The sequence below is a fragment of the Canis aureus genome, chromosome 4, assembly GCF_053574225.1.
Source record: "Canis aureus isolate CA01 chromosome 4, VMU_Caureus_v.1.0, whole genome shotgun sequence".
NCBI classification, from domain to species: domain Eukaryota; kingdom Metazoa; phylum Chordata; class Mammalia; order Carnivora; family Canidae; genus Canis; species Canis aureus.
In genome coordinates, this window is record NC_135614.1 from 38,921,401 (window position 1) to 38,993,489 (window position 72,089).

The 72,089-nt window shown below is 40.8% G+C and overlaps 1 protein-coding gene across 1 annotated transcript; it reads left to right on the forward strand.

The window, feature by feature from the left end:
- The first annotated feature begins 27,768 nt into the window (after nt 1–27,768).
- On the forward strand, nt 27,769–48,082 carry THOC3 (THO complex subunit 3). The gene is made up of 6 exons (XM_077895476.1): nt 27,769–28,106; nt 28,851–29,007; nt 30,795–30,999; nt 34,229–34,390; nt 34,511–34,611; nt 47,488–48,082. The coding sequence occupies exons 1-6, from the start codon at nt 27,840–27,842 to the stop codon at nt 47,649–47,651; spliced, it is 1,056 nt and encodes a 351-aa protein (XP_077751602.1). The 5' UTR covers nt 27,769–27,839; the 3' UTR covers nt 47,652–48,082.
- Nucleotides 48,083–72,089: the final 24,007 nt, after the last annotated feature.

Below are 72,089 nucleotides of genomic sequence, written 5' to 3' on the forward strand. Positions count from 1 at the left end.
GAGCCCACTTGCATCATCCATAAAGTGCAGATGATAAATCCTCTTCTCCTTAGGTGGTTTGGAGAACCAAAGAACATAACATATTTGTAAAGGGTCTAACACAGCACCTGGTGTGCGGGAGATGCTTAGCACATCCCTTCTCCTCGGGGAGGAGCAGCTTCTAATGAGAATCCACAGAGGCTGGCCGCAGAGACATGTCAGCAGTCTGTCAGCTTTCGTGGCTCTAAATGCTGGAGCTGAGCGAGCCACATTCGTCATTCCAGAAGTAGGTGCTGTGAAGAGAGGAGACCTATCTGCCACCCTTGGATGTGATGGGAGGTTCAGAGGAGAACTACTCCCACCTGCTTTCTGTTGCAGTCTGTTTGGGTCCGTGATGGCTGTGTGTGCAAGTGGACAAGCGGAGCGTAAGTCAGAGCTGTGCACACCAGTGGGGGAAGTAAGAGGAGGAGGAGGGTAAAGCTCCTATTAGCAGAGCAGGCTGGGAGAGGATTGGATGGAGAGGAAGTGGGCTCCATGCAAGTCTTGAATACAGAGGGTGTGGCTGTGGGGGAGGGGCATGTGAGAAGGGGTGCTGCAGCTTGGAACAGAGCAGAGGTGGCATCCGTGTTCTGGGATGTGGAGGAGGTGGTCAGGTGGAATGTGAGGTGGGGTTGGAGAGAAAGGAGGGAGGTGTTGGGCTTGGTGATGTTGGTTCATACTGGTTAGTAGTGCGGCCTGCTGAGTAGGGCAGACTTGGATAGACCTGGCTTCAAATCCTTGTTCTGGAAGAATTTGGCCATCTTACCTCACCTCCACAGTTTTGCTTATCCTTAAAATGTACATAATAATACTATAGCTTATGAGAACTGAGTTGACATTTGTAAAATGCCTGGCACATTGTGGATGGTCAGTAAACAGCAGCTGTTATTATGTAGGTGTTCATATTATATCTGTGTACAATAGAGGTCTTCCTACCTTATGAGGCTTTCCCTGTGCCTGAGCTAACCACATTGTGTGCAAAAGGGACGGTTATAAGGTTATAAAGAAGACAGTGGAGGCTTTAAGAAGAAAGGGAGCGGGAATTGGACAAAGAAATAATTAACGCTTATTTTTTAGTGCCCATTTATAGAGCTAAGACCCATTGTTAGCATTTAGGGACACTAAATTTAAAACTATTTAATGATTTACAAATTTACTAGCAGTTTACATGTTTGAATGTTTGCTCAAATGGGGCCGTGAGCTGTTGAACTCAAGGCATCCATCGCCTCAGTCTTTCAGCCCTTAGAAGAAGCAGGCAGAGTATAAAAATATGCCCGTCCAGCCAGCAGTGGCCTATCAACAAAGTCACTGGGTACAATTTACCCAGCCGGAGCATCACCAAGTCCCTCTTCTGGAAATTAAATCATTCTTAAGAAGTGTTGTATCTAAAAGGAACAGTGGTCACCGGGACCACCTTGGATTTGCCAAGAGCAAGTTACTAAGCTCAGCTTGTTTTCTTTTACCTTCTTGGTAAGGCTGCTAGGATACAGGTCAGGCAATGGCGCAGGTAGGGCAAGGAATCTGTCAAAACATCTCAGCATGTCCTTGAGGCCCAAAGGAGATCTGGACTGGGCACAGGCCCATTTGTACGTGGTCATCAACTGTACCCAGAGTGAGGATTAAAGTTAATTTGGGGAAAAGTTTCTCTCCTGAAATGAGATGGCACCATGGAGTTCAGGTTGAAGATGATCAGGCCTATGCTTGTTTATTGAACATATTTGATGGTCTGTGTCCATAATGGTGGCTGAAGTGCATAGTCGAGTTTCTGCCCTCTTATCCTCTTTGTAGAAAGGAATCTTTGTGGGATTGACCAAACGTGTGAGCTTCCTGTGAGTGCTGGGCATTGTATAAGAGGGGAAGATCAGACTACTATATCTTGGACCCATTTTACAGATGAAAGCTGAGGTTCAGGGAGGTTGGGGAACTTGCCCTGGGTCACCCGGTCAGTGTGTTAGTTTAGTTCATGCCCCACGCATGAGTCCAAAATTCCAACTGTTTAGGTTCAGTCGATCTTGATGTCTCATACCAATCACACAGATATAAAGGCTTGGGATTCTTAGAAGACCGTGCACCATCAACACTGGATTTCATGTGGTACTTTGTGGCAAAGCTGTCATGCTGATGGGCAGAATCTAGGTGAAAGGTTTGGCCTGGTGAACCAAAGGGAAATAAGCTATGAGGAGCAAGGAGGCTCATTCAGCCAGCCACTCAGCACCTACCCTGTGGCAGGCCTGGGCCAGGTGCTGAAGGTACAGGTGTGAAGATCAGCCAGTCTGTGCCCCCTCGGAACCCACAGCCTGGTGTGGAGATGGTGACAATTCAGTGCGATAGTGATTTTGCAGGAGAGTAAGTCAGATCGTGTCTCTCCCTTGTTGAAAATACTGCAGTGGCTTCCCTTTGAACTTTCCCAGATCTGTTCTTCCCCCACCACGTCTTTCTCACCATTCACATCTTAATTCAGAAGGCACTCCCCTGCTTTTCTAAACAACCGTTTTATGATGTACATACTGTGATTGGTTGAATGATGGCCTCCAAAGATGTCTATGTCCTAATCCACGGAAGTTGTGCATATGTTACCTTACCTAGCAAAAACAAATTTGGGTATATGAATAAATTGGGGATCTGGAGATGGAAAGATTAACCTGGATTATCCTGGTAGGTCAAGTGTAATAACGAGGGTCCTTATAAGGAGGGGGACAAATGGGTGAGAAAGATAAAAGGGAAGTGTGACATTAGAACTTGAGATTTAAGTGACACACACAGAAGATACAGGAAGAGGCCAATGCCATGGAGTCCAGGCAGCCTCAGCAAGCTGGAAAAGAGGAAACAGATTCCTCCGTAGGTTTCCAGAAGAACACAGTCCTGCCAAGACCTTGGTTTTAGACTTTTGGCCTCCAGGCCATAAAAGAATAAGTTGGTGTTGTTTGAAGCCACAGAGTTGTCATTTGTTACAGCAGCAATAGGAAACTGATACACATGCAATACAATTCGGTGGGTTTTTGTATATTCACAGAGCTGCACGGTAATTTTAGAACATTTTACTACCCTTGTCCTCGAAAAACGCCACCCATCAGTGGTCACCCCTCTTTTCCACTTGTAGGTACCCATGGGGCATTTGGTACATTTCCTCACCCGTGTGAGCCTCTGTGTGTTTCTCATCTGTAGCTGGGATACCGCCCACTTCAAGGAGTGGTATAAGAATTAATGAGGTAACGGAAGAGCTCTCAGCACAGTGCCTGCAGTCAGCATTCCCTTGGCTGTTCGTTTTTATTAAAACCAGTGAGGAGGTTGTCGCAGAGGTGCTAGCGAGAGGCGAAGGAGAGGCTGAGCGAGGCCAGTGGTGAGGGATGGAGAGCTGGGGACCTGGTTTCTCTGACAGGCTCCAAGCCCTGTGATCCTCCCCCTTGGAGCCGGGTTTTACCTCTTTCCAGCACTGGTTCAAACCCGCGGGCGTGTCCCTGTCTGGCCACTAGGGGGCAGAGGAGGCAAGACCGCCCAGAGGGAGGTGGGCGTCCAGAAGGCTGGCGCTGGTGTGTGTGCGCGCGCAGCCTTTATTCGTGCTCTGAAGCCTAATTGTGTGTTTGCGTTGTGCTCTCCCCTCCCTCCTTGCTCTGTGTGTTTGCTGACGTTTTTGGAAAGCACTTCGCATCACAGGGCACCTCTGAGTTCCTGCTTGTCTTGTGGCTGAGGATTAACCATAGCTGAAGCGTCCTGTTTTTTGGCAGCTGTGTTTATTTCTCAAGGGCACAAGCAGAGCAGAACATGGGGGCCTGGGCCCTGCAGCTCAGGAGAGCCTAGGATGAACCACAGTTGTTCTTCTGCCAGTTCAAAACTCGGCCTGTTCCATCTTGCATTCCTCCCCCGCTCCTCAGCCCTTGCCTGTACCCTTTGATCCTGTGGGTGGAGAAAGAAAGGGAATTCCAAATCTTTAATCCATTTTGGAGGCTGGCTGGAAGCAGGGCTTTCTAGGGGCGTGGTAAACAGCACTGGTTGAATCGTTCCAGAGAAGTGTGGGTGCTCTTTCAAGGTCATAGAGTGTGGTGAAGGAAGGAAAAGAAACTGGAACTATACTGCTAGTATTTGATGGCACATCTTGTGCCAAGTCCTGTACATTGATGAGTTGCTTTATTCTGCATGAATAATAAAAGGTACCAGCGGTAGCAATCTGCTCTTGCTGATTGTGCTAAGTGATATTCACATATTTACTCTTTTCACCCTCAGAACTGCCCATGAGGTATTATTAATCCTGAAGAAACTGAGACTTAGAGAGGTTACAGTCGGATGCATTTGGCCAAAGAATGGTGCTATTAGAAATTCAGCATCCAGGTCTTTGTGTCAGCAATGTTGGTATGGTCAGTTCTACTTTTACCTCTTTCCAGGAGTGGGGTATATAGACGTTAGGAAGGAGAAGGCTGGGCTTATGACAGATCAGCCAGTAAGTATTCATGATCCCACAGCATAGTGGACCAGCTGCAAGTAAGGCTTTGGAACCAGATTACCTGGGTTCAAATCCTGGCTCTGCCACTTACCGTGTCTGTGACCTTGGGCAAACTCTTTGACACCTGAGCCTTACTTTCCTCACTTGTAAAATGGGGGATAATAGTAGTAGCTAACTCACTAGTGTGCTTTGAGGGTTAAAGGAGTTAATACATGCAGAGTGCTTAGATCAGCGCCTGGCACAAGGTAATAAATGACTCAGTAAATGTTAGCTCCTGTTATTGTCATTGTTTTTAACCATCATGCTGTGTTCACCTCTGTATTCTCAGTGCCTGGTGTATACTAGGGGTTGGTGTATGTTTATTGAATGAGATGAGCCCTTGAATTCAGGAATTATTTTCTGAGCTCTGGAAAGTGACAACTGCTAGCTCGATATATAAATGATACCATTTTATTTATTTATTTATTTATTTATTTATTTATTTAATTTATTTTTTATTGGTGTTCAATTTAGTAACATACAGAATAACCCCGAGTGCCCGTCACCCATTCACTCCCATCCCCCGCCCTCCTCCCTTTCCACCACCCCTAGTTCATTTCCCAGAGTTAGCAGTCTTTACGTTCTGTCTCCCTTTCTGATATTTCCCACACATTTCTTCTCCCTTCCCTTATATTCCCTTTCACTATTATTTATATTCCCCAAACGAATGAGAACATATAATGTTTGTCCTTCTCTGACTGACTTACTTCACTCAGCAATGATACCATTTTAGACCCTGTATTCAGGACTTCTTGGTTGGGTAGAGAGGTCAGTCATGGGTGCTCATTACTGCACAAAGTAGAAACATTCTATGGATGCTCTGGTGTGTGCAAGAGCACTTTTGGAGTAGGATAGGGCTGTGGGCCAGTTTCAGAAGAAACAGCCTTTGAATTAGGCCTTAAATGATGGGTGGAGGAGAGAGAAGAATGGGCCCGGCCAAAGAAGTCAGTCTTCTTGGGCCCAATATGCCTCCAGCTTCATGAAGGAGCATTGAGCCAAGCTGGGTTTTTATTTATTCAACAAATATTCATCAGGCATGCTTGGAATCAGCCACTGAGACACAGTGGTGGCCTTGACCCAGTCTCTGCCCTCAAGTGACCTGGGTCTAACTAGTCAACAGCCAAGGACACTAGTGATGATAGTTCAGTGTGATGAAGGGGTTTTATTGACTGACTCAGGGTCTCTTTGGTGCATGTGAGAGACACTTGACTCTAACTGGTTTAAGTAGAAAGACAGTTATTTGGCTCATGTACCTGGAATATATTCAGGTCTCAAAACAGGTCCTTAGAAAATTGTGTCTCCCCATCTCTTGATCCTGCTTTTCTCTGTGTTGGCTTCACTCTCTGGCAGGCTGTCCCTTTGTGATGTCTCAGGTGGCCCCTGGCTGCTTCTGACTTCCCTTTTACCAGCTCAGAAATCCTAGTAGAAAGAGGGTGCCTCTTTCTCAATGATGTGCTCTAATGTCCTGGGACTTAGTCTCACTGGACATCTTTGGTCACATGCATTCATTGGAACGAAGGGGATCATCTGCCCACCCTGCATGGGGTTGGGAAAGTACAGGGTATATAGTTTGGCCCAAATAACATGGATTGAGTTGGTAGCTGGTGGGGTGTGGGTGTGAATTTCCAAAGAAAATTCAGATGCTGTTCCTAGGTGTAGGTAGAATGCATGTTTAGGCAAAATCACAGATGTCCATTCCAGCTGCCACATGGGAATAGATTGATACACTAGTGAAGAGGGAATGCCAGAGTCACCATTTACAAGCCGTGTGACCGTGGCTGGCTCACTCACCTGTTAGTCTGAGTCTCAGTGTTCCCATCTATGAAATGGGAGTGATGGGTCAACACTGGAGGCCTGAGCAGTGTGGGAGCGTATTGCAGAGGGATCAGGCAGGCTCCAGCACGTGTCACGAAGTTTGATGTGGCACGAAATCTGAAGTCTCTGCATTGCTACCTGACCAATTCCAGGGCAGCTGTCCACAGACAGGCAGCCAAAGTCCTTGGGTTCAAGTTTTCAGTCTGCCACTTACTGGCCACGTTTTCCTCCTCCATGAAGTGAGGATCATTGCTCTTGCCTCCCCGGGTTGTTGGGAGAAGCGATGAGGTGATAGACAGTGCCTGGCACACAGCAGCCTGTAACTAATGATAGATGCGCTCTGAGCACAAATATGACTCCAGAGCATGTTGGGAGTCCAGGTGTGACTCTGGGAGGACAGGCCACGTGCTCTGTGAACAAACAACCATCCTTCTGGATAGAGGGCATTTGGCCATCAGCCAAGGGCCTTGGGAGGCATTGTGTAGCCTGGCCCTTCCCTCCTTCCTTTCAACTTGGGGAGGGTTCATGTTTCCCTCTGAATTACCCCTCAGGCTCTACCATCAGCCTGTCTTTCATTTCCACCACAAGGCTTTCAGCCAGACAGTTTGAACACAATCTAATCTGGAGTGTGTTAACTTTTCTCCCCCATTGTTGGCAGGGATCTGGAATCGGCTCTGCATTAGGACAAGTTGTAAATAAACATGCGTTTGCTTTAGCTTCAAATCAGGGAACACAGTGTTTTGAAAAGACCTTAGAAATCATTTAAGCCAGTCTACCCATTTTACAGAAGAGTAAATTGAAGGTGTTGAGTGAAGTCCTTCATTTTACATAGACAACTTGAGGATATAGACAGAGATGGAAATTATATCCTCTGACTCTTAGTCTAAAACTCTTTCCACAATAACGCAGTGCCTCATTCATTCATTCATTCCTTTAAAAAATGTGTACTGAGTATCTAACTACCTATGCCTTGTCCTTTTGTTGGCATTGGAAAAACAGATAAAGAAGGAATGGTCTGCCCTTGAAGTGCTTATGAACTCTTTGTCCACTGGTCCATCCATCCATCTAATACATATGTCTCTTCATTCACCCATCTATATTTCCATGTTTTTATCTACTTTTTTCCTGTCCATCCTTTTGTCTATCCATTATTCTTCACCTTTTGTACATTTGACTCTGTCCATTCATTTCTTTATTTTAATCTCACAGAATTGTCCACAGAATTATTCAACTTTATTTGTTTATTTTCCTGTCCGTTCATCATCTATTCCTATTTCCTTCCAGTCTACTCCTCTCTCTTTTTTAATGATTTATTTATTTTAGAGAGAGAGAAAGTGAGTGTGTATGAGTCATGGAGGGGCAAAAGGAGAGAGAGAAAATCCTCCAGCATACTCCCCATTGAGTGTGGAGCCTGATGTGGGGCTCAATTCTACAACCTTGAGATTATGAGACCAAGAGCCTTGAAACCAAGAGCCGGACGCTCAACTGACTAAGCCACCCAGGCATCCCCAGGCCTTCTCTTTTAATCCATCCATTGGTCTCTTTATCTATCCAGAATTTCTTGAGTGTCTGTATGCCTGCAGGTTTGTGGTGCTCAGGACTGAGATAAGTAAGAAGTGTTTGTATTCGAGTCTTTGAATGAACACATACTTTCCTGTCTTTTTATTAAATAACTTGGAGTAGAATGGCTAAATCGTATGGTAGATATTTTTTTAACTTTTTAAGAAACTGCTAGAATGTTTTCCAATGAACATATTTCTATAAGTTCTACCAGTTTCTCCACAGCCTTTCAAACTTTTTGCATGATCAATCTTTTTAATTTTATACATTCTAATAGGTCTGGTTTTAATATGTTTTCCCCCATGACAAATATTGGCAAGCATCTTCTGTGTGCTCGTTTGCTACCCATATATCCTTCTGGGAAGATGTGTGCAAATATTATATCTATTTAAGAAATTGAATTGTTTTCTTATTGTTGAGTCATAAAAGTTAAATATAAATTCTGGATTAAAGTTTTTTTTTTAATCAGATCAACACTTGGTTAGGTAAACATTCTTCCTCCACATGTGGCTTGTCTCTTCATTCTTTTAATAGTGTTTTCCAGAGAACAGTGCATGAATTTTGATGAAGTCCAACTCATCAATATGTTCTGTAATAGATCTTTCTTTATAATAAATTTGAGCTTGGAACAAAGTATAGACCCAAGCTCACTTGCATATTCAATTGCTTTAGCATCATTTGTTGGGAAGTCTGCTTTCTCTACTGAATTGCCCTTGCACCTTTGTTAAAATCAAATATTGACTCCGTTAGCAATGAATGCACACCTAATGCCCAAAATTTGGTTTTTAAATACCATATGCCAATAAAAAGGCCCAGGGCTCCTTGGAGAAGTGGATTATTTTTATCACTAGGACAGGAAGTATACAAGAGGGATCCAGAGGATTTTGTAGACCCAAAAATGTAGGAGGTGCTGAAGAAAAGAATTATATTAATGGGATTTTGTCAAAGGAACACAGAAGCCAACTGAAGGAGCTCCCAATGACCAATTTGAACAATTTGAACAAGAGATATAAATAAGGTAGTATTGGATTATAACCCAAGGTATAAAATAAATATCCATGAGTCTATATTGATATAAATTATTAAATAAATAATGAGGGAGATGAGAAAAATCTCTCTTGAAAAATAATTTCAAATAATTTATATAGATATTCTACCCATAAGGAAGTGGAGTATACTCCTCAGGTGTGGGCTGTGTGTAGTGACTTCTTTCTGAAGAGTGTGGTATAGGAAAGTGGAGAGGGGAAGAGTACTTTTATAGTGGAGAAAAGTGAAAGACCCTATTTCAGCCAGAGGGTGACGGTTAACTTCATCAGATAAATCATGTTGCTAGGATATAACATTGATATAACAAAGCACTTTATCTTTAAAGTATTCCTCCTCAAAACACATATTTCAGCCTAATGAAAACAACATCAGACAAATCCCAATTGAGGGACATTCTACAGAATACTTGTCCAGTACTCCTTAAACCTGTCAAGGTCATCAAAAAGAAGGAAAGTCTGAGAAACTGTCTTAGCTAAGAGGAACCTAGGAAGACATAACAGCAAGATGTAATTTGGGTAGAATCCTGGAACAGAAAAAGATGCTAGTTGAAACTAAGGGAATTTGACTAAATGATGGACTTTAATAATGATGTATCAATATTGGTTCATTAATTATAACAAATGTATTATATTAACGTAGAATGTTAATAATGGGGGAACTTGGTGAGAGGTATATAGGAACTTTATGTGCTATCTTCTCAATTTTTCTGTAAGCTTAAAATTGTTCTAGTAAATGAAGTCTATATTTTAAAAATCCATTATTTATGTGTATATATATATATATTCTGCTTTATTGATCTATTTGCTTTTTTTATGTCAACACCACGCTGTTTGGGTTACCAAAACTTTATTTTTATTTTTTTAAGGATTTATTTATTTATTCATGAGAGACGCAGACACAGGCAGAGGGAGAAGCAGGCTCCATGCAGGGAGCCCGACATGGGACTCAATCCCGGGACTCCAGGATCACACCCTGAGCTGAAGGCAGGCGTTAAACCACTGAGCCACCCAGGGATCCCCGGTTACCAAAACTTTATAACAAGTCTTGAAATCAAGTGATATAAGCTTTTCAATTTTGTTTTTTTTCCAAAGTTGTTTTGGCCATTCTAGGAATTTTCCATTTCACATGAACTTTAGAATCAGTTTGTCAATGTTTATACACACACAAAAAGCCTGCTGCATCTTGTTTGGTATTACATTGATCAAACTGGGAAGAATTGACATCTTTTCAATATCGGGTTTTCAATCCATGGAGTATCTCTCCATTTATTTAGATCATTTGTGATTTTTTTTCTCAGCAATATTATGTGGTTTTTATTTTTATTTTTTTAAAATTTTATTTATTCATTTATGAGAGACACAGAAAGAGAGAGAGGCAGAGACACAGGCAGAGGAAGAAGCAGGCTCCCCGCAGGGAGCCCGATGCGGGACTCGATCCGGGGTCTCCAGGATCACGCCCCGGGTGGAAGGCGGCGCCAAACCACTGAGCCACCTGGGCTGCCCAATTACGTGGTTTTTAGAGATCTTTCACAGCTTTAGTCAGATTTTTCTTTAAGTATTTCTATTTTTCGATGCTATGTAAAGAGTATTTTTATTTCAGTTTCTAGCTGTTCATTGGTAATATTTAGAAAAGCAACTGAATTTTACATACTGATCTTTATAATAGAAGGAGAGACAGATGGGTCACAGAGACACTTGGAGAGGAAGGTCATGTGAAGATGGAGGCAGAGATTGGAGTTATGCTGCCACAAGCCAAGGGACACCAGAAGCTACCAGCCACTGAAAGAGGCAAGGAAAGATTCTCTCCTGGAGGCTTTGGAGGGAATGTGGCCCTGCTGACACCTTGATTTTGTTTTGTTTTGTTTTTAATTTAAAATTTAAAAATTTAAAAATTTAAAATTTTAAAAGTTTTAAAAATTTAATTCCAGTATAGTTAACACCCAGTGTTATGTTAGTTTCAGATGTACGGTATAGCGATTCTGTTCTGTACATTACTCAATGTTCATTGTGATGAGTGTACTCTTCATCCCTTTCACCTATATCACTCCATTCTCCCACATGCCTCCCTTCTGGTAACCATCAATTTATTCTCTATAGGTAAGAGTCTGATTTTTGTTTCTTTCTTTTTTCTCTGTTTTGTTTCTTAAATTCCACAAATGACTGAAATCATATGGTATTTGCTTTCTCTGACTGATTTTATTGCTTATACTCTCTAGATCCATCCATGTTATTGCAAATGGCAAGATTTCATTCTTGTTTATGGTTGAATAATATTCCATGGTATGTATATATACCACATCATCCATATTCACTCATTTAGCAATGGACACTTGGGATGCTTCCACAAATTGGCTATTGTAAATAACACTGCAATAAACATAGGGGTGCATATATCTTTTCAAATTAGTGTTTTAATATTCTCTGGGTAAATATCCACTAGTGGAATTACTGAATCATATGGTAGCTCTATTTTTAATTTTTTGAGGAGCCGCCGTACTGTTTTCCACAGTGGTTGCACCAGTTTGCATTCCCACTAACACTGCATGAAGGTTCCTTTTTCTCTATATCCTTGCCAACACTTGTTGTTTCTTGTGTTCTTGATTTTAGCTATTTTGACAGGTGTGAGGTGATTTATGACTGTGGTTTTGATTTGTATTTCCCTGATGATGAGTGATGTTGAGCATTTTGTCATGTGTCTGTTAGCCATCTGGATGTCTTCCATAGAAAAATGTTCATATCTTCTGCCCATTTTAATATTAGATTATTTTTTTGTGTCGGATTGTGCAAATTTTTTTATGTATTTTGGATATTAACCCTTTATTGAACATGTCATTTGCAAATATCTTCACCCATTCAGTAGGTTGTCTTTTTGTTTTATTGATTATTTTCTTTGCTGGGCAGAAGCTTTTTATTTTGATGTAGTCTCAATAGTTTATTTTTGCTTCTGTTTCCCTTGCCTTAGGAGATATATCTAGAAGAAAGTTGCAGTGGCTGATGTCAGAGAAATTACTGCCTCTGTTCTTTTTCTAGAGTTTTTATGGTTTCAGGGATCACCTTTAGGTTCTTAATCCATTTTGAATTTGTTTTTGTGTATCATGTAAGAATGTGGTCCAGTTTCTTTCTTTTGCATGTAGCTGTCCTTATTTCCCAGCACCATTTATTGAAGAGATTACCTTTTTCCCATTGGATAGCTTTCCTGCTTTGTTTAATATTAATTGGCCATGTAATAATAAGTTTATTTCTGAGCTCTCAATTCTGTTCCATTGATCTGTGTGTCTATTTTTGTTCCAGTACATACTGTTTTGATTACTACAGCTTTGCAGTATATCTTGAAATCTGGGATTTTGATATATCCAGTTTTGTTCTTTTTCAAGATTGCTTTGGCTATTTGGGGTCTTTCATAATTCCATACTCATTTTAGGATTGTTCTATTTTTGTGAAAAATGCTGTTGGTATTTTAATAGAGATTGCATTTAATGTATAGATTGCTTTGGGTAGTCTCGACTTTTTAACAACATTTGTTCTTCTAATCCATGAGAATGGAATATCTTTCCATTTGTTTGCATTGTCTTCAGTTTCTTTTAACAGTGTTTTCTGGTTTTCAAAGTACGGATCTTCCACCTTCAAGGTTAAGTTTACTTCTAGGTGTTTATTATTTTAGGTGCAATTGTAAATGGGATTATTTTCTTAATTTCTCTTTCTGCTACTTCATTATTAGTGTATAGAAATGCAATGGATTTCTGTATATTGATTTTGTATCCTGCAACTTTCCTGAATTCATTTATCAGTTCTAGTAGTTTTTTGGTGGAGTCTATAAGGGATTTCTATATATAGTATGAGTGACATCTTGATTTTGAACTCTTGCCTCCAGTATGGTGAGAGAATAATTTTGTTGTTATAAGCCACAAAGTTTGTCATAATTCTTATGGCAGAACTTAGAAACTAATACAAGGATCCTAGATATTATCATGAAACACAGCTTGAGGAGACCCCAAGATCACCTTCCTCAGAGAGTAAATATGTCTGACAATATTCATGCAGACATTGACTTTGTGCTCAAAGATAAACCCTAAAAGCACTTCTTATGGGGATGGTCCCAGGACTGTCAGCTGCTGCAAAGAGGTGGGCCTGGGTCTGATTGTCTGTGTGTCTTTGTGTCTGGTGGGGTGGGTATGATGGAAATGATGAACATTCTAATTCCTCCCACTTCTGGTTCATTCTGATTTCCCATTAGTCATTTTCCTTGTTCCCCACTCACTGTGCTACTGTTTTCCTTATATTAACCACCACTGACATCTGGGTCATCCTTTTGCCCTCACATGGAATATTTTACAGAAGGTAACTACAAAACAAAGAGGTCTCATTATGAGTTGAACATTTGCTCTAAGACGTATTAACACTGCAGACATTAAAAATTCTTTTTTTTTTTAAGGTTTTACTTATTTATTCATGAGAGACACAGAGAGAGGCAGAGACAGAGGCAGAGGGAAAAGCAGGCTCCCTGAGGGGAGCTCGATGTGGGACTCAATCCTGGGACTCTGGGATCACACCCTGAGCTGAAGGCAGAGGCTCAAACTACTAAGCCACCCAGGTGTCCCAACATTAAAGATCCTTAAGTAGCAAGTACCCTTTTACTGTGTCTTGTTCTGACCATCTCAGATTTTACTGTGCAATACCCCCTGTGACACAAAGCCCCCTCAGCACTGTGTGACACTCAATAATTTTTCAAAAATACAAAAAATGTCACTGTTTTTAGGTTGGGAAGTGGGGAGACTGACTCAAGACTGGAGTCAATACTCATGCCTCTAGCTTTGAATCCAATTCCACCCAGTTGAGGAGAGCAACCTGAATGTTTCTTGAAGACTATACAAAGGCTTGCAAGCTTGTATAGAGCATGTTTTTCTTCCGTTCCAAGTTTTGATAAGAACTTCCATCCCTTTTTTAATATTCTCCTGACTATTCAGGGTCTTTTCTGATTCCACACAAATCTTAAGATGATTTGTTCCAACTTTCTGAAGAAAGTCCATGGTATTTTGATAGGGATTGCATTAAATGTAAATTTCCCTGGGTAACATTGACATTTTCACAATATTAATTCTTCCAATCCATGAGTATGGAATATTTTTCCATCTTTTTGTGTCTTCCTCAATTTCTTTCAGAAGTGTTCTGTAGTTTTTAGGGTATAGATCCTTTACCTCTTTGGTTAGGTTTATTCCTAGGTATCTTATGCTTTTGGGTGCAATTGTAAATGGGATTGACTCCTTAATTTTTCTTTCTTCAGTCTCATTGTTAGTGTATAGAAATGCCACTGATTTATGGGCATTGATTTTGTATCCAGCCACACTGCCGAATTGCTGTATGAGTTCTAGCAATCTTGGGGTGGAGACTTTTGGGTTTTCTATGTAGAGTATCATGTCATCGGCGAAGAGGGAGAGTTTGACTTCTTCTTTGCCAATTTGAATGCCTTTTATTTCTTTTTGTTGCCTGATTGCTGAGGCTAGGGCTTCTAGTACTATGTTGAATAGCAGTGGTGAGAGTGGACATCCCTGTCTTGTTCTTGATCTTAGGGGAAAGGCTCCCAGTGTTTCCCCATTGAGAATGATATTTGCTGTGGGCTTTTCGTAGATGGCTTTTAAGATGCTAGGAATGTTCCCTCTATCCCTACACTCTGAAGAGTTTTGATCAGGAATGGATGCTGTATTTTGTCAAATGCTTTCTCTGCATCTATTGAGAGAATCATATGGTTCTTGTTTTTTCTCTTGCTGATATGATCAATCACATTGATTGCTTTACGAGTGTTGAACCAGCCTTGCATCCCGGGGATAAATCCCACTTGGTCATGGTGAATAATCTTCTTAATGTATTGTTGGATCCTATTGGCTAGTATCTTGTTGAGAATTTATGCATCCATGTTCATCAGGGATATTGGCCTATAATTCTCCTTTTTGGTGGAGTCTTTGTCTTGTTTTGGATAGCTGGGGGCATCACAATGCCAGATTTTAGGTTGTACTACAAAGCTGTGGTCATCAAGACAGTGTGGTACTGGCACAAAAACAGACACATAGATCAATGGAACAGAATAGAGAATCCAGAAGTGGACCCTCAACTTTATGGTCAACTAACATTTGATAAAGGAGGAAAGACTATCCACTGGAAAAAAAGACAGTCTCTAAAATAAATGGTGCTGGGAAAATTGGACATCCACATGCAGAAGAATGAAACTAGTCCATTCTCTTACACCATACACAAAGATAAACTCAAAATGGATGAAAGGTCTAAATGTGAGACAAGATTCCATCAAAATCTTAGAGGAGAACACAGGCAACACCTTTTTTGAACTTGGCCATAGCAAGTTCTCGCAAAATACATCCATGAAGGCAAGAGAAACAAAAGCAAAAATGAATTATTGGGACTTCATCAAGAAGCTTCTGCATAGCAAAAGAAACAGTCAACAAAACTAAAAGACAACCTACAGAATGGGAGAAGATATTTGCAAATGACCTATCAGATAAAGGAGTAGTATCCAAGATCTATAAAGAACTTATTAAGCTCAACAGCAAAGAAACAAACAATCCAATCATGAAATGGGCAAAAGACGTGAACAGAAATCTCACAGAGGAAGACATAGACATGGCCAACAAGCACATGAGAAAATGCTCCGCATCACTGGCCATCAGGGAAATACAAATCAAAACCACAATGAGATCCCACCTCACACCAGTGAGAATGGGGAAAAGTTAATTAATAAGACAGGAAATAACAAATGTTGGAGAGGATGTGGAGAAAGGGGAACCCTCTTGCACTGTTGGTGGGAATGTGAACTGGTACAGCCACTCTGGAAAACTCTGTGTAGGTTCCTCAAAGAGTTAAAAATAGATCTGCCCTACGACCCAGCAATTGCACTGCTGGGGATTTACCTCAAAGATACAGATGCAGTGAAACGCCGGGACACCTGTACCCCGATGTTTCTAGCAGCAATGTCCACAATAGCCAAACTGTGGAAGGAGCCTCGGTGTCCATCGACAGGTGAATGGATAAAGATGTGGTCTATATATACAATGGAATATTACTCAGCTATTAGAAACGACAAATACTCACCATTTGCTTTGACGTGGAGGGACCTGGAGGGTATTATGCTGAGTGAAATAAGTCAATTGGAAAAGGACAAACATTATATGGTCTCATTCATTTGAGGAATATAAAAATTAGTGAAAGAGAATAAAGGGAAAGGAGATAAAATGAGTGAAAATATCAGTGAGGGTGGCAAAACATGAGAGATACCTAACTCTGGGAAATGAACAAGGGGTAATGGAAGGGGAGGTTGGGGGGGGTTGGGGTGACTGGGTGATGGGCACTGTGGGGGACACTTGGCAGGATGAGCACTGAGTGTTATGCTATATGTTGGCAAATTGAACTCCAATAAAAAAATTTAAAAAAAGGGGGATCCCTGGGTGGTGCAGCGGTTTAGCGCCTGCCTTTGGCCCAGGGCGCGATCCTGGAGACCCGGGATCAAATCCCACGTCGGGCTCTTGGTGCATGGAGCCTGCTTCTCCCTCTGCCTGTGTCTCTGCCTCTCTCTCTCTCTCTCTGACTATCATAAATAAATAAAAATTAAGAAAAAAGAATCTTTTAAAAAATAAAAAATAAAAAAAAAAGAACTTCCATCCCTTCCCTTGTCATTCATTTGTTGGGGGTGGGTAGAGGAGTAAAGAAAACTGCTTTACCATCCCACCCCTGGAGAGCCATAGTGTTCAGGTATCAGTAGCCGAGATCACTACATGTATGTTTCTACTCATGCTCTCTTACACAGTTTGTGCTCTCTCTGGGGTTGAGGTAGGCAGGAGGGAACCCATGAACACTTTTCATTTGGGACAGAGAGATGAACCAGTCCCCAGCAACCTCCTTGACAACTCCCCTGCCCTCACACACACTTCAGTTCTGTGTTCTGTAATGCTCTAGAATATGGGAAAGGGGCAAAGGAGAAGGGGTAACTGCTCCACATATTCACTACCCAACTTCTCAGGTCTCGTTAAGAAGGGGAAGGACTCTTATGTGTGGGTGTCAGCTAGTCTCATACCAAGAGATACGGAGACATAGAGTTTTCTTAACCCTTCTGAACTCAGGGAGGGCTACCTCAAATTTTCATTTCTTGCTTTTGTGATATATGAGGTTGCTTGTCTCCTATCATCCCTGGAGGTTAAGTGGAGCATTTATTGCCCTATTATATCCTTATAACCACACCCACACTACAGTTTACCCTCGAATTGTATAAAGTGACAATATTGAGGGGGTGGGTCTACTTCAACCAGATCCTGTGATTAGGTCTTCGTTGGAGCTTGTCACTTTTGAAGGCTCCTGAAAATATGCCTGGAAGCTTTTTTTTTTTTTTTTGTCTTATCTAATGAAAGGATTAGGAAAATAATGAACCTATTATTAGGATATGTGAACAGGTACAAATGGAGGAAGCCAGAATTGTAGTGCTACTATTATTCTCCCTCCATGGCCTGGGACACAGTTTAGAAGCTGAAGTAGACAGTCACTAGGCACAGATGTTTATCTCTTCCTTTCTCTAGTCCAAGCTACTGCTATCCCAGCAACCTTGATCTCAGATGCAATGGAGACTATACACACCACACTCCTATTAAAAGGCACAAATAGGTTTGGAAAGGAAAATATGCTCTTCAGAGAGTGTACTAATATGAGTATTATTTTTTCTCTATAGGGAATGAAAGATTTCTGAGAGAAATTTTCTTCCTAGGAGGGGTTGGAGGAGAACTCTGTGGCTAAGTAGAAGTGTACACACTGAGACAGGACCCAGCGCAGTGATCAGCATAGCCTGTGGGACCTGGCACCCTTGACTCCTGGGAACATGGAAAGAGCTGCTGTGCTTTGAATTCCATAATTTTCTCATGATGTCTGTCTTTTTCTCTGAACTGCCAGCTTCTACTTAGAACATTCAAACCTTCAGAGGCTGTGGCATTTATCACTTTGTTCAAGGTAGGAGGTTCCATAATCACAGGAATGTACAGCTCTGGGCTCTGCCGGGGTCTGGGGTTCCTTCTTGTTCTGACTTTCCTTCTGCTCATGAGACATACACCTAAGCCACAGTCTCCCTTCTGGATTCAGGCCCCTGACAGTATCCTCACAATCCATAAAGCCAGTTTTGGTTTGAACAGAGCTGGGCTCTGTACAAGGCTAAAATCAATGTGGCTTTTTTCAGGGGGCTCTCCTAACATTTGCCTTTTGTCTTGAGCTGAAGCCACTGAAGCGAATGACTCCTTTGTCTGAGTTTACTTTTGTGAAGAGCCTGTCCCTACTATTGCAGGATCTGGGGTGTCTTACTTAAAAAGTTTCTACTATCCTGCTGTTCTGAGCAGGGTGGCTCTTTCCACTGGTGTGGGAGATCCTTGATCTTGCATTTTTTCATATCATGAAGAGTGTGGGGTTATATGAGGCCAGCCTTTTCTTTACTCTCTGTTTACACGAGGAGACCAGAAAAGAATGAGCATCTGGAAATCACACTATCCTCTCTCTAGACAAGAGGGATATTTATTATTCATGAACAATAAATATGTCAAGAGTCTTCTGCATTGAGTTTCATGGATCTTTGTGTTCTTTCCCTGTTATTCATTTTTAAAATGGATAAGAATATGTTCTGTTGATCTTCTTTAAAAAATTCAAATAAAAAAACTGCTTTCAATATGTGATTTTCTTTATTTCTTTATCCATTCATCAGTCAATGGACATTTGGGCTTTCTCCATAGTTTGGCTATTGTTGATAATGCAGCTATAAACATTGGGGTGTATGTACCCCTTTGAATGTATATTTTTGTATCCTTTGGGTAAATACCTAGTAGTGCAATTGCTAGGTTGTAGGGTAGCTGTATTTTTAATTTTTTGAGGAATCTCCATTCTGTTCTCCAGAGTGGCTGCACCAGTTTGCATTACCACCAACAGTACAAGAGGGTTCCCCTTTCTCTGCATCCTTCCAACACCTGTGGTTTCTTGTGTTCATGTTAGCCATTCTGACAGGTGTAAGGTGGTATCTCCTTGTGCTTTTGATTTGTATTTCCCTGATGATGAGTGATGTTGAACATTTTTTCATGTGTCTGTTAGCCATCTGATGTCTTCTTTGGAAAAGTGTCTAATCGTGTCTTCTGTCCATTTCTTAATTTTTTTTTTAATTTTTATTTATTTATGATAGTCACAGAGAGAGAAAGAGAGAGAGGCAGAGACATAGGCAGAGGGAGAAGCAGGCTCCATGCACCGGGAGCCCGACGTGGGATTCGATCCCGGGTCTCCAGGATCGCGCCCTGGGCCAAAGGCAGGCGCCAAACCGCTGCGCCACCCAGGGATCCCTTCTGTCCATTTCTTATCTGGGTTATTTATTTTTTTGGGTGTTGAGTTTGATAAGTTCTTTGTAGATTTTGTATACTCATTGTTTTTTGGATATGTCATTTGCAAATATCTCCCATTCTGTAGGCTACCTTTTAGTCTTGTTGTTTCCTTCGCCATGCAGAACCTTTTTATATTGATGAAATTGTAGTAGTTCATTTTTGCTTTTATTTCCCGTCTCTGGTGGTATGTCTAGTAATAAGTTGCTATGGCTTGAGGTCAGAGAGTTTGCTGCCTGTGTTATTCTCTAGGATTTTGATGGATTCCTGTCTCACATTTAGGTCTTTCATCCATTTTAAATTTATTTGTGTGTATAGTGTCAGAAAGTGGTTCAGTGTCATTTTTCTGCATGTTGCTGTCCAGCTTTCCCAACACTATTTGTTGACAATTATAAGAGAATACAATGAAAAATTATATGCCAACAAATTAGGCAATCTGGAAGAAATGGACAAATTCCAAACTTCTTAATTATCCAATGCAGGATCCCAGAATCCAGAGATTTTCTCCTGGAGCCCTCTATACAGTCACCTAGATTTGACTGTGAATAGAAGCCCTAGTTGCCACTCTAACCTCTGCCCAGGCTATGCTGTTTCCCTACAAGGAAGATGCTTTAATATTTTGCAAGAATTCCTACCTAGGTATCTTTCTTTGCAATGGTTTAGTAAAGTGGGAAGAATAATAGATAAAACAAGAGTCAGTGTATTCTGGAGGTTAGGTCTAGGGATCTCTTCATATATATCTTTATTTTTCACAGATATTAATAAAAATGATTTCAGTTTCGGCTGCATATATTTTGGTGGTCTGTTATTAGGTTCATAAATGTTTGTAATTGTTATATCTTTTAGCTGTTGAAACTTTTATTAATACATAATGTCCTTCTTTGGCTCTTGAAAACTATTTTTGATTTGAAGTCCATTTTGTTTAATATTAATAAAGCTAACTTGCTCCCCTTTGGTTATGATTTTCATGAAATATTTTTCTCTATCCTTTCACTTTCAATATATTTATGTTTTTGGATCCAAAGTGAGTTCTTACAGACAGCATATAGTTGGTTCATATATTTTTATTCATTTTGCCGATCTCTGTCTTTTGATTGGAGAGTTTAAGCTACTTACACTTAAGGTAATTATGTATAAGGATGGAGGAGCATCTGGGAGGCTCAAATGGTTAAGTGTTCTGACTCTTGATCTCAGCCTAGGTTTTGATCTCAGGGTTGTGAGTTCAAGCCCTGTGTTGGGCTTCACACCCAGTGTGTTTTCTTTTATACTTAAAAGAAAGAAGTAATTACTTACAAGGAGAGATTGCTTCTGTCACCTTTCCGTTTGTTTTCTACACGCCTTATGACTTTTTTCTTGGTCCCTTGTTTCCTACATTACTGTCTTCTTTTGTGTTTAGTTGATTTTTATCTCAAAATATCTATATTCCTTTCTAATTCCTTTTGTATATATTCTATAGCTATTTTCATTGTAATTACTCTGGAGATTATATTTAACATCCCAAAGTTATAACACTCTGACTTAATTTGAACAATATATAGACACCCTGCTCCATTAATAGCTTTGTCTTCATCCTTTTTAGTTGTTGATATTATGGGATTACTATCTTTATACATTGTGTGTCCCCAGACATAAACTAGTAATTCTTTTAAGTGCTGAGTTTCTTAATTTATGTAGGAAACTAAATGTGGAGTTACAAAAAAAGTTACAATAACACTAGCTTTTAGACTGATAATTTAAAAAATGTATTGGTCTCTTAAATCATGTAGAAAACAAAACATGGGGTTACAAACCATTGTTATAGTTGCCCATATATTTACCTTTATTGGGATCTTAATTTATTCATATTGTTTTGAATTATTTTCTATTGCCTCTTCTTTTCATCCTGTGGGACTCTTGAGCATTTCATATATGGAAGGTGAGTGGTAACAAACTCCCTTAACTTTTGTTTATCTAGGAATGTTTTAATTTCTCTCTCAATTTTCAAGGACAGTTTTGTTGGATGTAGGATTCTTAGCCTATAAAACTTCTTATGAGAAATCTGCTCATGATCTTATTGAGGATCCTTGTGTGGGATGAGTTGTTTCTCTCTTGCTGCTTTCATGAGTCTCTGTATCCATTCTGGCTTTTGAAAGTTTGATTATAATCTGTCTTTGTGTGGATCCTTTTGAGTTCATCTTACTTGCAGTTTGTTGAACTTCTTGAATGTTTATATTTGTCTTTCATCAAACCTGGGACGTTTTAAGCCATTATTTCTTCAGATACTTTCTGAGCCCCTTTCTCTCTCTTCTCCCTCTTGGACCCCTATTATATGTATGTTGGTTTATTTGATAGCATCCCACAGCCTCTTTACACTCTTTACTTTTCTTCAATCTTTTCCCTTTCCTGTTTCTTGGATTCAATAATGGCCATGATCTTATCTTTAATTCTTTGTTTCTTTATTCTGCCTGTTCAAATCTGCCTTTGAATACCTATAGGGAATTTTTCATTTCAGTTATTGTACTTTTCATCTCCAGAATATCTTCCTGGTTTCTTTTTTAGGTTTTCTATTTCTTTATTTGTATTTTCATTTTGTTCAGATATCCTTTTTTCTTGACTTTCCCCATATCTTCTTTTAATTCTCTGAGCAACTTTAACACAGTTGTTTGAAGGCTTCATGTAGTATATCTTCCATCAGATCTTTTTTCATGGAAAGTTTCTATTAATTATTATTTTTCTTTGGGACATATTTTTCTGTTTTTCTGTATGGCTTGTGATTTTTTTCTTTTGAAAACTGGACGTTTGAATGTGATAACTCTGGAAATAAGATTCTTCATTTCCCAGGGTTAGGTATTTGTTGTTGTTGTTGTTTTTAAATTTAATTTATTCATGAAAGACACACAGAGAGAGGCAGAGACATAGACAGAGGGAGAAGCAGGCTCCTCACAGGGAGCCAAGATGTGGGACTCGATCCTAGGACCCCGGGATCACACCCTGAGCCAAAGGCAGATGCTCAACTGCTGAGCCACCCAGGTGTTCCATTATTGTTATTGTTTTTGTTTACTGTTCCTGTTTTTTTATTGTTGTAGGTTCTCCCTCTGTGAGGATTAGCCCGAAGTACAAACTTAAGGTTTCTCAGGTCTTTTCTGAGCCTTTCCCTGGGCATGTGTTTACTTTCTAATTTTCCCCATATATGCAGTTGTTTTGGAATGTCTGGTATTTAATGTGTGGCTTCCAAAAGGAGAAAGAGAGAAAAACAAAAGGAAGGAGTAAAAAGGTATGGACCTTTAAATATCTTGCAAGTCACTTCAGTCAGAAGAGAGGCTTGTAGCAAGGGGGAGCAGGTTTAACAACAATGGCTGTCTGCCTCTTTGTACCTCTATGATCAGAAGTAGACATCAGCAATCAGAGTACATATTCCTGATATTTGGAGGACAGAGTCCTGGTCCTTGCTGCTCACCCAGGGCAGACTGTGTGCAGGTTTTTTCCAGAACATGTGCACAGCTGTCTGCCATGGGGCTAGAGATGGAAGACAGGTAGCTGCTTCTGTTCTAAAAGCTGAAAGGAACTTAACTGCAATTTACTATCCAAACCTTCTCCTTGAGGTTGCAAGCCTTAAATAATCTCCAGGGCTCCAAAATAGTTACATCAGAAAGATTCTTCTAGTGCAGTTGTTATCTGTTTGGGGAGACAGATTCCTGGTTCTTCTTACTTGGCCATCATCCCAGAACCTTCTCTAAATAATCCTTGCAGTAATGAGGTCATTTTTCTGGGGGAAAAAGTCTTCTTTAGTTCCCAATATTAGTTAGCTATATTATAGAATTATAATACTATCGGCTTCATAAGTAAAATTTTAAGCTGCTGAACTCAAACTCTGTATCCTTCCTGTAGTTTGATTTCCTCCTTGTTTGATAACTGTAATGAGTCTATCTTGCTCGGGAGACCCAAACCTCTACTATTCTGTGATGGTTTTTTTGATGTGTCAGATTGGCTAGGCTACAGTCCCCAGTTATTCAATCAAATACTAATCTAGATGTTTCTGTGAAGGTATTTTGAAGTTGTAATCAAAGTACATGATCAGTTGACTTTAAATAAAGCAAATTATTTTATATTATCTGGGCGGGCCTGATTCAATTAGTTGAAAGGCCTTTAAGCTAGGACTGAGACTTCACCAAGAAAAGGAATTCTTGGGCAGCCTGGGTGGCTTAGCAGTTTAGTGATACCTTCAGCCCAGGGTGTGATCCTGGAGACCTGGGATTGAGTCCCCCGTTGGGCTCCCTGCATGAAGCCTGCTTCTCCTTCTGCCTGTGTCTGCCCCTCTCTCTCTCTCTCTGTGTCTCTCATGAATAAATAAATATAAAAAAAATTTTTTTTTTAAAGAAAGGAATTCTTCCTGTGGACAATACCTTCCAAGTCCATGTCCCAGAGTTCCAGCCTGCCCTTTCTGTTGGTATGCTGTGTGGATTTTAGGCCTGCCTGGCTAACACCCACAGTTTTGTAAGCCGATTCCTTCCAATAAGTCTCTTAATATGTATCTTCTACAAGTTTGCTTCTCTGTTTGAACCCTGATTGATACACACCTACACGGTGATGCTTTGCTTGGAGTGACAGGCTCCTTCCTGTTTTCTTTACATTAGCTCTCCAAAGTCCTACAGGATCAAAAGACTTCTACTTCCAGCCTCCCTCTTTCTTTTCTACTCTTCCTTCACTGCAGGATGTCTCCCTTCCCCCTGAAAATTCCCTCTATACAGCCTCACATCTCTGGTGTTATTATTTATGTCCTGATTCTGCCCTGAGTGACCCTAAAAATCCTAATTACACCGATATATAAAAATATTCTTTGGAGTTTGAGCATTTGAGCAAAAATCAGCCCCTGAAAGAGAATTTCTGGTGACAAAGGGGGTATAATAATAGATCAACTATAGTCTTCAAAAAATGTGAATATCCCAATAGTTACAGAAATGCTGAGGGATTTTTATAGATTCAAGGACACTAAGGAGACATGATAACTTAATACAGTATCAGATCCTAGACTAGATCCTGAACTGGAGAAATGCTCTAAAGGATATTACTGGCTAAATTGACATAATTGAAATATAGACAGTAGATTAAATTCTTTGTTACTAACCATTACCAGAGATGATAACTATATTGGGGATAGGAAACAAAATATCCTTGTTCTTAGGAAATATTCACTGAAAAATTTATGGGTAAAGTATAATAATATATGCAACTTATTCCCAAACATTTAGGTGAAATATATGTATATGTATATGTATATGTATATGTATATGTATATGGAAAACAAATGAAACAAAATGCTGAAACTAGATAATCTGGGTAGTAGGTCTAATAGCATTCTTACTATATTGCAACTTTTCTGTACATTTGATTTTTTTTTCCAAATATAAGTCTTTAAAAAAATGGCCCATGCCTCTCTGTTCCCTGAATTTTATCTCTCCTTTGAGATTCTCTGGCTTCAGTCACATAGCCCCCACACATATACTATTCTAACTTCAAAACAGTTGTATCAGATTCTGTCTCAGTGAAAAGCAGAAGGATACACTTATCTAACATTTGTGTTTACAGAATATAGAAAAAGAGCACAAGGGAAAGTGAAATAAAAAACACACATGATGTTCAAAAATACAAAGTTAATATAGAAACACAAAGAATTATGTTCATAACATGGAGATTTCAGGTACTGAGAATCAGAGTGTAGATTTTGGAGTCGTAACAGCTGAGTTCTAATCTTTGCTCTGTCCAATAGCAGCCATGTGATCTGGAGCAGAACATTTTGCCTCTTTGTTCTTTAGTTTCCTTACCTGGAACCTGGAGATAGAAATCCTCTGTGTATGGAGGAAAAAAGAAAAAGCAAGCATATGAAGTCAGTTCCTGAAAATAAAAGTTTAAGGAGAGAAAACTAAACACCAAACAGTCTCCTAACCTAAGATTTTAATGAGCTTCATTGGTATTTTCTGGAGTCTAAAAAGCTTTGAAGTCTACAAGGATTTGTGATTGTAGTGGGGTAGAGAAGGAAATTGGGGAAAGAGAAGGGCCTCACTTACTAAGGCTTTTCTCAGAGCTATGTGCTTTACATGTGTGTGTATTTATTTATTTATTTATTTATTTATTTATTTATGATTTTATTTATTTATTCATGAGAGACACAGAGAGAGAGGCAGAGACATAGGCAGAGAGAGAACCAGGCTCCCTGCAGGAGCCCGATGTGGGACTTGATCCCGGACTGAGGAACCATGCCCTGAGTCAAAGGCTTCACCCAACCACTGAATCACCGAGGCATCCCCTCTATTCCCTTTTGTATTTTCTACATTTGTTACCAAGTGCCATATTACCTTTAAAAATTTTTTTTAAAGTTGTCTTCACACCCAGTGTGGAGCCCAACGAGGGGCTTGACCCTGAGATCAAGACCTGAGCTGAGATCAAGAGTTGGATACTTTTAACAGACTGAGCCACCCAGGGGCTGCCCCTAAAATTTGTTTTTAAACAAATTTCCACCCACCGGCTTAACACCAAAACCCTCCCCGAGGCCACAGTCCTTCTCCAGGGCCTTGGTTGGCTCTGGCAGCTCATTAGTTGTTTCTTCAGCAGGAAACTGCTGGACTGTGCTTTATTTTTTTTTTTAATTTTTATTTATTTATGATAGTCACAGAGAGAGAGAGAGAGAGGCAGAGACACAGGCAGAGGGAGAAGCAGGCTCCATGCACCGGGAGCCTGACGTGGGATTCGATCCCGGGTCTCCAGGATCGCACCCTGGGCCAAAGGCAGGCGCTAAACCACTGCGCCACCCAGGGATCCCTGGACTTGTGCTTTAAAGTAGGGATCAGAGGGTGGGAATAATCCAAGGAGGGGAGGTGACACAGGTGGACATTTACTTTTTACTCTGTATCTTTTATGTTTTTGTATATATAATCATGTGCATGTAGTGTTGTGGCATCATTGAGCATGATGGTCACGAAAGAATTTTTGAGATGTTTTATGGTATAACAGTAAGTTTATTTAAGTGGCATGGGGTTAGGGCTTAAGGGCAGAAGGATCTGCACTCCTGCTGTATGAAGTTAGTAGTTGATGGGCCGGCTGGGAAACCGGGGCTCCAAAAAGGCGGATCACCGCCCCCCCCAACCCTCTCCAAGACCGCGGACTTTCCCCGCCCTCTTCACTGCGGCCTCCACGTCACCATCAGGAAACTGAAACTTTCCACCCAGGAACTTCCCAATTGGGAAAACCTCGCCCGAGGGTGCTTGCAATAAAGTTCATTTCTCGGATCCACCGGCCTCATAGCCTCTTTTCTTACCACCGCCAGCGGGAGCAACTTTACAGTAGTTACATGCTTAGTGCTCAAGGGCGTCAGGATGTGCAGGGAGTATTAGGTCATATGTCTTTTCTTCAAATTTCTACTCATAAAACTATTTTCAAAAGAGTTCTCTGGTGCTTATCATTCATCTTGATATTAAGTATTCGTGAGATATACAGGCAGTCATGAGACCCTTTAAGAATATAGCAATCAGGGATCCCTGGGTGGCGCAGCGGTTTAGCGCCTGCCTTTGGCCCAGGGTGCGATCCTGGAGACCTGGGATTGACTCCCACGTCGGGCTCCCGGTGTATGGAGCCTGCTATCATAAATAACTAAAAAAAAAAAAAAAAAAAAAAGAATGTAGCAATCAGTATGTATTTCATCCTCATCAGAACTATGCAGGCTACAGACTAGCCTTTTGGACTAGAGGTGAACATTTTCCTGCTTCTATCCTCCATCAATAGTACTTTTAAAAATCGGAGAATTTGTTTATTTAAAGACATACCCAGGCCCCTTCCCAACCCCTTCCCTCCCTGCTCTGGACCCCTAAAAACCTCTAGTTTACCAGCTGGTCCTTCTCCAGCCAGAGTCGGAGGCCTTCTGCTCTTTTTTTTGTTTTTTTTTTTTTTTTGTTTTTTTTTTTTTTGGAGGCCTTCTGCTCTTAAGAGAGGGGATTGAGGGGTGGAGAATCTACTGTTTTTTATTGATGGGGAATTGAGGTTTGGAGGGATAACGTTGGCTTTTTTATTTTATTTATTTATTTTTAAAGGATTTTATTCATTTATTCATGAGACACACACACACAGAGAGAGAGAGAGGCAGAGACACAGGCAGAGGGAGAAGCAGGCTCCATGCAGGGAGCCCGACGCGGAACTCGATCCCGGGCCTCCAGGATCACGCCCTGGGCCAAAGGCAGGCGCCAAACCGCTGAGCCACCCATGGATCCCTGGCTTTCTTTTTCAATTAAACTGGGATACAAATATATCTACCAGGCAGTAGATAAGGGGGAAATAGGCCCTCAAAAGCTCAGAATCACTATGATGGAAACTTAAATCCTGATCCTTACTATTTGAAAAGGGGTAGCGCGCTGCATGCCGGGATTTGTAGTCCCCTCCCGGATGGCCCGCACTGCGGCTGTGCAGGGGCAAGCCGTTCTTCCAGGCGCATGCGTGCAGCGGCGGCGGCAGGCCTGACTGCACCAAAGCGGCGGTAGAGACGCGGGCTACTGGGAGCTCGCCATGGCGGTCCCTGCGGCGGCCATGGGGCCCTCGGCGCTGGGCCAGAGTGGTCCTGGCTCAATGGCTCCCTGGTGCTCAGTGACCAGTGGCCCAACACGCTACGTGCTGGGAATGCAGGAGCTGTTCCGCGGCCACAGCAAGACGCGCGAATTCCCTGCACACAGCGCCAAGGTGCACTCGGTGGCTTGGAGCTGCGACGGGCGTCGCCTGGCCTCGGGGTCTTTCGACAAGACGGCCAGCGTTTTCCTACTGGAGAAGGACCGGTTGGTAAGCTGACCGGTCCAGGCCAGAGAGAGAGGGGCTGTGGTAGAGCGAGGTGTGGTGTTGAGGGCGAGAGTGGGAGTGGAAAGGGGGGTGGAGGCGACGGGAGAGGAGGGGTGTGGGGCTAAGGGGGATATGTAGTGCTGGAGTGACCAGAGTGGTGCTTGGGGATCTGGGGGCTGTGGTGGAGAGGAAGATGGTGGTGGTAAAAGGGAGGTGAGGGTGCGAGGGAGTGTGGCAGTAAAGGAGCTGTGAAGATGAGCGGGGAGTAGGCTAGGACAGGATGAAGACTGGTGGTGGACGGGACCGGAGTGAGGTGAGGGTGTGTGAGAGTGATGGAAGGAGTTGTGTGGTGGTGAGGAGTGGCTAGGGTCTGTGGTGGTGGTGGGGTCCCCATGAGGGTGTAATGGGCCCCTTTGAAAATAATAGGGCTTCCTGTGGGAGTGAGCAAGAAAATCGGGAACGTCGGTGGTAGAGTAAGTGTGGAGAACCAGAAAGAAGGAGGAAGTCCAGGGAAGGCAAAAGAGTAAGGGCATTCATGTGGAATCCAAACCTCAGAACAATTCAGAATGATTGGAAAGGAAGAGAAGGGGATATTGGGAAGAATTTTGGGGAAGGAACTTGGAAGGACTGGTTTCTTTTAAATTGTCTTTGTTAGACATAAGGTGCCTTGGTTTAAATAAAGCTGAGAAGTTACATGTGGAGGCAGGTACTTAAGTGTAAGGTGACATGTGGATTCTGTTCTTTCAGGTCAAAGAAAACAATTATCGGGGACATGGGGATAGTGTGGACCAGCTTTGTTGGCATCCAAGTAATCCTGACCTCTTTGTCACCGCATCGGGAGACAAAACCATTCGCATCTGGGACGTGAGGACTACAAAATGCATTGCCACCGTGAACACTAAAGGTGACTCTTCAGAGAGAGGGCAATAGGAAGATGAGCTACTTTTAGTAATTTAATTCAACAAGCATTTCCTGAATATCTTCTCTGTGTTTCGCCCTGTGTTAGGTATGGGACATCCTGGGCTGAATATGACAATCTCCAGCTCCTAGGGCCTAAAACCCTAATATGGTTCATGTTACACTGGAGATGTCTACAAGATGGATATCTAGAATGGAAGTGCTTAGTCTGCCTGTGGAGACAAGCAAGATCTCACAAAATTTGAGCAAACTCTTAGAATAGCTAATAGGGATTTAGTGGTCCGGGGTCCAGTGGGTGAGTGAGGAGTGAGCGGCAGCTCTAGGAGGGAGCTGCATGTGCAGATGTATGGAGAATTTGGGAAACTCCTGCTAGGCTAGAATGGCTGATCTTGGAATGAATAGTTTTGGTGGTCTGGGAGAAAATGACCTGGGGGTTGTGCAGTACATTTGTAGAATCTATTCTCTACCAGGTATTATCCTATAAACCTTGAGGCCACTTATATTTTATCGACTAACGTCACAGATTATAAGGTGTACCGATGTTTTATGTGTTGTTAAGAAAGAAAAGTTTCTAGATAACCATGATCCACCAAAACTTTTGAGATGCATCTTGATGCATTTTAAGATACGTTGTAAAGAATTAAGTGTGAAAATATATGCATCATAGAATTGATAAAGTTGATGAAATTTTTAATCGATGTGTTCACTGTGGGCCATTGGGCTTTGTAGACAAGTCTTGTCTGTAGAGGTGGAATGTTACAGTGCTTTCTCCAAGTAGACAACTGGTGATGCATGAATGATTTAGGTGGTATGTAGATGAACATTAAAAGTCGGCTGTGTGTTTATTTTAATGCCTACCAGGAAAAAAGAACTAGCCCATAAAATTTATTACTAAATGGAAACTAAATTTATTTAACTAAAAATTTTTTAAGTTAATTTTAAGAAAAATCTTGAATAAAGAAATATAGCTGTTAACGTGGATAGAACAAAATTGTGAAAGTGGCATATAAATGACCAGAGTTTTGGGAATGCTGGTCTGAGAAGCAGAGGCTTTGGGGACACCTGGGTGGCTCAGTGGTTGGGCATTTGCCTTTGGCTTGGGTTGTGATCCCGGGGTCCTGGGAGGGAGCCTGCTTCTCCCTCTGCCTATGTCTCTGCCTCTCTCTCTGTGTCTCTCATGAATAAATAAGTAAATCTTAAATAAAAAAAGAATCAGAGGCATTGGAGTCAAATCTAGTTTAGATCTTGGCTCTTTTATTTCACTGCTTTGACAGTTTGGCTCATCTCTCATATCTTCCATATCTTCATATGTAGAATGGGGATAATAAAGTGTTCTTTAGAGAATTATAGTGAGGACCCACAGGGGGAAATTTGTAGATGAATATTCTGGACTTATAATTGGTGAGTAAGTGGTCATTCCTTCTATTTTATTTTTTTAAAGATCTTATTTATTCATTCATGAGAAACACAGAGAGAGAGAGAGAGAGAGAGAGGGAGGCAGAGACACAGGCAGAGGGAGAAGAGAAGCAGGCCCCATGCAGAGAGCCTGATGTGGGACTCCATCCGGGGTCTCCAGGATCACACCCTGGGCTGAAGGTGGCAATAAACCGCTGAGCCACCCGGCACCCGGGCTGCCCATTCCCTTCTATTGGTTCGGACCTTAGTGAATGGAATTTGGAGATAATAGCTCTGGTCTTTGTCAGATTAAAAAAAAATAAACTTCTGCAGGATTTTGGGCTAACAATATCTTCCTGATTATATCTGGGTTTCTAGGGGAGAATATAAATATCTGCTGGAGTCCTGATGGGCAGACCATAGCTGTAGGCAACAAGGATGATGTGGTGACCTTTATTGATGCCAAGACACACCGTTCTAAGGCGGAAGAGCAGTTCAAGTTTGAAGTAAATGAAATCTCCTGGAATAATGACAATAACATGTTCTTCCTGACAAATGGCAATGGTTGTATCAACATCCTCAGGTGAGGGGGTTGTAGTTTAGGGACTGTCATATCTTTGCCCTGGGTGCTGTGTTAGATACAGAGATGAATTAGATGTGCTGAAGGAGCTTAAAGGACACATGGTAATAAAGAATCCTAACCTCCGTTGAGCAACTTTGAGCCAGACACCTTATATTTACTGAGTCCTATTAACTAGGGATCCCTGGGTGGCGCAGCGGTTTGGCGCCTGCCTTTGGCCCAGGGCGCGATCCTGGAGACCCGGGATCGAATCCCACATCGGGCTCCCGGTGCATGGAGCCTGCTTCTCCCTCTGCCTGCGTCTCTGCCTCTCCCTCTCTCTCTCTCTCTCTCTGTGACTATCATAAATAAATAAAAATTATTTACTGAGTCCTTAGAGAAATTTTATGCGGTTGATAGTATGAGTCTTATTTGACAGATGAGGATCTGGGATCCAGAGAGGTTAAATCACTAGTCAACTAGTGAGCACTGGAAGTAGGTACACCTTGAATTATGGCTAATTTGTACCCGTAAAGTCTCTCCTTAAATATCACTTTCTCTCCAGGGAAGCCATCTTCATCAGTTTCCTACCTTTCCAGGTTAGAAGCTTATTTTATGTACTTCCTGTTGGAAGCATTTCTCATTCTATATTATAATTACATGTTTATTTACCTATATCTTCCACTAGACTCTAAATTCCATGAATGTAGGGACCACATATTACTTTGAATCCCTAGTGCCTACTTTAATACCTGGTACACAGAGTTAGGATCTCAGTAAATATTCTGTAAATGAATGGAGTGTTGGAATTGAAATTCAGGTCTGTGGGCTCTATTCTTTCTGCTATTCTCTATGGGCCGTGCAAGGCAGTGTAAAATAGGTTCTTGAAGAGAGGCTGAGAGTTTGCTGTGGCATCCCAGGAAAGAAACTTAGATTGACTGTGGGAGTTGAGGATTGAAGGAGGCAGCTTCTGAGCTTGACCTTGAAAGCTGAGTAGAATTTAAAGAATCAGCACAAGGCAGTCATACAATGGACAAAACAGGTGTGAATAAGCGTATTCTATATGGAAAGTAGTTGGTAGGTCAAAATTGCTGGGAATGGATGATAAGGTATCTGAAGAGAGGGCCTGAAAATGGGAAGATAAAGTTGAAGTATAATCTGGGACCAGATTATAAAAGGCTGGAATTCTGTGCTTAGCAACTTGAATTTTATTCAAGTGGGGATTCTTTAGTTTTTTTTAAAAGCCTTTTTATTAGAAAATAAAACATATACAGAAAGCCACTTAAAACAACTTATGCCTTAATGAACTGTTATCTGTGTAACCCCATCCAGGTCAAGAAATAGTAATTTGCTGGCCATCCCAGAAATCTGTCTATGTATTTTTCCTAGTCATAATTCTCTTTCCTCAAAAGGAGACACTATCTTGATTTTTATAGTATTTCTTTATAGTTTTAGCTACCAAGTATGCATTTCTAGATACTCTGGTTTCGTCTGTTTAAAAAAAATTAGTGTCTTTTAAGTTTGTTAAACTACCAAGTTGCTCTTCATCCTTCTTTTGTTTATAATATAGCTGTTGGAAAACTAGGCTGTTAACCTGCAGAGATTCTCCTAGTTTCGATTTTACTAATTTTGTATGCTAATTTATTTGTTGGAATATAAGATACTTCTTCTTATCAACTATTTGTTTACTTAAGAATATAGTTTACTTAGAAAAGGCAGGATAAATGCTTCTTTCCCTTTGTCATCAGATAATGAATTAGTTCTCTATTGCCTCCAAAAATGATGAGCTAGGTTGTATTTTTAAGACTCATAAACTCATGTATTGAAGCATGGTAGATGTATTTCAATCTGTTGGAGTAATTATCCTTAATAGAAACTCAAATTATCCCATCTTTAGCTAATGGGAGCCTCTTCAGGTTGATTCCTGAGTCATTTTTTTTTTTTACATAATCCTAGTAGTCTTCAGGTTGTTGCTCTCTGGTCTGACAGGATATCTGAGTTCATCTTGTATGTTTTCTGCCTCAGACCTTTAATCAGAAATTCCTCTAAGAATCGCTAGGTTCTTTTTATAAGAAACTGATATTGGAGCTATGGAAGCATTTCTCATTCTCATGGTTTGGTCATTATTTCTAGACCTTTCTAGTGGACAGAGCAAAGAATTCTATGTGTATATTGTAAAAAAAATAAAATATGTGCATTGTGAATTTATATTGATGACTTCAATTAAAATTCAAGAAGAGTGAGGAAGACGGGGGTGGCTCAGGGGTTGAGCATCTGCCTCTGGCTCCAGTAGTGATCCCGGGGTCCTGGGATTGAGTCCTGGGTCAGGCTCCCTGCAGGGATTCTGCTTCTCCCTCTGCCTGTGTCTCTGCCTCTCTTTCTGTGTCTCTGATGAATAAATAAATGAAATCTTTAGAAAAAAGAAAAGAAAAAAAATTCAAGATGAGTGGAATTTTACTAAACATCTTCTATATTATAAATAACTCCTTCCAAACTGAGTATTTGAGTATTCTGGTTCTCAGGGACACAAGGGATTTATAGAAATAGAATATCCCACAGTTTCTTATTACATTTATCTATGTTATATGTAGAGATATCTCAGAATAACATTATTACCACTACTGCCACCAGTGTGATTACTTAAAATAGTAAATTCTGCTTTTTGCATTGCTTTCCTCATTCTTCTGTATTAAAAAAAAAATACTTAATACTATATATTGTCAGAGTATAGAGCTACAGTATACTATGCTTTTCATTTACATATATAGTTTCTACAAGAGGCTGTATATGTAATACTCATCACCAGTCTTATGCTGATAAGTCTCTAGTCATTTTGATTGTCACAGTTCATTCTTTAGATTCCTCAGGAAAGGTTCATGGACAGTATTCCCTGAGTTCATATTTACTATAACTTATATGCTTATTAAACTTATAGATACTTAATTGTGCTGCTTAGTATTTGAGCTCTTTATAATTGGTAGTCAATTTTGCTGTACATGAAAATCTTTGATTCATATTTTCTTGCTTATACATCTTAAATATATTATCCCCATTTTCTTTTGTCATAAAGTCTTCGTGTCAGAAAAGCCTGACGATAATCTAATTTTTTTTTTTTTAAGTCCAGGAAAGTTTGTTTTACTTGCAGTCTGATATTTGTTCTGTTGTCTTTGATTTCTTCTTCAGTATCTCCTGTTGTCATCTTAGGACCATAGTCCCCTCCCCTAGTTTAATTGTGGTCTGTCTTGTTTCTCAGCTACCCAGAGCTGAAGCCTGTGCAGTCCATCAATGCCCATCCTTCCAACTGCATCTGTATCAAGTTTGACCCCATGGGAAAGTACTTTGCCACAGGAAGTGCAGATGCCTTAGTCAGCCTCTGGGATGTGGATGAGTTGGTGTGTGTTCGGTGCTTTTCCAGGTAAGTGGTTCTGCCAGCACTTTCCTTGTTGGATAAATTAATTTGATTTCATTTTGGGTGAAATTGTGCCCTTCTCTTACTGGGTTATTCTAACATCTCCTCTGTCTCCTCTGTTATTAGGCTGGATTGGCCTGTGAGGACCCTCAGTTTTAGCCATGATGGAAAAATGCTGGCCTCAGCTTCAGAAGATCATTTTATTGACATTGCTGAAGTAGAGACAGGTAACTGAAACCTTCACTACTGTAATGAGTCTTCTGTCTGTCATCTGCAGCCATCAGGACTTATTCTGTCGTGTGTTTTCATCTTCACATTACTACCACACCTTCATTAGCATAAATGAATTTTCTTCTTAGGACAGGCTTGTTTATTATGACTGTTATAGTCAGGTGCATAAGGGAGCAAAGAGTTGAGAAAGGGGCGGGTCTGAAAGAAAGTGATTTAGGAAAATATTTTGCATTTTATTAACTGTTAATTCCTCTATTATGATGACATTTTTAAAATATGGAAAATAGGAGAAAGAATAAAATGTCACCTGTAGTCCCACCTCTAAATACAGTCTCTTTTAGTGTTGTGGTATACTTTTTCCCTATATTTTGCCTGTATGTGAACTTAAAAAAAATGCATATATTTTTTTAAATGCATATTTTTAAAAATAATTTTAGGAATTACCAAAATACATGTCATTTGCTTTAAAAACAACCAACAGAGGGATCCCTGGGTGGCGCAGCGGTTTGGCGCCTGCCTTTGGCCCAGCGCGCGATCCTGGAGACCCGGGATCGAATCCCACATTGGGCTCCCGGTGCATGGAGCCTGCTTCTCCCTCTGCCTGTGCCTCTCCGCCTCTCTCTCTCTCTGTGACTATCATAAATAAATAAAAATTAAAAAAAAAAACCCAACAGAGTTTGAAAATAGAAAAATGGGAGGAGAGTATACATTTTACAGAGAATTTTCTTAGATTTACTTATTTTTAATTAATTTTTTTATTATTAAAGTATATTTGACATGTAGTATTATATTAGTTTCATGTACGACAGTGATTTGACACTAAGTGCATTAGTCATTAATTACAACAAATGTAGTCACTGTCAACATTATTACAACGTTATTGACTATATTCCTTTTGCTGTACTTTATGACTTATTTTATAACTGCAAGTTGTACCTCTTGATCACTTCACCTATTTCACCTATCACCCAAACCCTCTCCCCTCTGACACCCAACAATTTTCTGTATTTATGAATGTGTTTCTGTTTATTTACTTGTTTTGTTTTTTAGATTTCATGTATAAGTGAAATCATACGGTATTCGTCTTTCTGTGTCTGATTTATTTCACTTAGCTTAATACTCCTTAGGTCTATCCATGTTCTTGCAAATGGCAAGATTTCATTCTTTTTTTATGATTGTTTAATATTCTACTGTGTGTGTGTATATCTATTTATCTATCTATCTGTCTACACATTTTCTTTATCCATTCATTTATCCATGGGCACTTAGGTGGTTTCTATATCTTGGCTATTGTAAATAATGCTGCAATAAATGTGGGGGTGCACATATCTTTTTGCATTAGTGTTTTTGTTTTCTTTGGGTAATTACCCAGTAGTGGAATTACTGGATTTTATAGTATTTCTATTTTTGATTTCTTGAGAAGGCTTCATATCATTTTCTATAGTGGCAGCACCAATTTATGTTCCCACCAGCAGCGTATGAGGATTCTTTTTTCTTTACATCCTCACCAACATTTTTTTTTTTAATTTTACATTTGTTTTTATTTAAGCTTGATTTGCCAGCATATAGTATAACACCCAATGCTCATCCCATCAAGTGCTCTCCTGAGTGCCCATCACCCAGTTACCCCATCCCCCAGCCAGCTCCCCTTCCACTACCCTTTGTTTGTTTCCCAGAGTTAGGAGTCTCTCATGGTTTGTCTCCCTCTCTAATTTTTCCCATTCAGTTCCCCTCCTTTCCCTTTAATCCCTTTCACTATTTCTTATATTCCATATATGAGTGAAACCTTATGATGATTGTCCTTCTCTGATTGACTTATTTCACTCAGCATAATACCCTCCAGGTCAACATTTGTTTTTTATTATCTTTTTGATACTAGCTATTTTCATGGGTGTGAGGTGGTATCTCATTGTAATTTTGATGTGTGTTTCTCTGATGATCAGTGATCTGAGCACCTTTTCATGTGTTTGTTGGTCATCTGTATATCTTTGGAAAAAAATGTTTTTTCAGATTTTCTGTCTCTTTTTTTTTTAAAGATTCATTCACCCATTTGAGAGAGAGAGCATGAGTAGAGTGTGGAGGGAGGGGCAGAGGGAAAGAATCTTAGTAGACTCCCTGGTAAGCATGGAGCCCAATGTGGGGCTTGATCCCAGGACCCTAAAATCATGACCTGAGCCAAAATCGAAAGTTGGACTCTCAATCGAGTAAGCCACCCAGGCACCACACTCTTTAATTAGCTTACCTTTTTTTTTTTTTTTTTGGTGTTGAGCACATAAATCTTATATATTTTAGATATTAACCCTTTATTGGATTTATTATTTGGAAATATCTTCTCCCATTCAGTAGGTTGTCTTTTTGTTTTGTTGATGGTTTCCTTTGCTACACAAAAGCTTTTTATTTTGGTGTAATCCCAGTAGTTTATTTTTGCTTTTGTTTCTCTTTGCTTGAGGAGACATATCCATAAATATGTTGCTAAGGCTGATGTCTGAAAGGTTGCTGCCTATGTTTTTTAGGTGTTTATGGTTTCAGATCTCACATTTTAATCTATTTTGAGTTTATTTTTGTGTATGGTGTAAGAAGTGGTCCAATTTTATTTTTTTGCATGTAGCTGTCCTGTTTTCCCAGCACCATTTGTTGACAAAACTTTTTTCCATTGCATATTCTTTTTTTTTTTTTTTAATATTTTATTTATTTATTCATGAGAGACACGAGAGAGAGGCAGAGACACAGGCAGAGGGAGAAGCAGGCTCCATGCAGGGTACCCGACATGGTACTTGATCCTGGGTCTCCAGGATCAGGCCCTGGGCCAAAAGCGGCGCTAAACCGCTGAGCCACCCGGGCTGCCCTCCATTGCATATTCTTGCCTCCTTTGTTGTAGATTAATTAATGGTCATATAGGGGTGGGTTTATTTCTGGGTTCTCTATCCTGTTCCATTGATATATCATGTGTCTATTTTTTTGCCAGTGCCATACTGTTTTGATTACTATAGCTTTGTAGTATATCTTAAAAACTGGGATTGTGATACCTACAGTTTTGTTCTTCTTTCTCAAAGATTGCTTTGGCTATTCAGAGTCTTTTGTGATTTCATATAAATTATAGGATTATTCTGGTTCTGTGAAAAATGTTGGTATTTTGATAGAGATTACATTGAATCTGTGGATTGCTTTGGTTGGTGTGAACATTTTAACTATTAATTATTCCAGTCCATGAGCATGGTATATTTTTCTATTTGTGACATCTTCAACTTCTTTCTTCAATGTCTGAGTGTAGGTCTTTTCCCTCCATGGTTAAATGTATTCCCAGATTTTTTCTTTTAGGTGTAATTGTAAATGGGTTTGTTTTCTTATTAATTTTTCTTTCTATTATGTCATTTTTGTGTATAGAAATGCAACAGATTTCTGTGTATTAGTTTTGTTTCCTGCAACTTTGCTGAATTTGTTTATTTTAAACAGAGAGAGTTTGAGAAGGAAAAGCAGGTTTCCTGCTAAGCAGAGAGCCCGACCAGGGCCCAGTCCCAGGACCCTGGGATCATGACCTAAGCCAAAGGCAGACACTTAACTGAGCCACCCAGGCGCCCCAGAATTCATTTATTCAAATAGTGTTTTGTGGAATCTTTATGGTTTTTGGTATATAGTATCATAGCATCTGCAAATACAGTTTTACTTCTTCCTTACCGATTTGGATGCCTTTGGTTTTTTTCTTGTCCGATTGATGTGGCCAGGACTTCCAGGACTGTGTTGAATAAAATTGGTGAGAATGGGCATCCTTGTCTTGCTCCTGATCTTAGGGGAAAAGCTTTCAGTTTTTCACCATTGAGTATGATGTTATCTGTGGGTTTTTCATATATGGTCTTTATTATGTTGAAGTATATTTCCTCTAACTCCATTTTGTTGAGAGTTTTTTTATCAAGAATGGATGTTTATTTTGTCAAATACGTTTTTTGTGTCTATTTGAGATGACCATATGGTTTTTGCCTTTCTCTTATTGATTGATTTACAAATATTGAACCATACTTGCATCCCTGGAATAAATCCCACTTGATCATGGTGTATGATCTTTTTAATGTATTGTTAAATTTGATTTGCTACTATATTTTGTTGAGGATTCTTGCATTTATGTTCACCAGGGATATTGGCCTGCAGTTGTTTGTTTGTTTGGTTTGTAGTGTGTTTGCCTGGTTTTTGGTATCAGGATAATGCTGGGCTCATAGAATGAATTTGGAAGTTTTTCCTCACCTTTTTTTTTTGGAATAGTTTGAGAAGAATAGGTATTAACTCTTTAAATGTTTCATAGAATTCACCTCTGAATCCATCTGGACTTTTGTTTATTGGGAGTTTTTTGATTACCATTTGAGTTTCATTCGTAGTAATTGGTCTGTTTAATTCTCTCATTCTTCTTGATTCAGTTTTAGAATATTGTATGTGTATAGGAATTTATTCATTCTTTTAGGTTGTCCAATTTGTTGGATATAATTTTTCATAGTATTTCCATATAACCCTTTGTATTTTTGTAGTGTCAGTTATTATTTTTCATTTCTGAATTCATTTATTTGAGTTCTCTCTCTTCTTGATGAGTCTGGTAAAGGTTTATCAAATTTATGTTTTCAAAGAACCAGCTCTTGATTTCATGGATATTTTCTAATGTTTTTTAGTATCTATTTCATTTATTTCTGCTCTAATTTTTTTTATTTCCTTCCATCTACTAACTTTGGGCTTTGTTCTTTATGTAGTGTCTTTAGGTATAAGGTTGATTTGTTTATTTGGGATTTTTCTTGTTTCTTGAGGTTGCCCTGTATTGCTATAAGCATTCTTGTTAGAACTACTTTAGCTGCATCCTAAAGATTTTGGATTGTTGTATTTCCATTTTCATTTGTCTTGATGGGTTTTTTGATTTCCTCTTTAATGTATTCATTGATGTGTTGGTTGTTCAGTGGCATGTTGTTTAACCTCTGTGTGTTTCTGTTTTTTCCAGTTTTTTTTTTCCTTGTAATTGATTTCTAGTTTCATATCACTGTGGGTCAGAAAAGATGCTTGATAAAATTTCAGTCTTTTTAAATTCATTGAAACTTGTTTTGTGTTCTACCATATATGATCCATCCTGGAGAATATTTCACGTGCACTTGAAAATAATGTGGGGCAGCCCGGGTGGCTCAGCGGTTTAATGCCGCCTTCAGCCCAGGGCATGATCCTGGAGACCTGGGATCGAGTCCCACTTCGGGCTCTCTGCATGGAGCCTGCTTCTTCCTCTGCCTGTGTCTCTGCCTCTGCCTCTCTCTCTCTCTCTCTGTGTCTCTCATGAATAAATAAATAAAATCTTTAAGAAAAAAAAAGAAAATGTGTATTCTGTTGTTTTTGGTTGGAATGTTCTGTACGTATCTGTCAAGTCCATCTGGTTTAATGTAACATTCAAAGCTATTGTTTCTTTGTTGATTTTCTGTCTGGATTATCTATCCATTGATGTAAGTGTGGTGTTAAAGTCCCCTGCTATTGTATTACTGTCAATTTATCCTTTTATGTTTCTTAATATTTACTTCATGTATTTAGGTGTTCCTAGTACCTATGTTAGGTACATAGATACTTAAAATTGTTACATCCTCTTGTTGGATTGATTTCTTTATCATTTAATGCCTTTCTTTGTCTCTTGCTACAGTCTTTTTTGTAAAGTATATTTTGTCTGATAAAAATATTTTTACCCCAGCTTTTTTATTCAGCTCCATCTGTGTAGAATATCTTTTTCCATCCCCTCACTTTCAGTCTGTATGTGTCTTTAGGTTTGAAGTGAGTCCTGTAGGCAGCATATAGTTGGGTCTTGTTTTTTCAGCCATTCGGTCAACCTGCGTCTCTTGATTGGACCACATAGTTAATTTACATGTAATTATTCATAGATGTGTATTTATTGCCATTTTGTTCACTGTTTTCTTTTCTTTTTTTTTTTAAGATTATTTATTTATTTATTCATAGACACAGAGAGAGAGAGGCAGAGACACAGGCAGAGGGAGAAGCAGGCTCCATGCAGGGAGCCCGATGTGGGACTCGATCCTGGGTCCCCAGAATCACACCCCAGGCTGCAGGCAGCGCCAAACCACTGCGCCACCAGGGCTGCCCTTGTTCACTGTTTTCTGTTGTTTTTGTAGTTCTTCCCTGTTCCTTCTCTTGCTCTCTTCCTTTGGGGTTTTGTTTTTTCTTTATTTAAATTCAATTTGCCAACATATAGTGTAACACCTAGTGCTCATCATATCATGTGCCCTCTTTAATGCCCATCACCCTTCCCTTGTGGTTTGATGATTTTCTTTAATGTTATGTTTGGATTACTTTTTCTTAATGCTTTTTGTATATCTATTATAGGTTTTTGATTTGTGGTTACCATAGGGGTCATATATAACATCCTTTGTGTTTAGCAGTCTGTATTGATGGTTGCTTAATTTTGAACACATTCTAAGAAGCAGAATTTTTGAATTTTTGCTACCCCCTCTACATTTTATGTGTATACCATATTATGTATCTTTTTATTTTGTGTATCCCTTGAGTAATTTTTATAGACGTAACCGACTTTACTGCTTTTGTGTTTTAACTTTCATAAGTGATTAGTCCACTACCTTTAAACATATGTTTGCTTTTGCCAGTGAAATTTTTTCCTTTCATTATTTTCTTCCGATTATGGCCTTTTATTTTTCACTTAAAGAATTCCCTTAAATATTTCTTGTGTGGCTGGTTTAGTGGTGATGAACTCCCTTTGGTTTGGGAAACTCTATTTCACCTCTGAGTGATAGTCTTGCCAGGTAGAGTATTCTTGGCTGTATGTTTTTTTTTTCTTTCAGCTCTTTGAATGTTTCATGTTACTCCCTTCTGGTCTGTAGCCTTAGGGGTTTTCCCTTGCATGTGACTATTTGCTTTTCTTCAGCTGCTTTTAAGAGTCTCTCTTTATCTTTAATTTTTGCCATTTTAATTGTTATGTGCCTTGGTGTGAACCTTTTTGGGTTCATCTTGTTTGGGGCTTTCTTTGTTTCCTGGATCTAGATGTGTTTCCTTCCCTAGATTCAGGATATATTTTCAGCTGTTATCTCTTCAAATAAATTTTCTGTCCACTTTCCTCTCTCTTCTTCTGGGACTCCTACAGTGTACATGTTATCATGCTTGATGGTATTGCAGAGGTTCCTTCACCTATTCTTTTATTATTCTTTTGTCTTTTTTGTTATTCATCTTAGTTAGTTTCTTTTTTTTTTTTCTTAGTTGGTTTCTATTACTGTCTTCAAGATCTCTGATCCGTTCTTCTGCATCCTCTAACCTGCTGTTGATTTCCTCTAGTGTATTTCTCATTTCAATTACTGTATTCAGCTCTGAGTGGCTCTTTTTTTACATTTTCTATCTCTTGAAATTCTTATAGAGTTCATCAGCTGTTTTCTCAAGTCCAGTTGAGTATCTTTAGGACCATTACTTTGAACTCTTTATTAGACATATCATTTATCTCTATTGTGTTTAGTCCTTTCTCGGTAATTTTGTCTTGTTTCTTCATTTGGGACATATCCCTTAGTCTCATCATTTTGTCTGGCTGTGTTTATTTCTATGTGTTAGGTAGGTCAGCTATATCTCCTGACCTTGAAAGTTGTGGCTATACATAGAAGAGGCCCTGTGGTGCCCTGTAGACTTATCTGCGTTGGTCACTAGAACCAGGCACACTAGGGCTGTCCCCTGTGTGGACTGAGTGCACCCTCCTGCTGCCTGCTGTGGTTGAGCTGTGATTGCTGTGGGCATGCTGATGGGTGGGTCTGACCCTCAGCCCAGCTGGCAGCAGTGACCTGCTTTGCCTGTTGCAGGAGCACTGTGCTTCCTCCCATGCTGTTGAGAGGCCTGGCTGCAGCTGCTATGGGCTTAATTGTGGGTGAGGCTGGCATTCAGCCTAGCTGTGTGTAATTAGCTTCTGCGACAGCTGCAGGTACATAGAAGGGCAGGGCTTGATCTTTGTGCAGCCAGTTAAGAGGCCCAGCTGTAGGAACTGTGGGCAAGCTGGTGTGTAGGGTTAACTCCTTTGTCCCCCAGAGCAGGAGTCACTTTGGAGGGGTACCTGCGGAGGCCAGTGGGTTGGATAGGATGGGTGGTAGGGTAACACTGGGGCATGGCATGTGTTGCTAACAAGGTAGGTAGAGGGTGTTAGAATTGGCTTCTGCAAGCATCTAGCTATCTAGACGCAGGGAGGGCAAGAAAAATGGCACCCACCAGTACTTTTTTTATACCTGGAGAAATCTGCATGTTTGCCCTTCTGCACACACCCTAAAATTAGTACGTCTCCTTTATGTATACCCTAGGTGCTTTTCAAGCTGCTGCTTCAGTGCTGTCTCTGGCTGAGATACTTAGTATTGTGCTGGCTCTTTTGCCCTCCATTTCGACTAGAGTTAAGCCCTTCTAAAGCTCTTGGAGTTAAGCCCTGCTGATTTTCAAAGCCAGACATTATGGGAACTTGTCTTCCCAATGTAGGTTCTTAGGGCCAGGATTGCCCTTTGTGGAATTTGATCCCTTCACTCCTCCATGCTTGTGATGGCACTCCTGTTTGTGGTTATTTGCACCAGGGGTTTGGTTCCTGGCCATGTCTCCACCCTTTCTACCCTTTCAGTGTGGCCTTCTCTCTGTGATTAGCTGTGGAAGGTCTCTTCTGCTGGTCTTCAGATCATTTTCAGAGTTAATGCAGTAGACACACTTGTTGCCTCAGTGTGTCTGTGGAAGGAGGTGAGCTTAGGATGCCATCTTCTGTGCTTTACCCTCAGATTTATTTTGTAATATAGCTTTATTGTTTTTGGAAATAGATGGTACTTTAGTAAAGGAATTTAAACTGTATATAAAACATCAAAGAATAAAGTAAAAAATTGAAATTCCACAATTTTAAAAATGTTACTGTTGATAACATTATGGTGAGTGTTGTCCAGCCACTCAGATACAAAGCTCCTGGGCAGCCCTGGTGGCTCAGCGGTTTAGCGCCGCCTTTAGCCCGGAGTGGGATCCTGGAGTCCTGGGATCGAGTACCATGTTGAGCTCCCTGTGTGGAGCCTGCTTCTCCCTCTGCCTATGTCTCTGCCTCTCTCTCATAATAAATAAATAGAATTAAAAAAAAAAAAAGATACAAAGCTCCTTTGTGTCACCTTTGTTGTGTGATGTATGGATAGTCTCTTGCTCCAGGCTATAAGGCTATACCTGGCACACCTGAGAATGTTACAGCTTCTTAACATGGTGATGGCTGAGTTCCACTGCCACATATAATGCATTTTAGATTTCTACTGAATATATCAGTATATTCTTAAACTGCCAGTATTGCCTATAGATACTTTACTTGCCCAGCTCTTTGGTGGTTTCTCACCTTGCACCATTATAAATAGTGCTGTGAGAAATATTCTTCATGGACTTCATTTTAGGTCATCCTTTGGGGTAAACCAGTGAAGTGGGATTGCTGACTGAGTCCAAGGTGTTCACATTTTGTGAAGGACCAAACCACTTACAGAAGGGTTGTTGCGTGTGCCTGTTTTTCCCATGTCATCTTTGTGCAAGTTTGTCTACCTCACCTAATACATATAAAATATGATTTATTTTATTATTTTATTAATTAATTTATTTTTAAAGATTTTCTTTATTTATTTGAGAGAGAGAGAGAGACAGCGTGCACGTGAGCGAAAGAGAGCGTGAGTCAGGAGGAGCAGCAGAGGAAGAGAGAGAAGCAGACTGGCTGCTGAGCAGGGAGCCCAATGAAGGGCTTGATCCCAGGGTCCTGGGATCATGACCTGAGCTGAAGGCAGATGCCTAACTCACTGAGCCACCCAGGTGCCCCTGATTTTTCATTTTTTAAGATTTATTTATTTATTTTAGAGAGAAAGTACACAAGCTTGGGAAGGGGACAAGGGACAAGGAGAGAATCCTCAAGCAGACTCCCTGCTGAGTGCAGAGCCCAGCATGGGGCTCGATCCCAGGATCCTGAGATTATGACCTGAGCTGAAATCAAGAGCTGGCTGTTAACTATCATAGCCATCCAGGTGCCCTAAAATATGATTTAGTTCACATATAATCAGTCTTTCAGGAATATATCACAGATGGCTGTATTAAGTTTTCTAAGTAGTTCAGACAAATACTTTTAACATTAAAAATTTTTTTTCTCTGTAACCTAGGCTAAAAATTAAAAGTCAGATGATTAGGGGAAAGGAAGCACAATTTATTTATAGCACTGTTTTACACATAAAAGGGAAATAGTCTAAATTTTCATTATGATGGACTAATTAAATAAGTTGTGATACATACATATTACAGTGTTCCAAGAGAAAAACATAGGTCTATATGTGCTGAAATGCAAGACTGGTAAGACTTTTACTGAATGAGCAAAGCAAGTAGCCAGTCAATGCGTATTATGTTCCCATTTAGATAAAAACACTAAAGCTAAATTCGTAGAAAGACTTTTGAAAGAATTTATTTCAGACTTAGAAGACTAGAAGAAGATAAATTTTAATTTATGATTTAATTACTATTACTGAAACCAGTTAAATAAAATGAAAAATTCAGTTCCTCAGTCACCCTAGGCTCATTTTAATGACTTCAGTAGTCACATGTGGCTGGTGATTTCTGTATTGGATAGTGCAGATGTAGAATGTTTCCATCACACAAGTTTCTGTTGCCCAGTGCTGCTCTGTGCCTTTGGACTATTTGAATTTTATGCAATAAGCATGTCTTTGTATATTAGTTTGTAAAATAAGAATAATATATGCACATAATAGAGTATTTGGAAAATGCTGACAAATATATAAAGAAGAAATTAACAGTCACATAGGTCCATAATTTGGAGATAGTGAATTCCTAACATAGTATATTTCCTTCCAGTCTTCTTTAAATATATAGATATTTATATATCTATGAAGATATTTTATATATAGATATCTATACATCTTTGTGTGTGCGTATATACACACACCACACTATACTATGTATAATTGGAATCGTATATTGAGATTTTGTGTCTTATGTATTTTTAGTGGTTAAAGGTAAAACAAAGTAAGAATTAATTTTATTTCTGATAGCATGTATTTTAACAGTTCACTTTCAGCTTTTTAGTCACACACCATATATACTGCACTGAGTCTTTTAGAACTTCAGTGGTCTGGAGTAGTAATGTCAGTCTCACCCAGATAGCACCTTGTTTATCATTCAGAGATTAAACTTTCCAATAAAACTGTCAAGATGTTAAAGTTTATGAAGCCACATGGTTATTTAGGAAACGTTTTAGAAGGCCTTTTTAGGTCTACTCTGGTTTTCTTGAACTGTATAACTTTCTTTATTGTCAACAATCCCAAATGATTTGACAAATGATGGAGTTAAAGGCCTAAAAAGGAGTAAAAGGGGGAGTAGCAGCCTCTGAAACTAATTCTTATGTTTGTGTAATACAGAAATTTGCTCAGATATAAAGCTAGACTGCCAGATACTAGCATCATGAAGAATGGTTAACTGTCCCTGAAATTGGATTATTTAACAGAAAGAATCTCTCTTTCTGTCTACACACATATATGTGTGCATAAATATATATTTAAACAGCTTTATTGAAATATAATTTATTTACTGTATCGTTGTCTAGTTTGAAGTATATAATTTGATATATCCTGCATCGCTAACACCACATTGTTAATGTTTTACTACATTAATCTTAACCCTAAAGTTGAAAAAAATGTAAAGCAGGACTAAAGGAATAATGGCTTTAGAAAAATCATACTTAAAAAAAAAAAAGAAAAATCATACTTAATTTCAATGAGTAGGAAGAATGACATTTTTGGGGAAAAAATCGATTTGCAAAGCATTGTGATTTAGCAGAAAGATCTGTGGCTTTGGAAACAGACTTCATGTACTAACTTTGTTGCTTCCTTGAGGTATGACTTAACTGTTCAGTCACCTGTTCCTGTAAAAAGAGTTTTTTGGGTTTTTTTTTAAAGATTTTATTTATTGATGAGAGACACAGAGAGAGAGAGAGAGAGAGAGAGGCAGAGACACAGGCAGAGGGAGAAGCAGGCCCCATGCAGGGAGCCCAATGTGGGACTTGATCCCGGGACCCTGGGATCACACCCTGAGCTGAAGGTAGACACTCAACAGCTGAGCCACATAGGCGTCCCTGTAAAAAGGGTTTTTTTTTTTTTTTTTTTTTTTAATGATAGTCACAGAGAGAGAGAAAGAGGCAGAGACACAGGCAGAGGGAGAAGCAGGCTCCATGCACCGGGAGCCCGATGTGGGATTCGATCCCGGGTCTCCAGGATCACGCCCTGGGCCAAAGGCAGGCGCCAAACCGCTGCGCCACCCAGGGATCCCTAAAAAGGGTTTTAAAATCATTACTTGCCTTGCTGTATTGTATTTATCCTTTATTAAAATAAAATATAATCCATCTGATTCTTAAGAGGTGCTCAACAAATATTAACTGCTGTTACTGTTTTCCCAGGGAGTGTAGAATAGGTTTAGACCATAGGCTCTACATTCAGATCTTGCTCTGCCACCTACTGGTTTGTGCTCTCTCTGTGCCTCAGTATTCTCTATAAAATTGGATAATAATTGTACCTATCCTGCAGGGTTAATAAGTGGATTAAATGATGAGTACCTGGGTGGCTCAGTCAGTTAAGTGTCTCCCTTCAGCTCAGGTCGTGATCTCAGGGTCCTAGGATTGAGCCCTGCATCGGGCTCCCTGCTCAGTGGGTGTCTGCCTCTTTCCCTCTGCCCCCCCTGCCCAGCTCGTGCTCTCTCTCTTTCTAAAATAAATAAATAAAATCTTTTAAAAAATGGATTAAATGATTTAATGTAGGCAAGTACTAAATGAATATGGTTTCTTATTATTAATGTATTGATTGGTTTCCCTATATTGATTTTTATAGGAGACAAGCTATGGGAGGTGCAGTGTGAGTCTCCAACTTTCACCGTGGCTTGGCACCCCAAGAGGCCTCTGCTGGCGTTTGCCTGTGATGACAAAGATGGCAAATATGACAGCAGTCGGGAAGCAGGAACTGTGAAGCTGTTTGGGCTTCCTAATGACTCCTGATAGGAGGACCTCAGGGAGAGGGGGCCCTGGCAGAGGCCTTCCTTTGTGTATTAGTTTGGTCTGTTCTCTTGGAGTTGGTGGGCACCTAAGGTATTTGTAAATTGGTATAAATTATACAAGTCTTTGTTAGTTTGCCTATTCTAGTTCCCTTCTTGTTATGTGAGCTTTTCCCATTCTTTCCCCTGCAGGAGGGCTCTGCACGATAACATCAGCATATCTTAACTCTGGGGACCTCCTGTCTTCTCTGCTTTTTGGGTATATGGTAGACTTTGTTGGGTTTGCTTCTGCTTGGACAATACCTACCTTGAGTGAGTGAGTGAGGAAGGGTGAGATGGGGATGGAGATTTTTTTATAGTAAAAAGAAATGTATATAATTTTTCGAGTTGAGCATTTAATAAAGCTGACTTTATGGGACTTCTGAGACTTTAAAAGTTATGGTATTTGTGTTGTTATTGTTGCTCATATTGGAAGATGTTGCAGTTTTGTATTTAAAAAAAATCTCAAATTAAATTTAGAGGTTGTAATTAATTCTGTCATTTAATGTCCTAACCAAGAATTCTGTGAAATGCAACATGAATTCTATGAAATGCCCAGCGTGAAGTGTATGGGCAATAGCAGTCCTTAAAGTCTTCATTTTGTGTGTATGTATACCTCACCTTAATATACAGAGGATTTATAGACTACATTTACAATATAACACTGAGAAAAGTAATAAAATATAAATAAATCCAAAATCAGAATAAGACATAATAGATAAGAATAGGAAGGCGAGACTGGGGAAATTAAAATAGAAATATGCAAAAAATGAGAACCTGACTGAATGATTGAACTAAAGTTTTGGCTGTGCCCCCTGGCGGCAAAGTGAAGAAGGGGTAAGTCAATTCTTACTGAAAAGCAGGGCACATGCTCGTTCTTCAGGGAAAACAGAACTTTTGTTAGCTCTTATCTCCAAAAGAAGTGGCTTGTGTAGGAGATTACCTGTGAGCAGTTTTTGATTTTCATTGTATTTTAATGTATTTTGGGATTGAAAACATAAAAATACACCTCACTAAATGATATTCATAGAAAATTTTGGAAAAAGCAAGTAGGTGAAAAGAAAAAATTGTATTTTTCTCCCAAGAGATACTCACCACTATTAGCATTTTTGTGTGTATCCTTTTAGGAGTTTTTCTGTTGTCTTATTTATGTATAGAAACATGTTTACACAAACATGTTTATACAAATCTTGCAGAGTAGACAAATCAAGTATGATAAGGTAAAACATGCAAAATGCTCAGCACCATGTTAAGCAGTATTATAAACACTCAGTAAGTCTTAATAGAAAATTTTAATTATTAGATATTCCTTAGGCTTGGTACTGTAATAAGCACTTTACTCAGTTTTTGCAACACACTTCTGCAGTTGGGTGTTATCACCATTTTACCACTTTAGGAAATTTAACTCATTAAGTGACAGTATTTAAATCTAGGTTTGCTTAGAGGTCCACATGCCTTCTATTGACAATGGCTATTCTTATTTCACTTGCCATTCCCATTTTACAGATGAGTAAACCTTGGCTCTAAGAAGTCCAACTTAATGAGTGATTGGTTGAGTCCACTCTTCAGGTTCAGTCAGTACTGTTTCCTTCAGCACCCAGAACAGGCTCTGCCTGTGACCTTCCCTGAAGATGGTTCTTTTTAGTTGTAAACCAGCATGCTACCTCATTATGTCAGAAGTTCAATGTTCGTGTCACTAGGAGCAAACTGTGGTACACTGATCTTTATTTTTATGGTTGTTTGTCATTCCTGTGGATGCTGCTATGTTTCTCTATATAGCCCCTTTAACATTGGAATCAGACACCAAGGTTTAGTCTAGATCTTAGTATTTGATCAGTTCCCTCTCCCTTGATCCATGTAGATTTTTTTCCTCTGGGTTTGTGTAAAGTAGTGATCCACTCAACTTTTCACTAAGAGATTTGCTGCTTTAAACTAGGGGGACACTTGTAGCAACAGGAAAACACTGATTGTGGGGAAAGAGCTCCAGCTTGTGGCAATGTTTGCTGACTGTCAGGGCCTTGCTCATAACATTTCTGTGTCTTGATTTCAGAGTCCTGGGGAGATGTAGAAGTTGGGTCCCTTTTGGAGAAATGCATAATTTGTCCCAGACCTGATGCCCCTGTGGTTTGAGTGAGTTGTCTAATTCAGAGCAGGAAGGGAACCAGTCATGGTCACCTAGCAATTGATGTCAGTACAGCCATGTAATACAGTTCTAAACACTAGCAAGTCAGAAGTGGATGATGAGTTCTGCTCTGAGTTAGGCTATAGTTGGTAAAGAAAGTTTGGGATTTGCTATGCCAATGACCCATTGCTATGTAGACTTGAGTTACAAGTAATGCTGAGAAATAGATAGTTAAGATTATAGTATATTTTGTGCTACGATTCTGGTTCCTCCATGGCATTAGATAATAGGGAAGGATGAAACCTGCCAGATGTTAAGATCCTGTGAGGTATATGTGTGTGCCTTGAGGATTATTTCCCTACCCTGATCTATGGGGACGGGGAGCAGGTGTCCTAGGAGTGGATTGGGAGGCTAGTGCAGGGAGTATTGACCAGATGTAATTAGATCCAAAAAAGGGAATCAGGAAGAGTTCATTTCTGTGAGCTCTGGAGTGAAGACTGTGTGTGTATCTGTGTATGGGTGTGTTATGAGCTGCAAGGGGTGTGTGATATATCAGTGGCCTTTTAGTTTAAAATGACCAGCAGTGAGGTAGATAAACCCCTTACTCCCTTTCCTGTTTCCAAGATGTATTTTATTCCCCAAGGGTTTTAATCACAAAAGGGACCAGAAAATGTCTTCCTTCTTTGGAAGGGGAAGAAAAGCCCATGAACAGAGTTAAAAGGTGAGTCCTATCCTTCAGAAGGGGAGTAGAGATCGTACACCTAGAAGTGCCTTGCACACTCAGCAGCACCTATATGCGGGTAGGTAAGTATTGCCTCCTTTGCTCCCTCTGACAGTGCGGTACAGTGAAAAGAGGGCTGGCTTCATAGGTGAGCAGAACGGGATTTGAATCTTGACTCCAGCAGTGATTGACCTGAGCCCACTTGCATCATCCATAAAGTGCAGATGATAAATCCTCTTCTCCTTAGGTGGTTTGGAGAACCAAAGGACATAACATATTTGTAAAGGGTCTAACACAGCACCTGGTGTGCGGGAGATGCTTAGCACATCCCTTCTCCTCGGGGAGGAGCAGCTTCTAATGAGAATCCACAGAGGCTGGCCGCAGAGACATGTCAGCAGTCTGTCAGCTTTCGTGGCTCTAAATGCTGGAGCTGAGCGAGCCACATTCGTCATTCCAGAAGTAGGTGCTGTGAAGAGAGGAGACCTATCTGCCACCCTTGGATGTGATGGGAGGTTCAGAGGAGAACTACTCCCACCTGCTTTCTGTTGCAGTCTGTTTGGGTCTGTGATGGCTGTGTGTGCAAGTGGACAAGCGGAGCGTAAGTCAGAGCTGTGCACACCAGTGGGGGAAGTAAGAGGAGGAGGAGGGTAAAGCTCCTATTAGCAGAGCAGGCTGGGAGAAGATTGGATGGAGAGGAAGTGGGCTCCATGCAAGTCTTGAATACAGAGGGTGTGGCTGTGGGGGAGGGGCATGTGAGAAGGGGTGCTGCAGCTTGGAACAGAGCAGAGGTGGCATCCGTGTTCTGGGATGTGGAGGAGGTGGTCAGGTGGAATGTGAGGTGGGGTTGGAGAGAAAGGAGGGAGGTGTTGGGCTTGGTGATGTTGGTTCATACTGGTTAGTAGTGCAGCCTGCTGAGTAGGGCAGACTTGGATAGACCTGGCTTCAAATCCTTATTCTGGAAGAATTTGGCCATCTTACCTCACCTCCACAGTTTTGCTTATCCTTAAAATGTACATAATAATACTATAGCTTATGAGAACTGAGTTGACATTTGTAAAATGCCTGGCACATTGTGGATGGTCAGTAAACAGCAGCTGTTATTATGTAGGTGTTCATATTATATCTGTGTACAATAGAAGTCTTCCAACCTTATGAGGCTTTCCCTGTGCCTGAGCTAACCACATTGTGTGCAAAAGGGACGGTTATAAGGTTATAAAGAAGACAGTGGAGGCTTTAAGAAGAAAGGGAGCGGGAATTGGACAAAGAAATAATTAACGCTTATTTTTTAGTGCCCATTTATAGAGCTAAGACCCATTGTTAGCATTTAGGGACACCAAATTTAAAACTATTTAATGATTTACAAATTTACTAGCAGTTTACATGTTTGAATGTTTGCTCAAATGGGGCCGTGAGCTGTTGAACTCAAGGCATCCATCGCCTCAGTCTTTCAGCCCTTAGAAGAAGCAGGCAGAGTATAAAAATATGCCCGTCCAGCCAGCAGTGGCCTATCAACAAAGTCACTGGGTACAATTTACCCAGCCGGAGCATCACCAAGTCCCTCTTCTGGAAATTAAATCACTCTTAAGAAGTGTTGTATCTAAAAGGAACAGTGGTCACCGGGACCACCTTGGATTTGCCAAGAGCAAGTTACTAAGCTCAGCTTGTTTTCTTTTACCTTCTTGGTAAGGCTGCTAGGATACAGGTCAGGCAATGGCGCAGGTAGGGCAAGGAATCTGTCAAAACATCTCAGCATGTCCTTGAGGCCCAAAGGAGATCTGGACTGGGCACAGGCCCATTTGTACGTGGTCATCAACTGTACCCAGAGTGAGGATTAAAGTTAATTTGGGGAAAAGTTTCTCTCCTGAAATGAGATGGCACCATGGAGTTCAGGTTGAAGATGATCAGGCCTATGCTTGTTTATTGAACATAATTTGATGGTCTGTGTCCATAATGGTGGCTGAAGTGCATAGTCGAGTTTCTGCCCTCTTATCCTGTTTGTAGAAAGGAATCTTTGTGGGATTGACCAAACGTGTGAGCTTCCTGTGAGTGCTGGGCATTGTATAAGAGGGGAAGATCAGACTACTATATCTTGGACCCATTTTACAGATGAAAGCTGAGGTTCAGGGAGGTTGGGGAACTTGCCCTGGGTCACCCGGTCAGTGTGTTAGTTTGAAGCCCCACGCATGAGTCCAAAATTCCAACTGTTTAGGTTCAGTCCGATCTTGATGTCTCATACCAATCACACAGATATAAAGGCTTGGGATTCTTAGAAGACCGTGCACCATCAACACTGGATTTCATGTGGTACTTTGTGGCAAAGCTGTCATGATGCTGATGGGCAGAATCTAGGTGAAAGGTTTGGCCTGGTGAACCAAAGGGAAATAAGCTATGAGGGGCAAGGAGGCTCATTCAGCCAGCCACTCAGCACCTACCCTGTGGCAGGCCTGGGCCAGGTGCTGAAGTTACAGGTGTGAAGATCAGCCAGTCTGTGCCCCTTGGGAACCCACAGCCTGGTGTGGAGATGGTGACAATTCAGTGCGATAGTGATTTTGCAGGAGAGTAAGTCAGATCGTGTCTCTCCCTTGTTGAAAATACTGCAGTGGCTTCCCTTTGAACTTTCCCAGATCTGTTCTTCCCCCACCACGTCTTTCTCACCATTCACATCTTAATTCAGAAGGCACTCCCCTGCTTTTCTAAACAACCGTTTTATGATGCACATACTGTGATTGGTTGAATGATGGCCTCCAAAGATGTCTATGTCCTAATCCACGGAAGTTGTGCATATGTTACCTTACCTAGCAAAAACAAATTTGGGTATATGAATAAATTGGGGATCTGGAGATGGAAAGATTAACCTGGATTATCCTGGTAGGTCAAGTGTAATAACGAGGGTCCTTATAAGGAGGGGGACAAATGGGTGAGAAAGATAAAAGGGAAGTGTGACATTAGAACTTGAGATTTAAGTGACACACACAGAAGATACAGGAAGAGGCCAATGCCATGGAGTCCAGGCAGCCTCAGCAAGCTGGAAAAGACGAGGAAACAGATTCCTCCGTAGGCTTCCAGAAGAACACAGTCCTGCCAAGACCTTGGTTTTAGACTTTTGGCCTCCAGGCCATAAAAGAATAAGTTGGTGTTGTTGAAGCCACGGAGTTGTCATTTGTTACAGCAGCAATAGGAAACTGATACACATGCAATACAATTCGGTGGGTTTTTGTATATTCACAGAGCTGCACGGTAATTTTAGAACATTTTACTACCCTTGTCCTCGAAAAACGCCACCCATCAGTGGTCACCCCTCTTTTCCACTTGTAGGTACCCATGGGGCATTTGGTACATTTCCTCACCCGTGTGAGCCTCTGTGTGTTTCTCATCTGTAGCTGGGATACCGCCCACTTCAAGGAGTGGTATAAGAATTAATGAGGTAACGGAAGAGCTCTCAGCACAGTGCCTGCAGTCAGCATTCCCTTGGCTGTTCGTTTTTATTAAAACCAGTGAGGAGGTTGTCGCAGAGGTGCTAGCGAGAGGCGAAGGAGAGGCTGAGCGAGGCCAGTGGTGAGGGATGGAGAGCTGGGGACCTGGTTTCTCTGACAGGCTCCAAGCCCTGTGATCCTCCCCCTTGGAGCCGGGTTTTACCTCTTTCCAGCACTGGTTCAAACCCGCGGGCGTGTCCCTGTCTGGCCACTAGGGGGCAGAGGAGGCAAGACCGCCCAGAGGGAGGTGGGCGTCCAGAAGGCTGGCGCTGGTGTGTGTGCGCGCGCAGCCTTTATTCGTGCTCTGAAGCCTAATTGTGTGTTTGCGTTGTGCTCTCCCCTCCCTCCTTGCTCTGTGTGTTTGCTGACGTTTTTGGAAAGCACTTCGCATCACAGGGCACCTCTGAGTTCCTGCTTGTCTTGTGGCTGAGGATTAACCATAGCTGAAGCGTCCTGTTTTTTGGCAGCTGTGTTTATTTCTCAAGGGCACAAGCAGAGCAGAACATGGGGGCCTGGGCCCTGCAGCTCAGGAGAGCCTAGGATGAACCACAGTTGTTCTTCTGCCAGTTCAAAACTCGGCCTGTTCCATCTTGCATTCCTCCCCCGCTCCTCAGCCCTTGCCTGTACCCTTTGATCCTGTGGGTGGAGAAAGAAAGGGAATTCCAAATCTTTAATCCATTTTGGAGGCTGGCTGGAAGCAGGGCTTTCTAGGGGCGTGGTAAACAGCACTGGTTGAATCGTTCCAGAGAAGTGTGGGTGCTCTTTCAAGGTCATAGAGTGTGGTGAAGGAAGGAAAAGAAACTGGAACTATACTGCTAGTATTTGATGGCACATCTTGTGCCAAGTCCTGTACATTGATGAGTTGCTTTATTCTGCATGAATAATAAAAGGTACCAGCGGTAGCAATCTGCTCTTGCTGATTGTGCTAAGTGATATTCACATATTTACTCTTTTCACCCTCAGAACTGCCCATGAGGTATTATTAATCCTGAAGAAACTGAGACTTAGAGAGGTTACAGTCGGATGCATTTGGCCAAAGAATGGTGCTATTAGAAATTCAGCATCCAGGTCTTTGTGTCAGCAATGTTGGTATGGTCAGTTCTACTTTTACCTCTTTCCAGGAGTGGGGTATATAGACGTTAGGAAGGAGAAGGCTGGGCTTATGACAGATCAGCCAGTAAGTATTCATGATCCCACAGCATAGTGGACCAGCTGCAAGTAAGGCTTTGGAACCAGATTACCTGGGTTCAAATCCTGGCTCTGCCACTTACCGTGTCTGTGACCTTGGGCAAACTCTTTGACACCTGAGCCTTACTTTCCTCACTTGTAAAATGGGGGATAATAGTAGTAGCTAACTCACTAGTGTGCTTTGAGGGTTAAAGGAGTTAATACATGCAGAGTGCTTAGATCAGCGCCTGGCACAAGGTAATAAATGACTCAGTAAATGTTAGCTCCTGTTATTGTCATTGTTTTTAACCATCATGCTGTGTTCACCTCTGTATTCTCAGTGCCTGGTGTATACTAGGGGTTGGTGTATGTTTATTGAATGAGATGAGCCCTTGAATTCAGGAATTATTTTCTGAGCTCTGGAAAGTGACAACTGCTAGCTCGATATATAAATGATACCATTTTATTTATTTATTTATTTATTTATTTATTTATTTAATTTATTTTTTATTGGTGTTCAATTTAGTAACATACAGAATAACCCCGAGTGCCCGTCACCCATTCACTCCCATCCCCCGCCCTCCTCCCTTTCCACCACCCCTAGTTCATTTCCCAGAGTTAGCAGTCTTTACGTTCTGTCTCCCTTTCTGATATTTCCCACACATTTCTTCTCCCTTCCCTTATATTCCCTTTCACTATTATTTATATTCCCCAAACGAATGAGAACATATAATGTTTGTCCTTCTCTGACTGACTTACTTCACTCAGCAATGATACCATTTTAGACCCTGTATTCAGGACTTCTTGGTTGGGTAGAGAGGTCAGTCATGGGTGCTCATTACTGCACAAAGTAGAAACATTCTATGGATGCTCTGGTGTGTGCAAGAGCACTTTTGGAGTAGGATAGGGCTGTGGGCCAGTTTCAGAAGAAACAGCCTTTGAATTAGGCCTTAAATGATGGGTGGAGGAGAGAGAAGAATGGGCCCGGCCAAAGAAGTCAGTCTTCTTGGGCCCAATATGCCTCCAGCTTCATGAAGGAGCATTGAGCCAAGCTGGGTTTTTATTTATTCAACAAATATTCATCAGGCATGCTTGGAATCAGCCACTGAGACACAGTGGTGGCCTTGACCCAGTCTCTGCCCTCAAGTGACCTGGGTCTAACTAGTCAACAGCCAAGGACACTAGTGATGATAGTTCAGTGTGATGAAGGGGTTTTATTGACTGACTCAGGGTCTCTTTGGTGCATGTGAGAGACACTTGACTCTAACTGGTTTAAGTAGAAAGACAGTTATTTGGCTCATGTACCTGGAATATATTCAGGTCTCAAAACAGGTCCTTAGAAAATTGTGTCTCCCCATCTCTTGATCCTGCTTTTCTCTGTGTTGGCTTCACTCTCTGGCAGGCTGTCCCTTTGTGATGTCTCAGGTGGCCCCTGGCTGCTTCTGACTTCCCTTTTACCAGCTCAGAAATCCTAGTAGAAAGAGGGTGCCTCTTTCTCAATGATGTGCTCTAATGTCCTGGGACTTAGTCTCACTGGACATCTTTGGTCACATGCATTCATTGGAACGAAGGGGATCATCTGCCCACCCTGCATGGGGTTGGGAAAGTACAGGGTATATAGTTTGGCCCAAATAACATGGATTGAGTTGGTAGCTGGTGGGGTGTGGGTGTGAATTTCCAAAGAAAATTCAGATGCTGTTCCTAGGTGTAGGTAGAATGCATGTTTAGGCAAAATCACAGATGTCCATTCCAGCTGCCACATGGGAATAGATTGATACACTAGTGAAGAGGGAATGCCAGAGTCACCATTTACAAGCCGTGTGACCGTGGCTGGCTCACTCACCTGTTAGTCTGAGTCTCAGTGTTCCCATCTATGAAATGGGAGTGATGGGTCAACACTGGAGGCCTGAGCAGTGTGGGAGCGTATTGCAGAGGGATCAGGCAGGCTCCAGCACGTGTCACGAAGTTTGATGTGGCACGAAATCTGAAGTCTCTGCATTGCTACCTGACCAATTCCAGGGCAGCTGTCCACAGACAGGCAGCCAAAGTCCTTGGGTTCAAGTTTTCAGTCTGCCACTTACTGGCCACGTTTTCCTCCTCCATGAAGTGAGGATCATTGCTCTTGCCTCCCCGGGTTGTTGGGAGAAGCGATGAGGTGATAGACAGTGCCTGGCACACAGCAGCCTGTAACTAATGATAGATGCGCTCTGAGCACAAATATGACTCCAGAGCATGTTGGGAGTCCAGGTGTGACTCTGGGAGGACAGGCCACGTGCTCTGTGAACAAACAACCATCCTTCTGGATAGAGGGCATTTGGCCATCAGCCAAGGGCCTTGGGAGGCATTGTGTAGCCTGGCCCTTCCCTCCTTCCTTTCAACTTGGGGAGGGTTCATGTTTCCCTCTGAATTACCCCTCAGGCTCTACCATCAGCCTGTCTTTCATTTCCACCACAAGGCTTTCAGCCAGACAGTTTGAACACAATCTAATCTGGAGTGTGTTAACTTTTCTCCCCCATTGTTGGCAGGGATCTGGAATCGGCTCTGCATTAGGACAAGTTGTAAATAAACATGCGTTTGCTTTAGCTTCAAATCAGGGAACACAGTGTTTTGAAAAGACCTTAGAAATCATTTAAGCCAGTCTACCCATTTTACAGAAGAGTAAATTGAAGGTGTTGAGTGAAGTCACTCGTGTTCATACAGATAACATGATACAGATAGAGTTAGAGATCAGGTCTTCTAACTCTTAGTCCAAAACTTTACCACAATAACCTAGTGCTTCATTCACTCCTTCAGCCACATAGGCTGAATATTGGCTCCATTCTAGACAGTATGGAAATGAGTTGAATAAGAAATAGCCTCTGCCCTCAAAGTGCTTATTATGTCTTTTCCTGTCCATTTTCCAGGCATCCATTTTCTGTTCATCTTTCTGTGAGTCTTCTTTTGTCTCCACCCTTCTGTGAATGATATGTCTGCTTATGTCTTTATCCATTTTTGTAGCCATCAATGTCTGTAAGGTCCCCAATCCTATGGTGGTGTGAGGGATTGAGATCAGTAAAAATCAGTCTTGGCTTGGTGGCCTTTCACATACTGTGGATGAAGACACAGAAAACTGCCTCTAGAGTATGTATTATTGGCTCTGGTGGTATACAAAAGGGGACTTGGAGTTCTTCCTATTATTTCGGAAAAGGCTCATTCTGAGGGTAAAAATCAAGCTGCACCTTGGGTAGGAGTTTCCTAGTGGGGAAGATGGGAAAAAAAAAAAAAAACCAAAACACCTTTCTAGGCTGAGGGAACAACAAGGACAAAAGCATGAGGATGCCTTGTGGGCTTGGGATGGGGAGGACTTCCATTTAACTTGATAGCTCCTTCAAGGAGTGAACTGGCTGGCTAATATTTAAGAGAAGATATTGAAGGCTGTTTCGAAAGGACCTTGAATATCATACCTGAAGCCACAATATCACCCTGTGGGCATTTGGGAACCAGTGCGGTTTTTAGGAAGGAGGAAGTAACTTAGGGTACTGGGCATTTTAGAAAGATCATCCTAGGCAGTAGGGTCAGGGGGAGAGACTGGAAGTACAGGAGTGTTTAAGGCCTGTTCTGACAACTGTAGGAGAGTTGACATCAGGGCCTGAATAAAGATGTGGACAGTGGAGATGGGGCCTAAGGGGTGGAGTTGAATGATGTGGAGGAAGAGTTAGCAGAACTTGAATGGTCTCTTACTGTTTGTGGACCCTAACAGAGAGAGGAGTCAGAGAAGACTCTGAGATGTCTGATGCATGATAGGTACAAGGCCATTTGCTAAGTTCAAGACCGCAGGAGGAAGAGGATTTTTTGGGGTGCGGGAACAATTATGCATTCATTTTTAGTTGTGCTGCTTTTGAGGCATCTGTGTGATAGCTGGGGAGACATGTAGGATGCAGTTAGCTGTAGGATCTGGAGGTAATGAGAGATGGGGCTGGAATTGAACATGGTAAGCTGTCCGAAATGTGGAGTGTTGACTGCAGCAGGCATAAAGCTGGAGCTGAGGCCAGGGCCTAGACCTTCTTAACTGGAGAGGACTGGTCTTTTGGACTACAGTGGGCTGCCCTAGAGAAGAAGAGGAAGTGGTGAAATTGTGTACATTCTTACGTAAGTTGTTAACATCAGTGGGGCTGGGTGAATAATAATTTGGAAACTCTGTGTCATCTTTGCAATTCTTCTGTAAGTGTAAAATTATTTAAAAATAAAAATAAAAATAAAAAAGACCTGAAGTGAATTGTACTGGATGTAGCAGTGATCCTTTATATAAGCATTATCTTTTTTTTTTTTACAGCTTTTTTGAGGTACATATTGCCATACAATAAGCTACACATGTTTGAAGTGTATGGTTTGCTAAATTTTGGCATGTGCATTTTCTCATGAAACCCGATCCTACAATCAATGTAGTGAACATACTTATCACCCACAAATACTTCTTCGTGTCTGTTTATCTCTATTCTCCATCTCCCTACCAAGAAACCGCTGATCAACTTTGTGGCATTGTAGATTAGTTTGCATTTTCTTTTTCTTTTATTTTCTTTTTTTTTTTTTTTTTTTTTATTTATGATAGTCACAGAGAGAGAGAGAGAGAGGCAGAGACATAGGCAGAGGGAGAAGCAGGCTCCATGCACCGGGAGCCCGACGTGGGACTCGATCCCGGGTCTCCAGGATCGCGCCCTGGGCCAAAGGCAGGCGCCAAACCGCTGCACCACCCAGGGATCCCTTTCTTTTATTTTCTTAAAGATTTTTATTTATTTATTTATTTATTTGAGAGAGAGCGACCAGGAGGGTGCATGAGCAGGGGGAAGAGGCAGAGGGAGAGTGAGAAGCAGACTCCCCACTGATCAGGGAGCCGGATGCAAAGCTTGATCCTAGGACCCAGGGATCATGACCTGAGCTGAAGGCAGACTCTTGACTGAGCCATGAGGGCACCCCATAGTTTGCATTTTCTAGAGTTCTATGTAAATAGCATCATATAGCTCTTTTGTCTTGCTTCATTCAAGCAGCATAGTTACTTTGAGATTTAGCCATGATGTTCTTTCTATAGACAGCATTACTTTTGGATGCTAAATAGTATTCCATTGGATAGGTATACCACAATTTGTTTATCCATTTACTTATTCATGGCCATTTGCTTTGTTCCCAGTGGTTGACTATTACAAGCAAAGCTGCTATGAACATTTGTGTATAACTCTTTGGATATATATTTCCTTTTCTCCTGGGTAAACACTTATGAGTGAAATGACTGAATCATATGGTAAGTATACATTTAATTTCACCAGCATGAGACTTTTAGTTCCTTTGCATCTCCACCAACCCTTGCCATGGTTAGTCTTTTTAATTAAACCATTCTAATGGGCATGCAATGATATCTCATTGTGGTTTTAATTAGCACCTCTCTAATCACTAATGATGTACAGCATCTCTTCATGTGCTTACTTGCCATCTGTATATCTTCTTTAGTTAAGAGTCTGTTCAAATGTTCTGTTCATATTTTTAAAGATTGTGTTGTTTGTTTTCTTACTGTTGAGTTTTGAGAGTTCTTATTTATTCTGGATAACAGACATATGCTTCACAAGTATTTTCTATCGGTGTGTGACTTGTTTTATTTTCTTAAAAGTGTCTTTCAAAGAGCAGAAGTGTTTAATTTTGATGAAGTCCAATTTATCTATTTGATCTATTTAATGGTCATGCTTCTGGTATTAGATCTAAGAACTCTTTGAGATACTGTGTTACCCAGGGCCATGAAGATTTTTTCCCTATGTTTTCTTCTAGATGCTGTGTAGTTTTAGGTTTTACATTTAGATCTAGGATCCATTTTTTAAAAATTGAGATATAACTGACATACAGCATTACATTAGCTCCATGTGTACAACATAATGACTTGATATCTGTATGTATTGTGAAATGTTCACCACAGTAAGTCTAGTTAACATCTCTCACCATACATAGTTACAAAAATTTTTTTCTTGTGATGAAAACTTTTAAGATTTACTCTCTTAGCAACTTGCAAATATACAATACAAAATTACTAACTATTGTCACCATGATGTACATTACATCCCCATGACTTATATATCTTACAACTGGAAGTTTGTATCTTTTGACTCCCTTTGCCCATTTTGCCCACCCCTCACTCCCAGTCTCTGGCAACCACTGATCAGTTCTCTGTATCTAAGAGTTTGTGTGCATGCGTTTTTAAAATTTTTAAAAAGATTTTTATTTATTTGAGAGAGAAAGAAAGAGTACACGAGCAGGGGGAGGGGCAGAGGAAGGGGGAGAAGCAGACTCCTCGCTGAGCAGTAAGCTTGACGCGGGGCTAGGTCCCAGGACCCCGAGATCATGACCTGAACCAAGGCAGACACTTTACCAACTGAACCACCCAGGTGCTTCTGTTTTGTTTTGTTTTGTTTTGTTTTAGATTCCACATATAAGTGAGATCATACAGTATTGGTTTTTCTCTGTGTGATCCATTTATGAGTTATTTTTAGAGATGGTAAAAAGTATGGATTGACAATTTTTTTAATGTGGATATCCAGTTCTAGTATCATTTGTTGAGATTTGTTTTGGCAGCACTTTCTTCTTCTTCTTCTTCTTTTTTTTAAGATTTTATTTATTCATGAGAGACACAGAGACAGAGAGGCAGAGACACAGGCAGAGGGAGAAGCAGGCTTCATGCAGGGAGCCCGATATGGGACTCAATACCGGGTCTCCAGGACCACGCCCTGGGCCAAAGGTGGCACTAAACCACCAAGTCACCCGGGCTGCCCCTGGGGGCACTTTCTTTACTGGATTCCCTATGGACCTTTGTCAAAAACCTAGATATGAGTGGGTCCATTTCTTGACTTTCTTCTGTCATTTGTCTGTGTGGCTACTTGGATGCCAATACCATGCTATCTTGATTAATGTAATAATTTTTGAAATTAGGTGGTCTTAGCCCTTCTGCTTTCTTCTCTTTCAGAGGTGTGTGTGTGTGTGTGTGTGTGTGTGTGTGTGTGTGAATTCTAGCTCCTTTGCATTTCCATATGAATTTTGGAATTAACTTGTCAATTTATACAAAAACTTCCTGATAGTTTGACTTGGATTGTGTTGAATATATGCATCCATTTGGGGGGAAATTGACAATTCATAATATTGAGTATTCCAGCCCAGTAACGAGGTATATCCCAGATTTACAGTTTTTTTCCTTTAGTACTTTAAATATGTTGTCCATTGTTTGTCTTCTTGATTGCATTGTTTCTGATGAGAAGTCTGTGTTCTTATCTTTGTTTTCCTATATATGATGTACTTTTCTTCCTCTGTATTCAGATTTTCCCACTTAATAGTTTTGAGCAATTTTATTGTGATATGTCCTGGTATAGTTTTCTTAATGTTTCTTGTTCTTGGAGTTTGTTGAGCTTTTTGAATCTGTGTGCTTTTCATCAAATTTAGAATATTTTGGTTGTCATTTATTCAAATAGTTTCCTGTCCATCCTTGTCTTCTTCAGGAATTTCAATTGCGTATATAAATATAAATTTATGAGTGTATATATACATATATATAGTCATTTAAAGTTGTTCCATAGTTTACTGACACTCTTGTCATTATCTAAAATTATTTTTGGGGGCACTTGGCTGGCTCAGTTGGAGGAGCATGCAACTTCTGATCTTGGTGTTGTTGAGTTTGAGGCCCATGTTGAGTATAGAGATTACCTAAAAATAACATCTTTAAAACAATTTTTCTTTGTATGTTTTATTTTAGATAGTTTCTATTGCTAAATCCTTGAGTTCACTAATATTTGCTTCTGTAATGACTGATTTACTATTAATCCCATTCAGCATATTTTTCATTAGGTATTGTAGTTTCCATTTTTAAAAATTAGGATCTTTTAAAAATATATTTAAAAATATATTTTCAGATCGCCTGGATGGCTCAGTTGGTTAAGCATTTGCCTTCGGCTCAGGGCATGATCCTGAGCCCCATGTCAGGCTCCCTGCTCAGTGGAGAGCCAGCTTCTCCCTCTCTCTCTCCCCCTTGTGCTCCTCTCACACACTGGCTCTATTTCAAATAAACAAATAAAAATTAAAAAATAAATAAATAAAAATATATTTTCCATATCTTTAGTTACCTTTCTAAAAAATATATATCATATCAAATACATTCTTACATATTAAATATTTTTGTATTTATTATATATTATATATAAGTATGAATTATATATAAATATATTTTAACATAATATATTGAATATGATAAAGTATTAATATACATAATGTTATGGCATATTAAAATGTAATAATTTTTTAAATGTCTTTTGCTTATTCTAACTTTTTTTTTTTTAGATTTTATTTATTTTTTTCATTCATGAGAGACACACAGAGAGAGAGACAGAGACACAGGCAGAGGGAGAAGCAGGCTTCATGCAGAGAGCCCGATGTGGGACTGGATCCCAGGTCTCCAGGATCACATCCTGGGCTGAAGGCTGTGTTAAACTGCTGAGCCACCCGGGCTGCCCTTATTCTAACATTTGTGTTGGCTCTAGACTGATTTTGATGGATGTTTCTTCTCATTGTGGGTCATATTTTCCTGCTTCTTTGCATGCCTATAAATCTCTTATTGGATATCGAACATTGTGAGTTTTACCTGGTTGGTTGCTGGCTGTTTTAATATTTCTACAAAAAGTCTTGAGCTTTATTTTAGAAAGCAGTTTAATTACTTGAAAACAGTTTATTTTTTGTATTTCGCTTTCAAGATTACTACATAGGAGCAGAGCCTGTATTAGTGAAGGGCTAATTGTTCCTTACAAAGGCAGGACTGTGAGTGTTCTACCTAAACTTTGTGAATCTTGGGGCCTTACAGACCAGATGGTAGGAACAGGCATGGTTCCCAGCCTGTGCAAGGACCCACAGTTGTCCCTCAAACACTCTCACAGGATGAGTCTTTCTGGGCCTCAGCTAGTTTCCTCACATACTCACATGCATTGCTCAGTGCTTTGCTAAAGGCTCCAGGGGCCTCCACAGCTTTCCCCATGTACTCACTTCTCTCTGGCACTTTGTGGTTCATCCTATAGACACCCTGGTACCCCCCAGCTCTCAGCTTTGTCTCATGAACTCACCCTGTCTGCCAGCCTGTGTCTACCTGCTCCCTGAACCACAAGCCAGGACTCTCCTTCCAGGCAGTGAGGTATGGTAACTGTAGGGCTCACTTCATTCATTTTCTCTCTCACAGGGGTCATTATCCTTGGTTGCCTTATGTTGCCTTGTGTCCACTGTCTTGAAAATGGTTTCATATTCTCAGTGTTTTGTTGTTGTTGTGTTAAATCTGTTCCATTATTCCAATTTGCTGCAATCAGAAGTGTTCTTTATCTTTTTATTCCATTATTTTGTTTTCAAAATCCACCTTAGAAGAAACCTTCCTCCATGAGAACCAACAGTTTGACAAAGCATGTTCCTATTATGCTGTGATTGTTTTGCCTCTCAAATCAAGCCTGAGGCAGGTGTCAGATCATTCCATTTTACAGATGAAGGCACCTAGCTGCAGAGAGGCAAAAGGACTTGTCCAACATCACACAATCTAGAAGGGGATTAAGTCTCATCCTCACTCACTGTGCTGCCCTCATAGTTCCGGAGGGGAAACAGAGTCACATGAAGTAAGGGTTGGTATTACATTTTTAGAAGTATTTGTTGGGGGAAGGGTGATAAATAGATGGGCTCACAGAGTAACATTTCCAAGGTCACAGGGCTAATGAGCCTAGAGTTTGTAGAGGGTTAGGGATCTCAATGAGTGGTCTTCCAACTACACCTTCCCTCAACCTACTTCAGAGTGTGCCTTAGCTAACAAATCCTGCCCAATAGGAGAATTGAGCATTTTTGCCAGAGCCGTGGACATGGAGGGTCTGGAACTTGGCCTGGCTTTGTGAGCAGTCTTGGGCAGAGCAAAAGGGAAGAGAGGTGGGGACTGGGAAGCACTGGATGCTCAGCGTGGGAGTGATAGGAGAGGTATGCGGAGGAAAAGGGGAGCACCAGAAGGCCAGAGGTAGGCTTGTGGGAGCTGTGGGTGGGGGCATGGCACCAGGGGTCAGGGGCTGCATCTGGCTGGCTCTCAGGGTCTCCTGCCTTGTGTGATTATTTGTGCTCCAAGCTTTCCCTGAGTGGGACAAGTGGGAAAATAAAATAATGAAGTAGGTGAGGTGTTAGAGAGATAGGCAGCTTGCCCAGCTGGGCTGGGTGGCACAGATGACTGGAGGGTGGGGAGGGAGGAGTTGGAGGGGAGTGTGCAGATCTGAACTCTCAGAAACGGGTGGAGGGGACTCAGCTTGGGTGTGCAGAGTCACAGGTGGAGGTATGGAGGGTGATACCAAGGGACAGGGGCTCCCTGGGGAGAAGGTGATATGATCTTTTTTTGGCCATGGAGGAGGATTTGAAATGTTCTTGGATAATTCTTTTTAGTGAGATTGTCTTTTGACTGGGTTTGTAAAAGTACAGAATGGAATGGAACATAATAGTTACCATTCACTAAGTCGCTACCGTATGTTCAGAGCCCATTTCATATGTGTCATTTTGGTTCATATCACAAGTACTTTCTGAGGTAGGGACTGTTACTAACTCTACCTGACAGCTGAAGAATCTGAGTCTCAAGGACATGGTGGTTTACTCAAGCTCCTTCGGCTTGGATTTATTTATTTTAAACGAGAGAGATGTTAATAAGGGAGCGAGAGCCTGCTTAGACAGAACTTACCCAAGCGTTTTTTGTTTTTTGTGTTTTTTCCCAGGACCTGCTCTTTAGCTTGGCAAATTTGGGGCTGGAGAGCAGGGTGAGGGTGGTGGGTTGAGAAAATAAAAGAAATTGAAGACACATTGGATACCAAAGAAAAAAAGAAACTTAGAGTACATTCTTGCAACAACTATGCCTTATAGATATGATTGAGAGGATTCCTGTGATTTTGTCTGTGCAACCCAGCACCTGCCACTAGTCAAGGCAGTGTATGTATTTGGCCCTAGCTGTGCCAGGCAAGTATTCCATCTCCTTGGCCACAGTGATTGGGCCATGATGAGCATGTGACCTAAACGAGGCCAATTATATCCTCTCTTAGGGATTTTTTTTTTTTAAAGTAGAGCTGACAACCCTGTTTACCCCCTTAGCATAGCATAGCGTAGGATAGCTATCATTTGACAGACACATTCTTTGCCCTGTGGAGACACTGACTTGAAAAGAATTAAGCAGACATGCAGATAGAAGCAAAGGAAAATAGGAAATTCTAGTGACATTTCTCTTTCCTCCTTCTGAAGGCCTGATTTCTCTTTAGAGGGCTATGTGACTCTGAACGCATTTACTCCACTCAGCCTTCTAACTCCAGAGGGTCCTGATGGCCTGGGTGAGGCCGTGCAGCATGTTCCCTTCCCCTATCACAGAAATCACCAGAGATAGGCAATAGTGAAGCTGGTCCAGTCATTTAAACTTAATCACCCCTTTAAAGGACCTATCTCCAAATATAGCCCCATTTCGAGGTGCTGGGGGTTAGGGCTTCAACATATGGTCTTTGGGAGACCACAAGTCAGCCCATAACAACCTTCCAGACTAAATTTTTGGATACTATTTAAAACACTTGATTATAATTCTCCTTGGCTTGTTTACTGTGTAATTCTAGGAAAGGGGAGGCCTCAGATGCAGATATCAGCCTTCCAGTCAGTGCAGAGGGCTACCACTCCCCACTTCTGTTGGACAAAATGTATTGACTTCTGATTTTTGTCAGACTTCTGTGTAAATGTTTGGCCACCAAGATTTACTTCCTCCAAATTTAATTTACTAAAATGTCTTATTTGCTAGACACAGTAGGACTGGGTAAGGGGTAAGGAGAAGGAGGAAGAGAACACTGGCTGTAGAGTCAGGCAGATATGAGATCCAATCTTGACATCACTCCAAATGCCAGCTATGTGACTTTGGGCCTATAGATTGCCCTCTCTGGGTCTCGAATTCTTCACCTGCAAAGGGAAATAATAATTACATGGGTCACAACTCTACTTACAAGTGACAAAATCCTAAACTAATGAGCTTGAGCAAAGATGAACTTCTGGTCTGACATGGTGGGTTGAGCAGATGCACATTCCTCTGCTCCCTCACCAAGGGCCCCTCTAGTGACAAAGAAAGCTTTAAAGGGTATTCACTCACAATGACTAAGAAAACGGGAGAGGATGTAACAGCAGCAACAAAATTATGGAGGCTGGAAAGAAACTGGATGGATGATAACTGTTTTAACAGAGCAGAAGAAACAGAAAGCTAGGCCACCTGTGGTGGAAACCCAGAAGCTGGCCAGTTAGCACCATATATCTCCAGAGAGGCTCTGGGATTAAAGGCACCAGGTACCTCTGTGCAGCAAAGTGGCACTATGAGAGGATTTGGTATAATGGGATTTGACCCGAATTATCCTTGAACTCCTTAGGCCTGGGTCTGTTGAATGCTTTTTGTAGCTGAAATTGAAACAGTAAAACAATTTGTGGCATTCAGTGGGAATGTCTTGGGAAATGTTACCAGGAAACTTTAGGGTTTCCTAAGGGCTTTCAACTATTTCATTTTATCCTGTCTGTTAAATGAGCAATAATCTCATTTTCCTGGTGGGTGCAAGCACGGGTTATAGAAAATAAGGATCTCAGAGTTACACAGGCTGGAACAAGGTCTCTTGAGTCTGTTTCCGCAGTTTGTCACACCGTGGCTCGATGGGTCAGGGGCAGTGCAGACAGACAGTATTTGAACACTAGATGATCATGCTGATGTCCGCGCATCTGCCTTCAACCCTGAGAGGGTGGTCACTATCTCCACCTCAGGGCAGTGACTGAAACTCAGAGGGCTAAGGTGACTTGTCGAGAGATACAAGCCGGGAAGCTCAGGAAAGCTACCCAAGAGTACCCAAGAGCTCCTTATGGTCATCTGCAAAATGGTTTACATTTGCACTTCTGTCCCTTTTTGAGAGTATAGAGCCTAAACTTTCAACAGATTATCAAAGGTCAGTGATTCCAAATGGTAAAGACATACGAGGTTAGCTCGAGGTCTTTCTGATTCCAAAGCCTGTGCTCCAAGGCCCCCTCCACTTGATCCTGATTAAAAGAACATCCTTTAAAGTCAAACTGATGAGCTTTGGGACTGCATCCTGGCTCTGCCACCTACTACCTGTGGGACTTCATTTCCTTGTTTGTAAAATTGGGATTCATTTATTCAACAAATATTTTATCAAGCCATTGCTTTGACTCAGATACTATTGTAGGCACCAGGGACATAGAGTGAGTAAGATACAATGTCCCTGATCTATTCTATCAATGTCATTGATCTATTGTAGTGAACAAATAAATACTTGAGAGAAGGTGGTTAAGTGCTGTGGAGAAAAACGAAATAGGGTACAGGGCAGGTGTACTGGGAGGTGGAGATCCTGTTTTATATAGGAGGTTCAGGGAAGCTCCTCTGATGACCATTAAGCCGAGACCTAAATGGAGGGAAGCATCACATGGCCATCAGGAGGGAGTACCTTCCAGGAAATGGGGGAAAAAGCATGTGCCATAAATATACTCATTTAAAGTATACAATCCAGTGATTTTTAGTATATTCAAAGAGCTATCTCCACAGTCCATTTCGAAACATTTTCATCACCTCAAACTATATTGACTTTAGCTATCACCCCACAACTCCTCAGGATGCCCTTCTTCCTCCTGGCCTAAGCAACCACTAATCTACTTTCTTTCTCTATATAGGGATTCGCTTATTCTGGACATTTCATATAAATGGAATCATATGTGACCTTAAAGACTTGAGGGTTCTATATATGGCCTGGATACATATTGTTTTAAGTCAGATATATGATTTGCAAACATATTCTCCCAAGTATGTAGTCTTTATATTCTCTTAACAGTGTCTTTTGAAGAGTAGAAATTCTTAATTTTCATGGTGTCCAATTTACCAACTTTACTTGAATCATTCTTTTATGTTATACCCAAGAAATCTTTGCCTAACCAATGATCATAAAGGTTTTCTCCTATGTTTGCTCACAGTTTTTTTTTCTTTTTAAATTTTATTTATTTATGAGAGAGAGAGAGAGAGAGAGAGAGAGAGGCAGAGACACAGGCAGAGGGAGAAGCAGGCTCCATGCAAGGAGCCTGACTTGGGACTCGATCCTGGGTCTCTAGGATCAGGCCCTGGGCTGAAGGCAGTACTAAACAGCTGAGCCACCCAGGCTGCCCAGTTTTTTTTTCTAAAGAGAGGCCAGAAGTCTGCTTTTCATCTGAATAATCTCAATTTGTGTTTTTAAAAATAAAACGTCAAAAAAAATAAAAATAAAACATGTCTATGGGCTAGAAAAGGACCACAGGCTACCAGCGTTCATGCATTAGTTTATATTATATGCAAAATTACATTGTATATAATATGCAATATATTGCAAATATATGGTTATATTTGGCTGTTTTTGATCAATTAAAACAGGGGTTTCATATGTTTCAACTGAATGCTCTTTGCACATTGCTAAATTACAGGCAGCCAGCTGAGTACAGATGTCTGTGTGGTACAGTGGTACACCTTGGTCTGTCCTTTTTTTTTTTTTTTTTTTAATTTTTATTTCTCTGATCAAGTCCCTTGAGTTTGCTAAGCCGTCCTTATGACAGATGAGAAAACCAATACCTAATGAAGTAAAGCATCTTGCCTGAGGACACCCAGCAGGGCTCCACTCTGTTGGACTGAGTGTAAAGCTCAGAGGTCACCCACCCATCACTGTGCTCTCCAAAGCAGAGGCTTCCACAAACACACTTGAACTTCACCTTTTAAATATGTTTAACTGTTTAAACATTGTATTAAATGCAACAAGAATCTCAGATACACTGCATGCTAAATATTAACATTTTGGAAGTGACCAGCATGGTTTCTTAAGCTGTTAACTCAGGTATGTGTAGGCTTGACCCTAAAGTTTCTCCTTTTGTTTCTGTATGTGTAATTGAAAATAATACTGAAATTACAAAGCAAACTTTTAAATACCACTAGTATCTCCAACTCCTATTCGTTGCAACCAGGGATTATCTTCATATTTATAATTGTAAAAAGAGTAGGGCTTTAAAGTTATTGCTGAGGTTGAAACATGACTGCATCTGTCATCATAATACCTAATTTTCTATTCTTTAAAAAAAAAAACTTCCTATTCTGGGCAGCCCGGTTGGCTCAGCGCTTTAGCACCGCCTTCAGCCCAGGGCATGATCCCGGGGTCCTGGGATCAAATCCCACATCGGGCTCCCTGCATGGAGCCTGCTTCTCCCTCTGCCTGCATCTCTGCCTCTCTCTCTGTGTGTCTCTCATGAATAGAAAAATAGAATCCTTTTTTTTAAAGATTTTATTTATTTATTCATGAGAGACAGAGAGAGAGAGAGAAAGGCAGAGACACAGGCAGAGGGAGAAGCAGGCCCCATGCAGGGAGCCCGACGTGGGACTCGATCCGGGGTCTCCACGATCACACCCTGAGCTGCAGGGGGCGCTAAACCGCTGCACCACCAGGGCTGCCCAAGAAAAATAAAATCTTAAAAAAAAAATTTCCTATTCTTTTTGATCTGTTAAAAAAATCTTTTTTTAATCTTTTTTTTTTTTTTAATTTTTATTTATTTATGATAGTCACACAGAGAGAGAGAGAGAGAGGCAGAGACACAGGCAGAGGGAGAAGCAGGCTCCATGCACCGGGAGCCTGACGTGGGATTCGATCCTGGGTCTCCAGGATCGCGCCCTGGGCCAAAGGCAGGCGCTAAACCGCTGCGCCACCCAGGGATCCCTTTTAAAAAAATCTTATTGTTCTCAGTGATTGACCTTATAATAAGTAAATGTTATAGTTTGTGGCAGAGATACCAAAAAACTTGTCTTTTACTGGCAGAGGAAGACTACATTTCCCAGAGTCCCTTGCATTTGAATGGAGACATATGACTGGGTGTCGAGGGCCACCAGGATATGGGCAGAAATGGTATATGCTCTTTTTCTTTTCCTTCTGTAGAGTTCAGGGCTTTATCATTGCAGAATCACAAGATAGTGGGATGGTGGGTCATTGGGAGAGCTGGGGATCTGCCACGAAGTGCTTCCTGAATGTCATTGAACTGTGACATGAATAAGAAGCAAATCTTTGTGTGTTAAGGTACTGAGATGTTGGGGTTTGTTATTACAAGTCCTGGTCTACTCTAAAACGGGATTAAACATAGTTTCTAAGAAAACATAGCTCTTATCTCTTCTATATCAAGCTCCATATATTATTAATTGAAAAGCAAAAATTTCTGCTGCTATAACATATAAAAGTCAGTGATTGAGCTTGATGTCCAAATCTTACAGATGAGGAACTTATAAGTCAGAGAAGAGCAGTGATTTGTCCAACATCACATAGATGAGGTTGGGCTAGAATCCAGTGTAGGGATATCTGTAATTTTAGCCTGCCCTTTCTTTCAGTAATGGATGTTGAATTTCCCCATCCTCAGACTCAGGGCATATGCTTCATGCAGGACTCATCCTCATCTCTCATAAGGGCTAATCTATGTGATCTAATCAGGCTAATCATTGATTAGCTTGATGGTGGACATATGACAAGTTGGGATCAATCAAAATTCATCCCTGGATTTTTGCTGGGCCTAATGGAAAACAGTCACTCTTCACAGGTTGTTGAATCTGTGACATATCCATGGGATGTGTCTCCAGTTGCTGATGCCATCTTAGCACATCTAAATTGAGAATGAACCCAATACAGGGAGAGCAGAATTGAAAGATGGAGAGAGACAGATGATATTTGATATTGTTGTTTGAGTACCTAGATCCAGCCATGCCTAAATGCATTTCTTTTTTTCTGTTTATGCCAATTTTTTTGAAGTTTTTTTTTTTTAAGATTTTATTAATTTATTCATGAGAGACAGAGAGAGAGAGAGAGG

Coding starts and splice junctions, on each gene's coding strand:
- THOC3 (XM_077895476.1), top strand. CDS start 27,840: ATGGCGGTCCCTGCGGCGGCCATGGGGCCCTCGGCGCTGGGCCAGAGT. Junction 28,107..28,850: donor TACTGGAGAAGGACCGGTTG/GTAAGCTGACCG, acceptor CTGTTCTTTCAG/GTCAAAGAAAACAATTATCG. Junction 31,000..34,228: donor GGTTGTATCAACATCCTCAG/GTGAGGGGGTTG, acceptor CTTGTTTCTCAG/CTACCCAGAGCTGAAGCCTG.